Consider the following 72,089-nt stretch of genomic DNA (forward strand, 5'->3'; position numbering starts at 1 on the left):
GTCCAAGCTTTCCTCTCCGGCACCACTTGTCGGGACTTGGTCCGAGAGTTAGGTCGCAATGTGCCGCGCTCCTCGACATCGCCCACCAGCTTTGCCTCGGGTGAAGAGGCTGTCGGAGCCATCTTCCCTGACACCGACACCAAGGGTAAGCAGAGGGACGAGGCCCCCGAGGCCTTAGCCTCACACCTCCCCAAGAGAAAGAAAAAGGGGCGCCTGGGGAAGCGGGAGGTCCTAGAGGCTGATCTGGTCATGGCCACAGAGCGCAAGAATCCCCGAGGCTTCAAAGGCCCTAGGCCCTTCGACGACATGCTCAAGAAACCCTACCCTTACCACCAGAGCCTGGTCAAGCATGCTCTCGAGGATTGCACCATGCTGCGGCGCTACTACGCCAGGCTCAGGCTCCCAGACGACGACGCCAAGCAGAAGGGCGCCGGCGACCGGGACGAAGGCAAGGACGATGGGTTCCTCGAGGTACGCAACGCTTTCATGATCTTTGGTGGGCCCTCGGCATGCCTTACGACGTGGCAGCGCAAGAGGGAACGCCGAGAGGTCTTCTCGGTCAAGGTGGCCACCCCCCAGTACCTCGACTGGTCTCGAGAGGCGATCACCTTCGATCGAGATGACCACCCTGACCATATTCCGAATCCGGGGCAATACCCACTGGTCGTTGACCCGATCATTAGCAACACCCGACTCTCCAAAGTATTGATGGACGGAGGCAGCGGCCTCAACATCCTCTACGCCAACACTTTGGAGCTCTTGGAGATCGATCGGTCGAGGCTCCGAGGCGACGTCGCACCCTTCCACGGCATCATGCCAGGGAAGCGCATGCGACCCCTCGGGCGTATCGACCTTCCTGTCTGCTTCGGCACCCCCTCCAACTACCGCAAGGAAGTCCTCACCTTCGAGGTAGTCAGGTTCAGGGGAGCCTACCATGCCATTTTGGGGCAGCCGTGCTATGCCAGGTTCATGGCAGTGCCCAACTATACCTACCTCAAGCTCAAGATGCCAGGCCCTAGCGGTGTCATCACAATTGAGTCCACGTACGAACATGCATACGACTGTGACGTCGAATGCATCGAGTACGCCGAGGCTCTTGCAGAGGCCGAGACCCTCATCGCCCACCTCGACCAACTCAGTGGCGAGGTGCCTGACTCCAAGCGATGCGCGGGGGCGTTCGAGCCTGCGAAAACCATCAAACTCATCCCGGTCGACCCCGCCTGCCCCGACGACCGAGCGCTTAGGATCAACGCCTCCCTCGACATTAAATAGGAAGCCGTGCTCATCGACTTTCTCCGCGCGAACGCGGACATATTCCGCATGGAGTCCCTCGGACATGCCGGGCATACCAAGGGAGGTCGCCGAGCATGCCCTAGACATCCGGGCCAGATCTAGACCCGCGAGACAACGCCTGCGCCGCTTCGACGAGGAAAAGCATAGGGCCATCGGTGAGGAGATACAGAAACTCTTGGCGGCCGGGTTCATCAAGGAAGTGTCCCACCCAGAGTGGTTGGCTAACCCCGTGTTAGTCAAGAAGAAAAATGGGAAATGGAGGATGTGTGTAGACTACACCGGTCTAAACAAAGCCTGTCCAAAGGTCCCCTTCCCATTACCTCGAATCGATCAAATTGTTGATTCCACTGCAGGGTGCGAGACGCTGTCTTTCCTTGATGCGTACTCCGGTTACCATTAGATCAAAATGAAAGAGTCCGACCAGCTTGCAACTTCTTTCATCACGCCGTTTGGCATGTACTGCTACGTGACAATGCCCTTTGGTCTCAGAAACGCAGGTGCCACGTACCAGCGGTGCATGACCCAGGTCTTCGGAGACAACATTGGGCGGACTGTCGAGGCCTACGTAGACGACATCGTGGTCAAGACCAGAAAGGCCGAAGGTCTCGTCGACGACTTGAGGATAACCTTCAAATGCCTTAGAGAGAAGGGCATCAAGCTCAACCCCGAGAAGTGCGTGTTCGGGGTCCCCCTAGGCATGCTCTTGGGATTCATAGTCTCGGAACGTGGCATTGAAGCCAACCCAGAGAAGGTCTCGGCCATAACCAGCATGGGACCAATCAGAGACCTCAAGGGAGTACAGAGGGTCATGGGATGCCTTGCGGCCCTGAGCCGCTTCATCTCGCGCCTCGGCGAAAAAGGTTTGCCTCTTTACCGACTCTTGAGAAAGTCCGAGCGTTTTTCTTGGACCCCCCGAGGCCAAGGAAGCCCTCGACAGACTCAAGAGGCTGCTCACCAATCCTCCCATCCTGATACCCCTGGCCATGGACGAGGTCCTCCTACTCTACGTCGCCGCAACAACCCAAGTGGTTAGCGCTGCCGTAGTGGTAGAGAGGCAGGAAGAAGGGCATACTCTACCCACCCAACGACCTATTTATTTCATCAGCGAGGTGCTCTCCGAGACCAAAGCACGCTACCCCCCACATCTAGAAACTGGTCTACGCTATGGTCCTAGCCCGGCACAAACTACGCCACTACTTCGAGTCGCACCCAGTGACTGTGGTATCATCCTTCCCCCTGGGCGAGATAGTTCATAACCAGGAGGCCTTGAGCAGGAGAGCCAAGTGGGCTGTCGAGCTTATGGGGGAAACCTTTACCTTTGCGCCTCGAAAAGTGATCAAGTCTCAGGTCTTGGCCGATTTCGTGGCTGAATGGACAGATACCCAACTGCCACCCTGCTCAAATTCAGACGGAGTGTTGGACCCTGTACTTCGACGGATCCCTGATGAAGACCGGGGCAGGCACGGGTCTGCTCTTCATTTCGCCCCTCAGAGTACACATGCGCTACATGGTGTGGCTCCACTTCGCCGCCTCCAACAACATGGCCAAATACGAGGCCCTCATCAATGGCTTACAAGTCGCCATCGAGCTTGGGGCACGACGCCTCGATGTCCAAGGCGACTCGCGGCTCGTCATAGATCAAGTGATGAAGGAGTCAAACTGCCTCGACCCTAAAATGGAGGCTTACTGCAAGATGGTACGATGCCTAGAAGACAAGTTCGACGGTCTCGAACTAAATCACGTCGCGCGAAAGTACAACGAGGCCGCCGACGAGCTAGCAAAGATGGCCTCGGCACGAGCCCCGGCCCCCCCGAATGTCTTCGCCAGAGACCTCCACAACCTTCCATCGGTTGCACCTCGACAACAGAGGAGGGCCCACCTGTGGAACCCATAGCAAAGCCCGATGCCCCTCTACTGTCGAGACCTCCTCGACCGAGCCCGAGGTCATGCAAGTCAACGCCGAGCCTCCGCAGACTGATCAGGGCGTGGATTGGCGAGTCCCGTTCCTCGATTGGCTTGATCGGGGGGAGCTTCCTGACGACAGAACCGAAGCACGATGGCTCGCGCGCCGAGCCAAGACCTATGCCCTCTACAATGACGAATTGTATAGGCGAAGTCCCTCAGGTGTCCTCCAACGTTGTATCAGTGCCGAGGCGGGCCAAGCCCTACTTTGGGACTTACACGCAGGCGCCTGCGGGCACTATGCGGCGCCTCGGACGCTCATAGGGAACGCTTTCCGCCAAGGGTTCTATTGGCCGACGGCGGTCGCCAACGCTACCAAGCTAGTACGCTCCTGCGAAGGATGCCAGTACTATGCTCGGTAGACGCATCTCCCAGCCCTGGCCCTACAAACCATCCCCATCACATGGCCATTCACCGTGTGGGGGCTCGACATGGTCGGGCCTCTGCAAAAGGCCCCCGGGGGCTACACCCATCTACTGGTATCAATCGACAAGTTCTCCAAATGGATCGAGGCTTGTCCGATTAATCGAATCAAATCCGAGCAGGCGGTGCTGTTCTTCACTGACATTATCCATAGGTTTGGGGTCCCCAACACTATCATCACCGATAACAGGACGCAGTTCACCGGCAAAAAGTTCCTAATGTTTTGCGACGACCACCACATCCGTGTGGCATGGTCGGCCGTAGGACACCCAAGGACCAACAGCCAAGTAGAGCGTGCCAACGGCATGATCCTACAAGGCCTCAAGCCAAGGATTCACAACCGGTTGAAAAAGTTTGGCAAGAAATGGCTCGCCGAACTCCTGTCGGTCATCTAGAGCCTGAGGAACACTCCAAGCCGAGCCACGGGATTCATGCCTTTCTTCCTAGTCTATGGGGCCGAGACCATCCTCCCCACCGACCTGGAATATGGTTCCCTGAGGCTACAAGCCTATAACAAACAAAGTAACTGCACCACCTGAGAGGACGCCCTTGATCAGCTGGAGGAAGCCCGAGACGTCGCGCTACTACACTCGGCCAAGTACCAGCAGAGCCTGCGGCGCTATCAGGCCCGATGCGTCCGAGGCCGAGACTTGAAGGTAGGCGACCTGGTGTTGAGGCTAGCACAAAGCAACAAGGGTCGCCACAAGCTGACCCCGCCATAGGAAGGACCGTACATCATCGCCCAAGTAGTGAAGCCCGGGACCTACAAGCTGGCCAACGAGAAGGGCGAAGTCTTCACCAACGCCTGGAACATAGAACAGCTACGTCGCTTTTTTCCCTAAATTTCCAAGCATTGTATATGTCGCTTCTCGAAATACAATTAAAAAGCATTCTTTAGTTGGTCTAATTTTTCGAGAAACCCCCCGAACCCATCATAGGTCTCGGCAGCACAATTAACACGACAAGGGAGACTCAACTCTGCCTCGGCAGAACCAAGCCTCCCTCGGGGGCTAGAGGGGGGACTCACCCTAAGTCCCATGCACCATTCTTCAGTTGTTTTTCGCAAAAAAATCCTACGCCAAGACCCTAGCAGGCTCTGATGAATCATTTGCAAAAACTCCTCGGACCAAGGTCTGTTCCTAAGCAAGAGGTCGGTAGAGTCGCGAGACTGCCTACGCCTCCAGGCTATGGCACTCCCTCACTACCTCTCGCTCAAGGGACGGCTTAGGCCCCAGGAGGTGTCTTGCAAATGATATCCGATCAGGTGCAACAAAGGGCAGAGGCTCAAAGACATAAGAAAAACGACTAAGAAACACAAGTACTTCAAAAGTAAAGGCCTCGATGGCCGCAAGCGTTATGATACAAAAATAACCCCTATTCTACTTTTACATAGCCCCTGGGGCCCAGGTCAAGGCTCGAGGCCTTCAGCACCAGCGGTTGGTAGGGGAGGAACCACCTCCTCTTCGAAGAGCATCGCCAGCGCAGTCCTAGGGCCCTCCGCCACCTCCATCAGCTTCGCGACCGCCACGTCGGCCTCCTCGTCATCATTAGGCAGAACATAGCCATCGCTGATAGCTGGGAGGTCGACGCCAAGGTAGTGAGAGGAGATGACAGCTAGCGCCCGCTTGACACCCGTATGCAGCGCCCCTTGGAGTCGCTCGCCGCATCTGGCTGCTCAGCGCAATCAAGCGACTCCCAAGGGAGCTGCCTGACTGAACCCCCTCGACCACCAAGGCCTCGCAGGCAGAAAGGGCGGCACGTTTCAGTGCCTTGTGCTCCTCGATCTCGGTGTTGAGCACTGTCTGCACCGTGCTGGAAGCCTCGGTGGCCCGAGCGAACTCCGCCTCTGTCTCTGCACCACGGAAAATGGAGTGAGGTCGAGCCAGAGAAAAAACAACCTAAGCTAGGGACGGAAGCCCATGGAACTCACCCTTGGCCTTCTGCTCCCAGTGTCGAGTCTCGGCCTGACAGGCCTCGGCTTTCTCCTTCAACCGCTGGGCCTTGACCCGAGAGGCCTCGGCCGCCCTGGAAGCTTCACTCCCCAGCTCTGCGTCATACAAGGAAGTTAGGGAGCGAACACAAGGAGAAGGAAACAAAACAAGGGGACTGGAACTCACCCTCGACCGTCCCCCTCAGAACCATAGCCTTGATTTGCGAGGCCTCAACCGAAGCAAGGGCCTCGTTCAAAGCGCCTTTGGTCAGCCAGTGCGCGCTCTCCTCTGCCCCCAGCTGCCCAGCGAGGGCCTTGCCTGAGGCCGTCACTTCTTCAGCCTGGGATCTAAAGGCATCCCGATCGCTGACGGCGCGGGTAAGCTCCTCCTCTAGCTCCTTGATTCCGCGCCACCAAGGGGGGCGAGCTACATCTGGGCTGCGGCCGCCTCGACCTTTGAGTCAGCACAGCGAAGGCGGAGGTCCTCCACCTCCACGCTTCGTGCCGACAGAAGCTCGTTAGCATTGGCAAGAAGGCCCCTCTGCCGCTGAAGCTAGTCCCAGATTCCCCTCTCCCGCCGGAGGAAGACCGACTTCCCGAGGGACTAGGTCTCGAGCTCCTGAGGGGGCAGAGCAGAGGTTGTGGACTACGACAAAATCAAGAAAAGAACAACATCACGTGAGAAAGGAAAACACGAACCTGGGCGACTCCGGGCAGTTCGTCGGCCACCACGGACAGCGCCGTCCGTAGCAACCGCTCCGCCAGCTCACGGTACTGCTCGAAGGTACGCCAGCGCCCGCCCTCAGCCGTGTCCTTGAGGGCGAACAGGGGCTCCCCCTCAGGGTCGTCCCGGCTCCGCCACAGTACCCGCAGGTGATCCCACCCGCGGGGCTCGGGTCGCACCCGCACGAGGGCCGAGCTTTCCTCGTCCAAGAGCGGCGCCGGCTGCTCCACGGCATCGGTCTCCTCGGCGTCGACCACCTCCCGCGCCCGAGAAGTATCATCGGAGGAGATTAGATAGACCTCCGTCTCCTGGGTGCTCTCCCGCAACAATGGCGGGCCCTGAGCCAAGGGCACGGCCGAGGCCTTCGCCGCCTGCATCTCCGCCTCCTACACAGATGGCCTCGCCGCCATCACGACGGCCGTGGTGACCTCAGGGGGCTCCGGCCTCTGCAATCACGGCCTCAGCGGTCTCGGGGGCTTCGGCCTCCGCCATTGTGGCCTCGGCAGATGCAGAAATGCCGACCGCAGACATTGCGGTCTCGGCGGTCGTGGGCGCCGGGGCCTCCATCGCCTCAGCCCTGGAGGCCCCGGGAGCCTCGGCAACAAAGGGCACGACGGCCCCATCCGACCGTGTAGGGGCCGCCTCAGCAACCCCTCCTTGGGCGGCCGGTTCCTTTGGGTCGACCCTCGCCGACGCCGTGCCACGTTGGATGGCGGCTTGTGCCTCCGCCACCCAGTGGGCAGAGGAGCCGGGGCTCGCCTTAAGCGCCTTGAGGGTGCCAAGGGGAGGTCATCCGCAGGCCGCTTCCGACTAAAGAAAATTAACCTACAGGGTCAGCGCGAGACCAAAAAAGCGAACGGAAGCCACTACGACCCTGCAAAAAATACACTTACTTAGAACGGGGCGGCCCCCGCTTCGCCACAGCAAACCGCGTCCGCAACGGCGGAGGCAGCGGCAGTGGTGTCGCATCCGTATCCATCGGCACAGGTCGGTCCTTAGCGCACCCTGGCGCCCCTTCGGTCCTCTGCAGGGGCGGTGGTGTCGCCTCCACCGCCACCTGCTCCGCCGCGGCCGTCGAGCTTACTAGGCTGATGGCGCGTTTGCCTAACACCCGCACCTCGGGCGTGTCGGCCTCGACCCCAGAGCGGGCAACCGCCGGCCCCGGGTCCGCTTCTCCCCTTCCCGGGGGTGCCGGGCTACTTACCGACGCCCCGGGCGCTACCTCCTCGACGTCAGGAAGGTGGTCTAGGGGACCTCGCCCTCCCTCGCCCTTGTCGTTCCCGTCCGAGGCCTCCGTCGACAATGACGTCGATGGGGATTCCTCCAATGGGAGACCATCCTTCCGTTGCTGACGGCGGCACTTATCCAATGCCTCGCGTGCAAGGATGTACTTCGTGCGCTTCGCTGCCTTAGTGTCCTTTCGCTTCTTCTGCACGTCGGCGTAAGCGCGGTTGACCGCCCGCTGCCCCACATCCTCGGGAACGGGCGGCGGAGGAGCGCACGTTCCTCATCCCCTAAGGAACGACAAACGCGCATAGGGAAACAAGGGATAAAGGGAGATTGAGGAGGCTCAGAGGCTATAGCGGCACTCGACTTACCAGCGAAAGGAACCCCCGCAACGGTCGCATCGCGAAGGGGGTCAGGTTGCCGCCCCTCAACTTCGCATCTACCGTCTCCCCCACCCGACGGTGAATTTCCTCATCGGAGAGGGCGGAGGAAGACATCCGGGTGCCTTCGACGGGCTCACCTGGCCTCATCTCGAACAGCCGCCGCCGCCGAGCCATCAGCGGCAGCACCCTCCGGCGGTGGAAGGTGGACACGACCACTGTGATGGTGAGGCCATGGCTCCGCAGCCTCGCCAGCCCCTCCAGGAGCGGCTCCAGCTTGGGCTGGTCGACCTTCAAGACACCCCACTTCCATTTCTCTGGGCAACTCCCCACAATCCGCCCAGTATAAGGGGGAAGTCCTCCGTCATTGTTACGGAGGTAAAACCAACTCGTGTACCACCGACGGTTGGAGGACGCGAGTTGGGCCGGGATGTAGAGGTGCAGGCGGTCCTGACGCACTTGGAGAGTGCAGCCTCCGGCCCTCGATGCCTTCCTCTTACCCGACGTGCCCGTCGGCTTGGTAGTATGCCCCGCCCGGAACAGATGGAGCCACAAATCCCAATGGGGAGCGATCCCCAAATACCCCTCGCAGACGGCAACAAAGATAGCCGCCTGAGCGATGGAGTTGGGATTAAAATTGTGGAGCTCCACGCCGTAGTAGTGCGGGAGCGCCCGCATGAACCGGTCCGCCGGGACACCGAGGCCGCGCTCGTGGAAGGAGACAAAGCTCACGACATAGCCGTCGTGGGGCCTCGGCTCCAGCTCGCCATACGGAGCGATCCACTCTAGCCTACTAGGGTCTGTCACTGGGCGGAGGAGCCCGACGTCGACAAGCGACTAGAGCATCTCCTCGGTAACGTCCGACGGATCCCAAGGGTCTGCCTCAACAACAACGACGTTGCTAGCCATGGGTGCGATGGAGGAATCAGGCGCGGCAGTGAGTTTTTCTCTCTGCCTCCCACGCTCTTGCTTTTTTCTCGCTTTCTCCCTAGGTTCGCTCTTCTCTCCTCTTCTTCCCGGCACCAGCTGCTCTGGCGACGACTCGGCGGAGGTAGCAGGCAAGGTAAGACGAGAAGGGGCAAGATTCCTCGGGTATTTATGTAGGGAGGAGGCGAAATGAGCGGGCAATGAAATCGGGGAGGTTTTCCCCCGTCCGACGCGGTTAACCACGAGCCGATTTCGGCGGCCCACGCGCCCACGTCTCCCGCATTAAATGCGAGGACAGTTACGTCCCATCCATCACGTCGTGCCCGGCCACTACGGCAGTAGGCGTCGTTTCACCTCCCCATGAAACCGCCTCAAAAGGCGCGCCACCCGTGGCCGAGCCGATAGGGAAGATATTTCCCACGGCCTGTTCCTTTCATAGGAAGGAATCGGGCTCTGAGCCTATTACGATCCAGGGGTTCGAAGGCTGGGCCCCAAGGGGTTTCGACAGCCACCCCAGGATAACAGAGTCAGGGGCGACTGTTGGCGAGCCTATACGAGGCCGAGACCCAAGCGAGCGAAACGCTTAGGATGCCCAAAGTCGTGTCCGAGACCGGCAGGAAAGTATCCGAATGGGATCCCACCGTAGGGAGGCACCGAGCCACCGAGGCCCAACGAACGGCCTCGGCACCCACTAGAGAAATCCTCTGGTACTCTTGGAGTGTGTCTCTGGACCGCTAGCCGTCCCCTAACGAACGGGGTTCGGGCCTCCACTCGGACTACCCGATAACAGCTCACCGGAAGTGCCACCACTCGTGCCCATCGAGGGTAGCGAGGCACATTCCACCCCCTCCTTCCGAGCGAAAAGAAAGCGTGAGGGTCGCATAAAAAGTCAGGGGAACCCCTAACGGCCTTCTCGCCCTATGCAGAGGCTAGGGGGCTCCTCCTGCAAATCTGCCGAGACCCCACGACCCGGGCTCGCGCCCAAAGGGGCCTCGGCAAACAAACCCTCATGCACGAGGGGCGTATAAAAAGTCAGGAGAACTCCTGACGGCCCTCTCACGCAGAGGCTAGGGGCTCTTCCTGCAACCTTGCCAAGACCAGAATGGGCTTGGCAAACTAACCCTCCATCTGAATGAAAAGGACATGTGAAGATCAGATGAAAGGGCCAGAGCACGCAAGACAAAGACAAACAGTCCAAAACCGCGCTAGAAGTTTCGCTACAAACACAATAAAAGGGCACCAAGCCCATTATGGTCCAGGGGTTCGAAGGCTGGGCCTCCAAAAGGTTTCGACAGCTGCCCCAGGGCAACAGAGTCAGGGACGACATTGGGGCGAGCCTACGAATGGCCCAAGCCCGAGCGAACGGTCGCTCGGGGCGTCCTAAGTTGTGTCCGAGACCGGCGGGGAAGTATCCGAATGGGATCCCACCGTAGGAAGGCACCGAGCCACCGAGGCCCGCGAACGGCCTCGGCACCCACTAGAGAAACCCCCTGGTACTCTTGGAGTGCATCTCTGGACCACTAGCCATCCCCCAGCGAACGGGGCTCGGGCCTCCACTCGGACTACCCGCTAACAGCTCACCGGAAGTGTCCACGCTTGCGCCCATCGAGGGTAGCCTGGCACATTCCACCCCTCCTTCCGAGCGAAAGGAAGCGTGAGGATCATACCCAAAGTCAGGGGACCCCTGACGAACCTCTCGCTCCGCGCAGAGGCTAGAGGGCTTCTTCCTGCAGCCTCGCCGAGACCCTCGCAACCCGAACTTATGCTTGGGGGCTCAGCAAAGGCAATAAGAACTACTCGTTCAGACGCGAAAATGAAGAAAGCCCCTGGAGGTGTAACTCCACTCCTCCGGGGGCTTGGGGGCTACACCCGGCGGGTGCGCTCGCGCGCACCCACCGGAACCTCAAAAAACAAACCCTAATTCCTACGGGGCAGGTATAAACCAAGCCTCGGCAAACCCTCAAGGAGAGTGCACGCACTCCCCCTGAGGCTCGGGGGCTGCTGTCGGGTACCTTAGAATGGGGTACCCCAAGCAAAACATCAAATGGGTTGCCAAAGTCCCATCTAAAAATAATAAAAGCAAGAAGGTAAGTCGTGGGCCCCTCACCCGCCACGACCGAACCCACTGGGTTCTCCCCCTCCTCGCCTCGAGCCTCGAGCAGGAGGTCTCGGCACCCTGACGCAAGCTCTGCTTCGTGCGAGGCTCTCCAGGGAAGGCCTCGGCAGGGAATGCCGTCTCCGCCTCGCCCGAGACTCCCCACGGAAGGCCTTGGCAGGAGGCGTGTTCTCCGTATCGCGCGAGGCCTTTCGCGCAAGGCCTCGGCAAGGAGCCTGATCTCCATCTCGCGCGAGGCCTCATTCTCCGTGTCGCTCGAGGCCGGCTCGTCCGCGGTCCGTCGCCCCCCGCCTCGGCCGACCCTCCCGACAGCGTGTCATGTCTCATTAATGCTTCAACCACTCCCGCAATCTCAGCCGGACGGCGATTCAACGCCACAGAATGGCCGATGTGACCCGAGGTCGCATCAGCGCCATACCGGCCGGGACAGGGCACGACGGGGATTACCGGCCACTGTGTCCTACCACTGTGCCCACGATCAGCGCCATACCGGCTGGGACAGGGTACGACGGGGATTACCGGCCACTGTGTCCTAACGCTGTACCCATGATCGGCCGCCCGCCCAAGGCCTCGGCACTGTACACCAGGGCCTCGGCGATCTTGGGGTTCGTGCCTGCCAAGACCCCCCACCGCAGTGCAAGCCTCGGCACCGACCAAATCTCGGCCTCGCGTACAGTCCGTCCACAGTGGCTTGCACGCTCGCCGCCGCGTCCACTCCGAGGCATTCCCGGGGCTCCCACGACGCACAGGATCTGATGGGACGACCACACCGCCCCAGTACTCCAAGGATGGACCACTCCGACGACCACACCGCCACAGGAACAGGCCACAGGGTTCGGACATGCTGTCCCTGTCGGCATGACGCCGCATAGTAATACATGTACTGTCCTTGTCCTCCCTTCAACTATAAAAGGAGAAGACTTGGGCCACTTAGAGGGGGGGAAACATAGACACACAGACACACATACACGCACACATTCCAGCCGCTTGAGAGCAACGTCTCAGACGGCCCACGCGACACCCTGCCGAGACCTGGGACTAGTTCCCTCTCTCCCTTAGCTTGTAACCCCCTACTACGAGCACTTCGGTGCAAGGAATACAAGTTCGACCTTTCAGACTGGACGTAGGGCGCCGATTGCCTGAACCAGTATAAATCTTGTGTCTCTTTGCATCACCATCCGGAATCGGGAGCACGCAGAACAAATTCACTAATCGGTTGAGGACCCCCCGGTCCGAAACACCAACATTAGTTATTTTTTTATCTACATTTAATGCTCTATATATACGTCCAAAAATTGATATGACGAAGAAAGAGTGAAAAAACTTAGAATTTGGAGGTGATCTAAACGAGGCCTAAGACAATAGAATGGTGCAGCAACTGTTGGAGTCATCGCTCTACCTCTGTGCGGATCTGACGGGCCAGAACAACTGTACACCCTGACTCCGTGCGTCGGCAGGTGGGCCTCCTCCCGCACATGCAATCACCGTGCAATTGTGGGCGCCGCCGCGGCGTGCAGGCTCGGAGCCACGCGGGGCCCCAATCGCCGGCTGTCAGCACTGCGGTGCCCCCATCGCACGCAACGCGAGATGCGAATCCTCGCTTCCCTTTTAAACGCCGACACACCAGCTCCCAGATCCGATCGATTTCATCTCTGGCAGCAGCCCCAAGGAGCGGCGGCGGAGGCAACGTCCGCGGCCCAAGGCGGAGGCGGGGCGCGCTGGCCCAAGGAGTAGAGGCGGCGTGCGGCGTGCCTGGCCATGGCAGGACGCCATGACGGGATGCGCCCCCGCAAGGAGAGCGACGACGGGACATCTTGGTTTATGGTGCTTCCTCCACTCTAGCGCCTGCGACGGGATCACGATGAGGTCGACGTTTCTACTACGGCCCGGGTCGCCACGCTTCACTGGCCCCGTCATTCGCATGGGGGCATCTCTCACATGGATTCTATGATTTGAGTCGGGGTTCTTGAGCCCCTCGACGAGTCGGCCGCCGAGAAGTGCGCGTCTCAGGTAATCTATCCTTGTTGGATTCTCAATTACAAACTGAATGCCTTTTGTTCAGAATACATGATCCGTTTCACCGTTCTTTTGATTCAGAGTATGCAGATATCTGGTTGTTTGATTCCATAATAGTACCTGCTTATGCATTAGGTCTGTATAATCCTTTTCACTAATCATTGTCCTTGTGTGATTACTGTTGGAAATATGCGTTTATATCTACCAGATGTAAACTTGAGATAAAAAAACGTAAACCAAAGCTACTGCTATGTAACAGATGGGCTGCTCGGAGCCACGCTCGCGGATTGCGCCAGGGATTACACGCAGGCAATCAGGGGCCTGCGGCAGTCGCTTGACGAACACCACAGCGAGGAGACGCTCGAGAAGCTCAACAAGGCGGAGAGCGCGAGGAACGACCTAGAAGCGCAGGAGCGACTGCATCAGGCTGCTGACCACCACCGTGAGAGAAGTTTGCGTGTTGCTCGATTTTAGCATTGTTTAATATGCAAATGGGAAATTGGTAAGTCTAATTTCTTTGAAAAATTATTAACAATTACTTGGTTTTGTTTTGATTCTTGCAAAATTAGCATGCCTTCTTTGTATACTTTAATTTGATCTGTACTCCTTGACTCTCAAGGTGCTTAAAAACTGTGAACAGGCTATATGGGGACATTCACTTATATGTTTCATTTTATTCTTAACTATAGAAATATATAGTATTGCCTTTTGGTTGTTTTAATGTGTATGTACGAAATGATGCCGTAACGTTAGCCCAGGCAAACTACTATTTCATTGGTTTATGAGTTTATGTTTCTTTCATTAGTTGATTTATTTTTTAGTTTTATGATTTATTTTTTTTAGTTGCATTAGCACGGGCACGCCTGTGGGACAGACGAGTCGGACGAGGCACTGTGGGAGAGCTGTTGGGCGCAGGTGCCCCCCGTGCTGGCGAAGGTCGACGACCAGGAGGCACGGTGGGCGGGCCGCCGTGCCATGTGGCATGTGCCGGCGTCTACCGCTGCTGGAGGGACGCCTTGAAGGAGATCGTGGGCGTCCCAGAGGCGTCCGGGAAACTCACCTTCCCCATCTCTCTCAAGCAGGTTAATTTGGTTCCCCCCACGAAGGGCCCAAGGTGAGCGGCGCGGCGGAGTTCGCTCCGTTGCTCGTCGCCGCCCACGGCCCACCCACACGGCAACTCCGTCGTCGTCGGCACCAGGCCCGAGCTCCGTGTGTTCGATCTCAAGTTTGGATATTGGAAGACCATCTTCGCTTCTATGGCTGCTTCCTAATTAAACATGGACCTCTTATGTAGAAAGGGCTCGTGTTTGATTACACGATTGGTAGATTTTGGTGGAGGTGGTAGTCCGTTGTTGAACTGAATCTATCTTCTTATCGTTAGTTGAATTCTCTTATAAATTAGTTTCGTGTGGGGATGAATGGGGAATTTTCTTCAAGAGAACGATGAAATTCTTGCAAGTCTGTGTAAATTGTTACTAACTAATTGTCAGGTCCTAGGTGCTTAATCTTATATTTCATAATCCTGAATTCACATGTTCCAGTAAGAAATGGAGCGCCTTTCTTTGCATTTCACTTGGTGGAATGTGGAAATAAGTATCTACTCTGTTCCTCCAAGGCTGGTCATCCAGTTTCAGGCCGTTCTCATTCAGAAACTATAAGACCTATTTGCTTCAGTGTGGGTGGAGCTTTGTTTGCATCTACTGCTAAGGCGGTGGTGCAGCGACTACACATTCAGCGTGAGGTGCGTGTGGCACTGGTCAGGGCCAAAACAAATAAAAGAACAGGTATCCACGTTGTAATTGTCTAAACAACACATTATTACTGACTAATTTTCCTTACAACAGGAACTGAACTATATTTTCATTCTTTTTACTTATATAGTCTTTATGTGATATTGTAGTGTCATCCTGCGTCTTCATGCTTAAGACATTTGATTTAGGACAACCTCAAAACGCTAGTTATTCGAAGGCAAGAAGGAGTATGTCTTTTAGTTATTTGATTTGTTTGGTTATATGCTACTGTAGCGTTAGCACGGGCATTCCTCTCCTTTCTCCTCACCCTCACTTGAGCTGAGCTTGCGCACGACGCACGCGGACGCACATGTGCCCCCGCCGTCCCTCCGCAAAAGCACAGCGCAGCGCCACTGTCCCATTGCCGTCGCCGATGCCGATGGTTCCCTCCGTTTCTCCCGCTCCACGCCGCCTTGAAGGCGCGATCACATGGGAGAAGCCCTAACTCGAGCTCTGCACTCCAGCACAGGCCGTCACCCTCCTAGACTTGATCGCTAGATGCTGCCACCACGTGAGCCAACCCCATTCTCTTCCCTTCTTGCTGTGCAAAACCGAGTAACAAGATTCTAATATACAGGTATGTTAAGCCTCAGGTCCAATGGTTCCGAAACGAAGAAGACCCCCGACCGACCCCTTCAGGATCACCCGGGGGCTCGAGGGCTATGCCCATAGCGTACACGAGTTCCCAACAACTTAACAGGTCTGTCGGGTGTCCTCGGAAAACCCGAATCATCCATGAATCTTTTTTGAACAGGATCCCAATCACAGTCATTGCAGATTACAACAGTTTATTCAAATATATACATCAGAGTAAAAGATAGCGGAAGTCTTACGATAACATAGTTTACAAACCAGTTGTTTCAAACTTACAATACCATAAGTGTCATACAACCATAGTAGCGGGATAATATTACATTAACATTATTTATTTCACACAAACTAGTGCCTTGTCCAAAGGCCATTTATCATTCCTCATCGTCATTGACTTCAAACACAGACATGCAGCAGGGACCAAAATAAGCCTGCGCATGCGACTGACCTGCAACAAGGGTTAACAAACCCTGAGTACAAAAGTACTCAACAAGACTGACCTGACGAAAAAGGGGTCGAAGGACTTTAGAGATGCAGGTGTTGGGTCAAGGTAAGGATGTAGCAAGATTCAAAAGTTCTTTGCCAAAAGCCTACTATTCTTGATTCTATTTTCAAGTTTTACCCCTAAGTCTTCTTAGTTCATTATCTCAAACTAAGTGTTCGTATCCCATGTTCCAATCATTCTCATTCCATTCCTTTTCTCAAGTTTTAATAATTCACCAGTCCTGCATTGCTTCTGTAATGAATCGAGTCTCCATATCCACGGAGCACCGGCAATTCGAATTGATTCAAGTCCCAGCTGGGGATTCCTTATCACATGACATATGTAGAACTTAATCTTGCATATATCAACCTCACTACCAGATCCTCCTATACTAAGCCATCTCCACGCCACCTGAGAGCACATCACACCTAAAATCCGGCCACATTCCAGCCACGAGGGTACACGCTACTCCCGCCATCTCTCCACTCTCAGTGCGTGGGCATTCGTCTTAGTATCGGATTAGCTAAAGTAGGCTTACCGGGGTATGTGACCAGTACTACAAAGTGTCTCGTTCAGAAGATCCACAATGAGTGGCCTTTAAACGACATAGTCGGCAACATTACTCAACATTCAAGATAAGTCACCCGACTAGTCTCTAGTTCATTCTACCTTCTTTCTTTCTTTGGCCAGTATGCCATCTTTGAGTGTATCGAAACTTTTACCTTGAAAGCCTACCATAAAGCATACTAAGCATTCTACGCCTTTGTAAAAGAAATCATCTTCAAGGATGGTAAACAATTAACAAGGTAGGCAATGCATCAAGTAGGTGACATTTGACATATCAACTTAATGCAATAAGTAACATAGGTGATAAACTTTTCAAAGTAAACAAGGTAATGGTTTAATGCATAAATCGGGGCTTGCCTTCGTTGACGATCTCGGGTTTCGGATCAGTACCACAATTATCGAATCCTGTGACAACCGGGGATTCTTCCACAACTTGTTCAACTAGAATCGTTTCACTCTCGGATTCTACACGAAATAATAGCATATACTTCAACATGATGATAATGTACACATGATGCTTTCATGGTGCATGAAATATAATAACACCTTGAATACAACTTTCCTTCACGGTACAGTTGCAAGCCAATAAAACCAACTTGCAATTCTACCATCAAGTACCACACATGTGACTTGACCAAACTGATCTTGAAACCCTACTGGTCACAAAAAAATGACCAAAACAAGATCAAATACTAATCTAATACTTAGGGTTTGCTTTTATTCATTTTTGAATTAATTTAGAAATAAGCCCAAAAATGAACTTGTTCCAAATGACCTCAAAATTTTATGTAAGCTTCCCCATGACAAATTAGTGTACCAAAACAAATTTTATAATTTTTGAAATTATACAGTGGCCTACAAAAATCATGGAAATCACATTTATCAATTAATTGACTAAATTTTTGAACACTAAAAATTTATTCAAATTTCAAGTTTCATATTTTTAAACCATAACAGAACATGTACAGAAGCTACACACAAATTTTCAGAATTGTTGGAGCTATAATTATTTTCTTATAAATTTCCAAAGTTACTGCACTATTCAAAAATCAGAAATAACAAAATCTCACTATTCTCTCTCTCTCTCACTGATGGCCGGCCCCGCATGTCATCCCTAACCTCCGGCTTTGACCGCGGCAACGATGGCGCTGACCGGCGCTAACTCACCGACGGTGAGTCCAACGACGACGGCCAAAGTACCAAAACGTTCACAAGAACTAGGCGCATCGATCTGTGGCATTTCGGAGGTTGATTACGACACGGAACAAGGCTGACACTGGCCATGGCGGACGCGGTGGCTCGGCAGCGTTACGCCGGCGAAACAAGACCGGTAACGGTGAAACAAAGAGTTCAGGAAGCATCAGAGGCTCACCCTAAATGTGTTGAAGCAACGAGCGAGACTAGAGAAGCTATGGTGACGCGTTTCGACGGTGATAGTGATCACGGCAGAGCGGACCTCGTCGACGACGGCGTTTCGACGACTGCAGTGGGCAAAACAACCAAGCAAGAGTAGATTAAACACTACAGCATCGAGACAAAGCTGTAGAGACAACAAGCAAGGGCAACAGCTCACCGGATGATGCTGGCCACGGTGAATCGGAGTTTCGATCGAGGTCACCGGCCGCGAGGAAGAAGAGTCGCTACCGGCGGTTCCCGGTGAAATCAAGTGGTAACAACAGGTCGGTTGGAGGCGCAAGGAGCAGGCGAAACTGGGACACTACTTTTCCGGGGCTATCTTGCGCTGAGGAGGTGAGGGGAGCTCATCGGAGTTGAGGCGGTGGCATCGGGAAAATAGAGGGAAGGAAGAAAAGCAAACGACGACGTCTAGGCTTTATAGCGCGGCCAGGAGCGCGCGGGAACGACACGCAGCGTGCACCCCGTGCCAGCGCAAAGCCGAGGGCGGCCACAGGCGCGCCTAGAAGGCCGGAGAAAGGACGTCGGCGGTGGGGCAGTGGCGCCCTGTTGCCAACTTGATTTCTTTGAAATATTTACAGAATTGCCACTGCGTTTATTTTGCAAATTACTCACAATTTTTCTAAAGAAGTTGAAAATCTCCAAAAAAAAGAAAGTTGCTCAACTTTTCAAACTCTACAACTTTGCTTTAATGAACATTTTCAAATTCTACCTGAATTTTGAAATTTGAATTTGGGGTGCATTTGAGCATTTGAATCATTTCAAAATTACTCCAAATTTTATATGTAAACTTTAAAAACTTTGAATACCAAAGTTGATCCTTATTAAATAAGCTTCAACTTTGCTTTTTGTCACAACCCCAAATTCCAAATGGATTTTGAATTAGACAAAAGGGGCAAAAAGGACTTTTATGGTTTGAATTTGAATTAAAATTTGATTTGTATACATTTTTACTTAACATTGATTTTTGACCAGTAACATGGCCCATTAGGGTTATTTGAGTCAATTGACACATGGTCTCACATGATCATAAGAAATTTGACCCTTGTGGTCATGATCTTTATTTAGAGTTTGGAATCACATCACATAAAATAACAACATTATGAAATAAAGCTTATTTAGTGAATGCATTCAAAATTTCCTACTTTATGAATGCTTTTCAATGCATATGATGACATGTCAAGTTTTAGTGCTAGGTCAAAACACTAGAGGTGTTACACTTGGCCTCTATCCACTTGGTGAACTTGTCGACTGCTATGAGTAGGTGAGTGAAGCCGCCTGGGCCCTTTTTGAGGGGCCCCACCATGTCGAGGCCCCAGACCGCGAATGGCCAGGTGATGGGGATGGTTCGGAGCTCCTGTGCCAGCAAATGGGTTTGCTGAGCGTAGAACTAGCATCCTTCACACCTGTGAATGACCTCCTCTGCATCTCATAGCGCGGTGGGCTAGTAAAAACCTTGGCGAAAGGCTTTTCCGACCAGCGACCTTGGGGCCATGTGATGTCCGCAAATCCTAGCATAGACCTCAAGGAGGAGTTGCTTCCCCTAGTTGGTGAGGATGCACTTCATGAGCACTCCTGATAGACTCCATTTGTAGAGCTCGTCATTGAGCGCGATGAAGGTCTTGGCACGTCGAGCGATCCATCGGGCTTTAGTCCTTTCAGGTGGGAAAACCTCCTCGAGGAGGTAGGCGAGTAGCAGCGCTCGCCAGTTGGTTTGATCTAGTGCTAATACGATGATGTTTGTGGGTGATGTTGTCATGAAGGTACTAGGATCGGAGCCCCCGAGTGCTGGCTTGGCGTTGGGGTCGAAGCCCTTGGGTGCTGGCTTGGCATCAGGGTCGGAGCCCCCGAGCGTCGACTGGGGGTCGGGGTGTGTCTGGATCAAACCTTTTAGGATGTGAGCGGATGGCTCATGGACTTCATTGATGAAGACCCTGCTTGGGGATGGATCCCTCCTGGCAGCCAATTTCACAAGAAAATTGGCGACATCGTTGTCCCTTCGAGGGATGCGATGTAGCTCGATCCCTTGGAATTTGTCCTCGAGCTTGTGCACCTCTTGATAGTATGCTGCAATGAGGGGGCTTTTGCAGGAGGACTCCTTCATGACCTAATCAACAAATAGCTCTGAGTCACCATGAACGTAGAGTCACGTAGCATCGAGTTCGATGGCGATGCATAGTCCATTGATGAGGGCCTCATACTCTGCGGCGTTGTTTGAGGCTAAAAAGTGGAGAAGGATGGTGTAGTGGAGCCTACTCCCGTCCGGGGAGATCAGAACCACTCTAGCCCTCGAGCCGGGAGCTATTACGAACCCATCGAAGTACATTATCTAGTACTCATGGGTGACGTCCGAGGTCGATAGTTGTACCTCTGTCCATTTGGCAACAAAATCCATGAGAGCCTAAGATTTAATGGCGGTACGAGGGATGTACCTCATGTCATGGCCCATGAGTTCGAGTGCCCACTTAGAGATTCATCCCATGGCGTCGTGGTTGCGGATGATGTCCCCGAGTGGGTATGAAGTGACGACCGTGACTTCGTGGTTAGTGAAGTAGTGTAGGAGCTTCCGGGTCGCCATTAGCATGGCGTATAGGAGTTTCTGCACCTAGGGGTACCAGACCTTAGGGTCGGCGAGTACTTCACCGATGAAGTATATGGGCCGTTGGACCTTAAGTTGGTGTCCTAGCTCCTCCCTTTCGACGACCAGCGCGACGCTTACCACATGGTTGCTGGCTGTGATGTAGAGGAGAAGGGGTTCTCCTCGTTCGGGAGCGATGAGGATCAGGGATGACATCAGGGATGCTTTGAGGCTCTCCAGGGCCTGCTGGGCTTCCTCAATCTAGACAAAAGTGTCCGTCTTTTTGAGGAGCTTGTAGAGTGGCATCCCCCGTTTGCCGAGCTAGGAGATGAATCGACTTAGGGTAGCCAAACAGCTGGTGAGCCTTTGCACGCCCTTGATGTTGCGTATGGCACCCATGTTGGAGATGGCCATGATTTTTTCGAGGTTGGCCTCGATGCCGCGCTCAGACATAATGTATCCTAGCAGCTTCCCCTTTGAAACCCCGAAAACACATTTTTTAGGATTTAGCCTGATGTTGAACCTTCAGAGGTTCATGAACGTTGCGGCCAAGTTTGCGATCAGGTCACAGGCTTGAGCTATTTTGACCACTATGTCATCAACATAGATGACGATCGTTGGTCTTGGCCGCTCGGTTTGGTCAGGCTGATCGAGTGGGTTGATTTGGTCAGCGAAGCATTGCTGCATGCACCTTTGGTAGGTGGCACCAGTGTTCTTCAAGACAAATGGCATGGTTACGTAGCAGTACAAACCATACGGGGTGATGAACGAGGTTGCGAGCTGATCAGACTCTTTCATCGTGATCTAGTGATAGCCTGAGTAGGCATCCAGAAAGGAGAGGATCTCGCAACCCGAGGTGGAGTCGACTATCTGGTCTATGCGTGGCAAAGGAAAGTGATCCTTCGGACACGCTTTGTTGAGGCCAGTATAGTCAACGCACATTCTCTACTTCCTGATCTTTTTTTAACAAGAACAGGATTGGCAAGCCAGTCGGAGTGGAATACCTCTCTGATGAATCTGGCTGCTAGGAGTTTGGTGATCTCTTCGCCTATGGCCCCGCGCCTCTTGTCGTCGAAGCGATGCAGGCACTGCTTGGTAGGCTTCAAGCCCGGGATGAGGCACATTGCGTGCTCGGTGACCCCCCATGGTATGCCCGGCATGTTAGAAGGTTGCCATGCGAAGACATCGTGGTTGTCATGCAGGAAGTCGACGAGCTCACATTCCTATTTGGCCGGGAGCTGGATCCCGATCTGAACCGTCTTGGTTGGGTCGGTGGGGTCGATTCCCACCACCTTGGTTTCCTCGAGCGATCAAAAGGCCATAAAGGAGGTTGGTTTGTTGCAGTCTAGGACTGCTAGGATCGATGATTCCCTAACCCGTGGGAGCTCGAATGAGTTGACGACCATAGTGGTGAGCTTGTAGTGCTCGTGGTCGCACGTGAAGGCATGTGAGAAGGCGCTGTCACGGTGATGACGCCGTTCAGTCCCGGCATCTTTAGCTTGAGATAGGTGTAGTTGGGGATTGCCATGAATTTGGCGTAGCATAACCGCCCCAAGATGGCGTGGTAGGATCCTGGAAAGTCCACCACTTCGAAGGTGAGAACCTCCGAGCGGAAGTTGTCTCGACTACTGAACGTGATGGACAGGTCAATCTGCCCGAGTGGGTATGCCTGTGCTCCTGAGATCACTCCATGGAAGGGAGAGCCCGCCAGGCGGAGCTCCGATCAGGGGATGCACATGGCGTCGAGGGTGTCGATGTAGAGGATGTTGAGGCCGCTGCCTGCATCCATCAGCACCTTGGTGAGGCGCTTCTTGCGGATGATGGGATCAATGATGAGCGGGTAGCGTCCTAGTCTCATGACATGGGAGGGATGGTCCCTCTGATCGAAGGTGATCGGAGATTCCAACCAGTTGAGGAAGGAGGGAACGGCTGTCTCGGCGGCGCTTGCCTCTCTATAGCGTACCTTGTGCTGGCGCTTGGACCAGATGATGTTGGATCCGTCAAAGATCATGATGCATTCATCGGTGTCAAGGAAACTGTCTCCATCCTTGCCTGTCGTGCCCCCTTTCTTGGACGTCGCCTCTTTGCCATCCTCTTCTTTTGGCCCGCCGACCTGTTGTAGGAAATATTTGAGGAGCTCGCAGTCCTTTTAGAGGTGTTTGATGGGGTAGGCGTGGTTGGTGCATGGGCTATCCATGAGTTTGTTGAAGTGGTTAGGCAGGTCCTGTTGGGGCTGCATGCCTGTGCGGTCAGTTGCAGCAACCAACGCGGTGTTATCTGGTCGACACCAGTCCTTTTTGTTCTTCTTGCCCCTCTGTGTGGAGGGGCCCTTGTCTTAGTCCATGCGCTTGGCTTTGCCTTTGTCCTGGCCTCCATTGAAGACCACTCTGACTGCTTCCTCGCTGGAGGCGTGGTTAGTGGCGACGTCGAGCAAGTCGCGGGTGGTACGGGGCTTCAGGCATCCAAGCTTGTGGATTAGGGACTCGCGGGTCATCCCGAAGAGGAATGCGCTGATGACGTCCATGTCAACAACATCAGGGAGGAAGTTGCATCTTTGGGAGAACCTGCGGATGTAGTCCCACAGGGATTCGCTGGGCTCCTACTGGCAACTCTTGAGGTCCTAGGAGTTCTCAGGGCGGACATGCGTCCCCTAAAAATTCTCAACGAAGACCCTCTTGAGGTTCGCCCAGTCGCGGATGCTGTCATATGGGAGGAATTCAATCCATACCTGAACATGTTCCCCCACACAGATGGGGAGATACTGAATGATGAAATAGTCATCATCCACCCCTCCCGCTCGGTAGGCGAGCCAAAAATCTTTGAGCCAAATACTAGGGTTTGTCTCCTCGGTGTACTTGGTGATGTTGGTGGGCGGTCGAAAGTGCTATGGGAACAGCACTCTCCGGATACGCTGATCAAAGGCCCGCAGCCCCGGACCCTTAGGGCTGGGACTCTGGTCGTCCGGTCGATGACCATGCCTAGGGCACGTTTCACCGCTCCCCTCGATGGTTCGATCGGGATCCGTGTCGCCTGCTCTTGCCACCGCTCGGTGGACATCATCATCATGCCGGGCCCAATGCCAGTTGCTGACGATGCTGCAAGCATCCTGGTGTGGACCGGGCCGCTCATGTACCGATGGTCGGTGTGGAGCAGGCGCCAGGTCGGATCGTGGCGCGACTGTCGCCCCCCAAGCCACGCCTAGCGGCTGTAGCAATGAGCAGATGGAGCGATCCGTCCGGTGCGTCCTTATTCCCCTAGTGACGAGAGAGGGCATGTGTCGGAGTCGCGATGCGGAGCTTTCCGCCTATTCAACAGCGGCGGCTTCTACTAGAACCCAGAGGTTTCGGTAGACTACCCGCTCCTAGGGGTCGACGGGCTCGGGAACGCCGCTCAGAAGCATTGCCGCAGCAGTGATGTTCTGGCCAGCTCGAGCGAATTGTGGGAGATCATTCCCATCATTCATGATGTCGTGTTGGACCTGACAGGCGCGACCCCAGGCGCTACCCACCGGGCCATGCGCATGGGGCGCAACATGCTATATCAAATGCGCTGGCGCAGGCGGCCGCTGGTTCTGCCGCCGTTGTTGTAATTCCTCGGCGTGCGCTTGCGCAGACGTGAGGGCCCCTACACGTGGGTCTGGAGAGGTGTGAGTCTGTGTAGAATTGTAGATTCCACAACAACCGATGGCTGTCCTGGAGCATCCACCATAGCGCACTCCTAGGACGAACGGTGGCGAGGTACCACATCGCCGATGCTGGAGCCATCGCTCTCACCCTCATCATCCAGGAGTTCGTGCAGAGTGGCAGGAGCATAGCTCGCCATTCCCATGAGTTTGGATGTGAGGGGGGATGGCGCTAGCATCCTTCGAAGCCCCCGAGCGTATGCATCCATGGGGGATGCAAGGCTGTAGGGGAACCGAATGTACGGTGTTCGTGGCGCGGACAATACAGTCCCTCTGGATGATCAACAGGAGATAGTAGGTAAAGGGTAAATAACAGTACGCATATTACTTACAGCGGGGTTTGAGCGGAGAGTTTGCTCAGAATGAAGCGCAGATGCCGCGTCATTGAAGTCGTGCGTCCCAGAGTCGATGGAGGGCGCCCCTCTGACGAGTGCCTCCTCACGGAGGTGTAGTACGCCGAGCCAGTTGGTGATGAAGTCTAGGCTTTCGAAGAGGAAGGCCTGGGATGGCTCAAAGATGGGTGGAACCCACATCCCAACAGGTGGGAGCGCAGAAAACTCCAGTGAGCCGAAGCGAATCGAATCGCCAGAGCCCGCCACGGCGAGGGTGGTAGAAAAGTGGGCCATCCGATGAACAAAAAAGTGTTGAACGTACAACGTCTTCACCACGGATGGTGCCAACTGTCGGTGCAGAAAGTGACTAACAAGTAAATATTTGTAGTTTTGTCGTACGTTGTGATCGGAGGTGGCCTAGCACTCAATGACACACAGTTTATACTGGTTCAGGCAATGTGCCCTACGTCCAGTTTGAGTCAGTCGATGACTTTATTTCTGAGCCCAGGTGCTCGAAGTCTGCAGTGGGGTTACAAACGAGAAGGAGAAAGATGGGGTGCATGAGAGGTCCGGTCGGCTCCGGTCGGAAGGGCCGAGAGCGACAGGAGCTCCTCTATGAGCTAAGTATTCAAGCGTGTGCTTGAGGTCTGAACCTGACGGTTCTATGGTTGTGAGCTAGTGAACTTGATCAATCTGGATTAACTTGTATGAACTTGAATCAACTGAGTCTCTTGGGAGAGAGCGCATCGCCTTTTATAGGTGAAGGGGATGACCTTACAAGTGAGAGGGAGAGAGTACGTATGCTTCTAAGCCTTGTTGCCCACGCGGGTGGGTACAGGATGATGGTAGGCGCCCACAACACTATTGGATGTCAGATGCACGTGGGAGGTTACGTCATCTTTGTTCGGGTATGGCAGATGTCGGTACCTGCAAATACTATTGATGCCTAGAGGTATGTGAGGAGTTTCACCATGTTCGCTCGGTACGGTAAATCCCAGCGCCCACAACACCGTTGATGCCTAGAGGCATGTGGGGGGCCTTATCGTATGGGAGTTTAATAGGTGCCCACAATACTGTAGAGGAAAATAACGGCGCCTACAACACTGTTTTGTGTCAGGGTGGTTGCAGAGTACTATTTCTGCAGGTGTACAGGGTATGGTCCCTAGTATCGTGGTTTTGACTTTGAGCGCCTTGCCTTACTTTCTCCGTTCGTTCCCTGGTCCTTTCCGGGCGGGCGTCCCCGGTCGGTTGGTCCCAGTCGGCTCTGGTTGCGCCAGTCGGAGAAGAGCGGTGAGCAGGGCTTCTGCGTACCCTGATCGGAGATGCGGGATCGGAGTCGGATGTAGTGCTTGGGCCACGCCTTTCGGTCAGAGAGGCTGTCCAGAATCGGCTAGAGTCGGAGCGAGCGCTCCGGTCGGTGAGGTGGGCCGGAGGCGGAAAACGGGTGTCACTCCTCCTCGGACAGACCTTCCGGTCGGTGATTGGATCGCCCTCCTGGCCTATTTGTTCAGATACTTGGGCCGATCTATGAGTTGCTCGTTGTCTGCTTGGGCCGACCCTTTTGTTAGAAAGCCGATCTACAAGGGACCCCGGGTTTATCACTACCGGGAATGGGAGCTTTGGCGTGTGCCTAGGGCACACGGCAAAGCCACGAATACACTCGGCAAAGGGTTTACCGAGTGTAACACTCGATAAAGGGCACTCGGCAAAAATTTCATCGGCAAACTAACTTTGCCGAGTGTTTTTCGTCGGACACTCGACGAAGACTTTGCCGAGTGCCCCAAAAACACTCGGCAAACATTTTTTGAAAAAAATAAAAAAAGCATCAGCCGCTCCGGCGCTGGCCCGCCACCGCCGCTCGTTGGATCCACCAACGCCCTGGATCCACCACCGGGGGGGCGCTGGCACCTTGGATCCACCGCCGACGAGCGCCACCGCCCTAGATCCGCCGCCGGAGGAAGGAGGCACCGCTCTGGATCCACCACCGGGAGCTCTGGATCCGCCACCGGGAGCTCTAGATCCACCACCGGGAGTAAGGAGCCACAGCCCTGGATGCACTACCTGGAGCTCTAGATCCACCGCTGGAGGGCGGCGCTGTGGGGAGGGAGGGGAGTGAGAGAGAGCTGAGGTAGGATCCGGGCTCTGGGCCATCGGGGCGCTAGTCCTCTGGGCCGCTAGGGAGGCCGCCGAGGATCCTCCTTGCCAGGTCACCCGCCGGGGCTCCTCGTCGCGGGGCCAGGGCTCCTCACCAGGGCACTCTCCGCTAGGGCACCTCCTCACCGAGGCCAGGCCTCCTCCTTGCCAAGGTGCCCACCGCCGCTGTGGGGGCAGAGAGGGCGAGCGTCGCTGCTGTGGGGAGGGAGTGGAGGCTACGCGCCGCTCGGTGTGGGAGAGGAAGTGAGCGCGCTCGATCCGGGCAGGAGAGGGAGGAGGGGGGGGCATGCCAGATCCGGGCCGGAGAGGAAGCAGGGGAGGGCGCCGGAGGAGGAGGAGGAAGAGGGAGCAGGGGAGGGCACCGGAGGAGGAGGGAGAGGGGCGTGTGGGGTGACGGAGGGCGCGGTGTGCGGGGTGACCGAGGGGGCGGTGTGCGGCTTTTATTTCTAGGAAAAAAAATTGCCGAGTGTTGTAGATCTAGCACTCGGCAAAGGGTTTTTATTTTTTTTTCTTCTCCTTTTTTTTAGAAAAAAAATTATATTTCTTTACCGAGTGGTGCAGATCTAGCATTCGGCAAAGATTTTTTTTCTTCTCCTTCTTTTGCAGAAAAAATATTTTATATTTCTTTGCCGAGTGTCGTAGATCTAGCACTCGGCAAAGAAATTTTTTAATTTTTTTTTCTTCTTCTTTTCCAGAAATAATATTTTATTTCTTTGCCGAGTGTTTTTTTTACACTCGGCAAACCTGCTCTTTGCCAAGTGTTTTTTTGTTTACACTCGGCAAACCCCCTATTTTACCGAGTGTTTTTTTTTCGAGTGTTTTTAGCGCAGCACTCGACAAATCACTTATTCGTCGAGTGTTCGAGGAAATACACTCGGTAAACACAAAAACACTCAACAAAGAGCAGAATTTTTTTATTCCGGTAGTGTATGAACCCGACACAACCCCTTCAGTTTCGTGACAAACCTCGTGAAGGATGAACCGGCAGAAGCAGACTGCGTACGCATGCATGTTCCTTGTCGCCAAGATTAGTTGCGTATGTATATGCTATGTAGGGATCGGAAGCATCTGAAATCTGAAAAAACATGGTGAAAAGGCTAGAAATATTTAATTGATATATACACTGGTGCATCATAAATGATGATGAATCCGATCCTTGAGTCAGTTTGACTGCAATTTTGTTGGAACTGAACATGGGTAGGGTGTGCATGCATCATCGTGCGTGCATGCATGCCACCGTACCAGATCTCTCCAGCACATACCACGTACTACATACGTATGCATGCATAGGATCGATGGATGCGTTGGATGTCTCGGTCAGTTTAATCCGTCTGAATTCTGATCCATCTGTGCCTCTCTGTTTCGATCGGTAATATATAGTGCGGCTAGGCTATAGCACGTGGTGGATTCTGGATTGCACACTCCATTGGACCGTTGAAAGAAAAGAAACTTGTATTGATCGGCTGATGATGCAGACAAAGAAAACACATGCATGCATCACGCGCTTACAACGTAGTACTACCTCCTCTGTCCTATAGAGAATATCATTTTTACTTTTGAGAAGTTAAATAACTTTAACTTTCACTAAATATACAAAAATATTAATATCTATAATACATAATTTAGTATCACTAGATAAATCAACTAATATATTTTTTATAATAAACTTATTTAGAGATATAAATGTTGCAAATCTAGTTAAATTTAATAAAATTTGATCGACCAGCACAAAAAATAGCAACACCTTTTTTAGGATAGAACGAGTAGTTCATCGCAAAAGGGGGAAAAAGAATACCTAAATAGGCAATAGAAAATAAAGGTACGTGGAGCCGTCGACCGATATTTATTTTGTCATATATCTATCCTCCAGGACATAAATACACCTATATCATGTCGATCAGGAATATAATGGAAAATGCGTAGTACGAAAGAACATGCATGTATGTATGGGATTAGGAATTTGGGATGGATGGAACATCAGGTAAGGCTTGTTTAGATGCATGTGTATCCACCTCAATCCATATATGTTGGAGTGAATTGAAATAAAATTTATATGGATTAAGATGAATACATGAATAAAACTGTTGGATTTGACAACGTTTCATAAATGAACATGTGTCCATGCATCAACTTAGTTAGCTAACGGATCCGTATATATAGATCAGGACATAATAAATGGCCGGTCGAGTTATAAGGTACACGCGTACATATCGATCAGGGAATGAAATTGTTGAAGTCTCTCGAGCTAGCCGGTAAAGGCACCACATCATAAAGCTATTTGGTTAGAGATGGGCAGCTAGTGTTGAGCTTCCAGGTGATGGTGATCTATATGGTGATGTGATCGCTATCTACCTGCCCAAGCCCAAGCAAACGTGTGGCTCTCGGGACGGTAGCCACAACACCACGTAGCTGCCGGCCAAGCCAAACACCTATTTTTTTTTCAAATATATAAAAGATTTACGTATCATTATAATTAAAAAAAAAAGTTTAACCATACAAACGACACGTTTACGAAGCCACACCCATTTGATGCGCAACGTTCCCCACCCAATTTATTTTCTTTTTCTGTTGCTACTACCCGCAAAAATTTGCAGAGACCTTCTCTTGTTTTCTTCTTTTTCCAGGAAAATAGATTGAGTGAATAGTGCACTCATAGACGCGCGTGTGTGTGATTCTCTGTGTAGTATTCAGTTCCTCAAGAGGAATTGAGGAAAGATCTAGTAACAAACATATTGTTTTATTTATCTTTGCACACATATATATATAGTCCATAAAAGATAGGATAATTCATGGCGCGTACATAATTACTTATTAGATCTAGTTTATATCCATTAGCTGCTAATAGCTAGCTAGCTAATAGCTCATATATAGCTACTATTAGTTGCTATTAGCTGTTTTGGTGCAACTAGTAAAATTGTTTTTAGTTTACCTACATCCGTTCTAAATTATAAGATGTTCTATTTTTTTTCTAGATTCATTGCTTTTACCATGTATCTAGACAGGTGCATATCAAAAACTAGGTATTTAGAAAACCAAATTAATGTCTTATAATTCTAGGCTCATATTTCCTATTGTTTACGGTACGTGTATATTCTTGTGCTCAACAGATGATAGTCATACACTATGGTAAATTTCGTTTAGGTCTATAATTTTTAGAAAAATTAATTCTTCACGTTTAAGTCTCTAAAAAATTTGACAAAATGTCAGCCCAAGTTTCATGAGTTTGATAATTTCAAAAGTGGACGAAAAACTTTTAACATCGAAATTGAAAACCCCGGACAGAAGAGGGTTGACCTAGGTGTTTCATAGGAGAGGAAAGAAGAGTTGGATTCCCTCCCTCCTCTAGAACCACAAACCCGCGTGGCCGCAGCTGTCTCTAGTACACGTAGCCGTTACGGTGCCCACGGGCAGGCAATGACAGGTGGGCCCTCGCGCGCGGCGCACGCAACGCGGCCACCCGGGGCTGGCCGACCCAGCGCTGACTCAGCCCCCGCACCGCAGATATGAAGCCGGCCGCCGCCCGCCGCTGCGGCGCCCTCGCCATCACCATCCATCGTGCTCGAGTTTTACCCCACCCTGCAGAAAAATCCAGTATTTAAGCGCCGCGGCGCGGAACACTCGTCGAGGTTATATAATTTTCTTGTTGAGAGGAGGAGGAGAGGACAGAGGACCACCACCTGACCGGACCGGACACGGACGGGACCCGCGAAGAGAGGGAGGTGTGTGTGTGTGTGTGTGTGTGTGTGAGAGAGAGAGAGAGAGAGAGAGAGAGAGAGAGAGAGAGGGAGGGAGGGACAGAGGCGGAGGATCCGGAATCTCGCCGGCGTCCGGCGTGGTGATGCCGGTGGGGGAGGTGGCGGCGCGCCCAGGAGGAGGAGCGGCAGGGGGGATGGTGCTGGGCGGCGGGATGGGTATGGCGGCGGCCGCCGTGGGAGGGGACGACGCCGTCGTCATGCAGCTGGCCGCCGCCGAGGGCGAGGAGACCGTCATCACCGTCAACTGCCCCGACCAGGCCGGCCTCGGCTGCGACCTCTGCCGCACCATCCTTGAGTTCGGCCTCCGCATCGCCCGCGGCGGTACGTCCCGTTCCCGTTCCCCCTGGCTTCTTCCTCCCTCTCTGCGATGAAATTCAGTTCAATCAATCGAGCCACGCGGCCATCTCTGCACGAAAATCGATTCCTTGTCTCGCCTGCGATTCAGAGTCCGGGTAGCTGGAGTGCTGGACTACAATTTCGATTTCGTTTTCACCTTCCGTTTGATTGATTCTGACTGCTTGTTGTGGAGTTGCGTCGACAAAGATTTTATTTTTTTTCTTCCATTTTTCTCCTCCTTTCCAGATTTCTGTTTCAGTGATTTGATTTGGGTGTACAGCTCACCGGCGACATCTTTTTTATGTTTCATCGTTATCCGTCTGCTCTTTTTTAGTTTCTAGAACGGAAACCTTCCATTTCCCATCCCTTTCTTTATACTGCCAAGTTGCCACCAATCTCGCTACAGTTCATGTCCTCTCCTTAATGGCTCGTTCGGATTAACCCATATTCAGTTTATTCAAAGCGGAACAGTATTTTTCTCTCTGAAAATTCGGTGCCCTGTGTTTTTAGTCAGTTTCAGCCATTACTGCTATCTATGTTGACCGTGCCGTACATGCCGACAATTTGCAGCTCTTCACTTGTGATAATAGTACATGCTTGTCCTTCGGTCCTTGTTGCAGTTCAGAATTCTGCGAACCTGCCTGCAACTCTTTTGTTGCTGTCGTCTAAAATTCTATTCCTTTTTGTGTGTGATTCTAGCAGACGTGTCTACGGACGGCCACTGGTGCTTCGTGGTGTTCTGGGTGGTGCCCCGCTCCTCGTCCATCAAAATCCGGTGGGCGAGCCTCAAGAACCGGCTCATGTCCATGTGCCCTTCCTCCTACTCCATCCCGTTCTACCCGGACATCAGCCAGCCAGGCCCCTCGCAGTTCTACCTCCTCAAGCTCTTGTCGCCGGACCGCAAAGGATTGCTGCATGGTAACTATGACCACCTATCTATCTGTCTCTTCATGCCTCAAGTGTTAAAAGGCTTTTAATGTCAGCTCTGTGAATGAAATTGGAATAGTACTGACTGTCCCGTGTCATCTGCAGATGTGACGCACATACTATCAGACTTAGAACTTATAATCCACAGAGTGAAGGTGTCGACCACACCAGACGGAAGAGTTGTGGACCTCTTCTTTATCACCGACGGCATGTAAGGGCGCAACCGAATTGTTGCCTGAGGCATTAGCTTCAGTTTTATGGCACTGCTTATCGCAGCATCACACAGTAATTCAGAAATATGACTGATCATGTTTTCTCTCTGAAGGGAACTGCTGCACAAAAAGGAAAGGCAAGAGGAGACTTGCTCGACGCTAATTGCTACCTTGGGTCCTTCCATAAGCTGCGAGGTTCTATCAGCAGAAGGGTTCCAGCAGGGATTCTCTTCTCTTCCACCGAAAATTGCTGAGGAACTGTTCAGGGTGGAACTAGCTGACAGCGAGATCTGCTCGAGTTCACTTAGCGCAGAGTTGAAGAAGGTTCAGACCGCCACTATCAACTTTGACAATTCCCTGAGCCCTGCACACACGCTAGTTCAAATTATCTGCGCTGATCAGAAGGGGCTCATTTATGACATATTGAGGACGATGAAGGACTGCAACATTCAGGTATTTGGAGCTCTATGCATGAATGTACTTGTATAAAGTTCAAATGCCTTGTGCATATTATCTTATACTACGTTTTTTGGTACTCTGTTTCAGATATTTTACGGGCGGTTCAGATCAGACAAGAAAGGGTCAGTCAGTAAAGGTTGCCGAGAGGTTGATCTTTTCGTTAAACAAGTAGATGGCAAAAAGGTTGTTGATCCTGAGAAACAGGATGCTCTGCGGTCACGCCTGAGATCTGAGATGCTCCATCCTCTTAGGGTTTTGATTGTCAGTCGTGGACCTGACACAGAACTCCTTGTTGCCAACCCGGTTGAGCTCTCTGGGAAGGGACGGCCACGCGTATTCTATGATGCCACTCTTGCTTTGAAAGCACTCGAGATCTGCATCTTCTCTGTAAGAATTCTCGGATCTAACTGAACCTAGAAGATAGCAAGCCAGTTCGTTCGTTGTGAGTTAGTATTTACTTTTTTTTTTGTCATGTCAGGCTGAAATTGGGAGACAAGCAGCATCCGAGCGTCAATGGGAGGTCTACAGATTCCTCCTGGATGACAGCAAAGAGTTCCCCTTGGCAAACAGCCTCGCTAACAGGAACCGTGTTGTCGATAGGGTAAGGAAGACACTGATGGGATGTTACAACTAAGACTCGGTGTCTATCTGTCTGCCAAGAATCCAAAGCTTGAAGGCAACTGATACTGTCAGCTCCATCCAATGTACCCTGTAAATTATGTACCCCCAAATTATGGCCACTCCAGAATTCGAAATACAGTGGGCAATCTCAATGATTATCTTGCTGGCCAAACTGGTTTGTCTAGATTCTGCTGTCACTTCCCACAGTTGCCTGCTCCGTCAAGGTAAATAAATCGTAGGATTTCAGTGATAGGATCATAGTACCTCTAAAACATAGATTAGGGGATAATCTAGACTTGGATGAGAGACGTGTTTCTGTACCTCGCCCTAGCACAGTTAGGTCCATAGCACCGCAGCAACGTGGACGCCGGTGTCGTTGCAGTGTAGGCGCGGTGCTGGCGATGCAGAGGCGACGATGAAGTCGGTGGCGGCTTTCCGTCGCTGGCAGCACGTTCTCTTTTGATCGGATTAGGATTTTCTCTTTAGGTGGGTCACGACGGCTCAAGTCAACCTAGTAGATAGAGCCTCTGCCCCCACATACGACGGGGGCCCACCAACAATGGAACGGTTGGGCGCCCCTGATGAGGGCGCTGATCCAAGGGCCCAATTGGTCAATTGGTGGAGATCAAACTAACATTCTTCCCTTTGATCTCAACTTATTCCTTAAACTTAACTTAGTTACTCCTCATCGTCATGGTCTGTTGCCATTAGATTAAACAGCTACAACACACCTCTATGTTTTAAAACAGATACTCAATTAGGCCCTTAGTATCCAGAAATCATAGGCTTTCCTATAAACCCATGTCGACTGTGTGTTTTCTGAACGCACTGGGTGGTTAGCCTTTGGTAAGCGGATCCGCAAGTACTTACTCGGTACTTATATGCTCAATACTTTCTGAAGGGACCGTGACGCTTAAGAGGGGGGGGTTGAATTAGGCAACTTAAAATTCTAACTCCAAACTATGGCCTCTTTTTCATCCTCTAGCAAAACCTATGCAAAAGATAATCTTTCTAGATGTGCAACTATGGTTTTGCTAGTGTGTTGCTATCTCTACCGCAAATGATGATAATATGATCAATGTAAATGCGGAAGCTTAAAGAGCAAGGTAGAGATATGCAAACTCCCGTCGACGACTCCGGTATTTTTATCGAGGTATCGAGAAGCGCGCAAGCTTCCCCCTAGTCCTTGTTGGAGCCCCTCGTAAGGAATCCCTCGCAAGGGCCAAGCTCCCGGTCGGGTAACTCCGTGGATAGCCTCGGGCCTTCCCCACACGCAAGTGGGTCTCCGATGTGCCTCTCGGCAAGCCTCTCCCGGATGCTCCCCGCCGTCTTCACTATCAAGCTTCCGGCCGAAACGCCGAGGGCCTTGTTCCCTCTGGTACACGGTGGCGGCCACACCACAAACGCGGTTGGTGTGATCTCGCAAGACTTCAAGCCCCTCCGATGTACAACACTTGTGCTCGCAAGCACGGGGTGGCAAGAGGTATGCAAACCTCACTAAACACTAGGCAAACACCTAGAGCAAGCGCATGAGTGGTGGTCTAATCAACCTAAGCACTTCGCAAAGCACTTATGCTAATCACCTAATAAAACACTAAACACTATGTATGTGGAGATCACTAAAATAGTGTATCAACACCCTTGGTATGTTTCCTCAGCTCCACACATCTCGAATGGCCGGTTGGGGGTTGTATTTATAAGCCCCACTGAGAAAGTAGCCGTTGGGGTTGAACTCCCGCAAATCTGCTACTGACCGGACGCTGAATCGTCCTGACCGGACGCGTCCGGTCATCCCGACCGTTGCAGCCGCGAACCACCGATCGGACGCTGCCAGCGTCCGGTCGCCTGCCACCGGACGTGTCCGGTCGCAGTTTCGCGCGCCTGGAACCTCTCTGTACTCGATCGGACGCTGTGTTTCTACGTCCGGTCGGTTGCCGCTAGCGTCCGGTCCTCGCGTCCGGTCGCCTGTCTGCCGAGCCACCGGTCCAGCGTCCGGTCCAGCGTCCGGTCGCCTCTGCGAGCTCGTTTCTTCGCGATCTTGCGTACGGCTTGGTTCCTATCTTCGTGCTTGGACTTTGCTTGATATTTTGGATCTTCACTTGTGCTTCTAATGTCTTGCTTGAGGTGTTGATCATCGGATCATCACGTCGGCTTCGTCCAAGTCACGTCTTGCACCCTATTGGACTACAAAACAGACACTTGCAAATTCATTAGTCCAATTTGGTTGTGTTTGTCATCAAACACCAAAATCCAAAGTAAATGGGCCAAGGGTCCATTTTTCTTACAATCTCCCCCTTTTTGGTGATTGATGCCAACACGACCAAAGCAAGTAAATAATAAAAATTTTAAATTTAACAACTACCTACTTGCTAGGATGCAATGCAAAGGGCAAGTTTATGATGCTAAGAGATACTACATGAAAGACTATGATACCAATTGAAGACCTAGCTTGCCCTTGCAAATGTCCCCATGTGGCATTATAGATTAAAGTTTTGCTTCTTATAAATTCTCCCCATTACTTAAACTAATCCATAATCCACTATCCTCCCTTTCTTAGACCATTACCATTTGTAAACATTAACTTAATGCTTGCCTTTGGTTCTTCAAATTCTCCCCCTTTGGCATCAAACACCGAAAAGGAAGACATTAGTAGCACAAGGGAGGGTCAAATTTCATGATCCTTTGTGTATAGAGTGAAATGGATCACAAAATTTGACTCTCACATTATATAGACTAAGCTCCCCCTAAATATACGCATACATATGGTAGAAAGCAAAGCATATGCATAATTAGCAATTTGTTGCACAAGAGAGTTTAATCTATATAATGCATGGAGAAAGCATGTAAAAATGAAATGAAATCAACATGATGATGCCAATTGAGGAATGATGCTTAACTCCAGGGACTCCAATTTCCTTACAATGAGACTACTACACATGTGATAGGTTTGAAAGATTGATACCATTTGTAAAAGTGTTAGTCTCAAAGCATCCAAGTTGTAGAATTACTCCCCTTAAATATGTGCACACAAAAGTAGAATACTTTGGAGAAATCATGCACATTGATTTTAAAAAAAAATACCACTTGAAAGATGACAACTCATGAATGTGAGAATCATTTTTAAAATGGATATCCGGAAGAGATTATCTACAATTTGGATATTGGCACATATTAGATGAACAATAGTAAAACAAGCTATGTGCCGTGCTCTTAAACAATTGTGAACCATGTAGGTTTGCTCCAAGGGTTAAGAATGAAACTGAGCACGCCTACCATATGATATACCTAGTGTATGCATGACAAAAGATATAAGAATTCAAATGCAAACATAGGCATGAAGAGTAACTAGATGCTAAAAGATACCAATTGTAGGAAAAATTTTAAGTCTAATACCAATTGAAGTAAATTGAATCTAGTTACCTGTCATGGGAAGGGGAGTTTGGGTCCATAGTATTCACTAACCCACTTGGCAATAACTTTGTCCAACATGATGCACCCCATGAAATGCACCCATACTTTGCCAAGTCTCCAAATTCCCCAACGTCCGATGGACTTCTCACTTCCCTTTCGGGATCCAAACCTTCTTGGTGCTCTTCATATTTGAAATGATTTCTTTTGGCACCCAAAAGCGTTTGACCCCATTGTTAGCTTGCTTGTTCACCTTGATGGCCACCACCTTGTCATTTTTCTTCTTCTTCAAGAGATAAGGTGTGGAGGCCTTCTTGTCCACCTTGTTGGTGTAGGTGTTGGAGAGCTTGCTTGTTTGCTTTTTCTCCTTCTTCTTTGCTCCCCCCCCCATTCTTCACCTTGCACTCATAGGACTTGTGACCTTCCTTGTGGCACACGTAACAAACCACGGTTTGTCCTTCATCAAGCTTCTTCACTCCCTTGACGGTGTTATCTTGATGAAGTTGGGTTTGCTTCGCCTTGCCTTTCACTTGAGTCAAGTCCTTGGTAAGGCGAGCTACTTCTTGCTTGAGTTGCTCATTCTCCTTTGCAACCTCTTGTGTGCATGTATCTACAATAACTTTCTCAACATAAACTTGGTTGCACAAAGATGAGTCTAAACATAAATCATTGCAAGAAGTAGAGGCATCCTTTTTAATGATAGAACTTTTCTTTTTAGATGCCTTGGTGGGGGTATTTTTGATGGCCTCAAGATTAGCAACTTTATTTGTTAGCTCATCACAATGTTTGCACATGATTTCCATTTTAGCAAGCAAACTTTGATAATCATTTTGTGAGCTAGCTAATTTTTCTTTTAATTTTTCATTTTTCTTTTCAAGTTGCTTATTATTAATTTAGCATGCACTTGTTGTTGCACTAGCCTCAAGTTGCTCAATTTTAGTAGATAGTTCAACATTGAGATTTGCAAAGTTTTCATATTGTTCAAGCAAATTCTTGTATGCTTCTTGTGAACTACCTAGCTCTTCTTTTAAAGTTTTGAGCTTCTTTTGTTGACTAGTGCAAACTTTAGCATATTTAAGATTTTGTTGCACAATTGTATTGTAAGAAGGCAAATCATCATCACTATCACTCTCACTAGAGGATGAGCTTTCGTTACCTCGTGCCATGAGGCACACACGAGAAGAGCTTGATGATGAGTGCTTGTGACCTCGCCTCTTGTGATGGTTTTCTTCTTCACTAGAAGAATCATCCCATGACCTTATTGTTGTGAGGGCTTTGTTTTTGCACGCCTTCTTCTTTGTCTTGGGTGTGGGCTTGTTTGGACAAACTTTCACAAAGTGCCCCTTCTCGCCGCATCCATAGCATCCTCTCTTTCTTTGCTCATTTCTTTGATTGGTGAAAATGAGATCTTGAATTTAGATGGGCACACCCTTGACATTGAGCCTTTGGATCATCTTCTCCACCTTGTTGATTAATTTGATTGATTCTTCATCAAGGTCGGAGGTGGAGGAGGAAGATTGATCATCATCATCATCATCCTCATCTTCTTCTTCACTTGAGGAGCTTGAGCTTGAGCTTGACTCAACTTTCTTGCCCTTCATCTTTTTCTTCTCACTACAAGCGAGAGCTTTGCCTTTGCTTGATGAAGATGCTTCTTCTTGACCCATCTTACGTGACATTTCAAATGCCACTAGCTTTCCAATGACAATGCCTGGGGTCATGGTGCTCAAGTTCTCCATGTTGTGAAGGATGGTGATGATGCTTGCATATTTCTTTTGTGGTAGAACGGAGATGATCTTCCTCACGATATCCGCATCATCTAGCTTTAATAATCCTATTGAATGGAGCTCATTGATGATTAGATTCAATCGAGAGTACATATCACGAACAAGCTCATCATCATTCATAGCAAAGGAGTCATAATTTTGCTTGGCTAGACAATGTTTTTGCTCACGGACATTACTTGTGCCGTCATGGAGCTCTTGGAGTTTTAACCAAATTTCATGTGCCGTATTTAAGGTGAACACTTGGTTAAACACATCCATGCTAAATGATTCAAACAAGCAATTCTTAGCTCTAGCATTAAAATGTATTTCTTTTTCCTCACTCTTTGTGGGTTTTTCGGGATTCTTAATGGGTTTCATCCCGTCGCGAGTGACTCTCCATACACCCAAATCAACCGCCTCAAGGTGGCAAGCCATTCTAGCTTTATAGTATGGAAAGTTAGTGCCGTCAAATTGTGGAGGCCTAGCGGTATCCATCCCAACCACTCTACAATAGCGTCGGCTCAATGGCGGTTAAGCCAAAGGTCCAAATATGAGCCAACCGGCTCTGATACCAAATGAAGGGACCGTGACGCTTAAGAGGGGGGGGGGTGAATTAGGCAACTTAAAATTCTAACTCCAAACTATGGCCTCTTTTTCATCCTCTAGCAAAACCTATGCAAAAGATAATCTTTCTAGATGTGCAACTATGGTTTTGCTAGTGTGTTGCTATCTCTACCGCAAATGATGATAATATGATCAATGTAAATGCGGAAGCTTAAAGAGCAAGGTAGAGATATGCAAACTCCCGTCGACAACTCCGGTATTTTTACCGAGGTATCGAGAAGCGTGCAAGCTTCCCCCTAGTCCTCGTTGGAGCCCCTCGTAAGGAATCCCTCGCAAGGGCCAAGCTCCCGGTCGGGTAACTCCGTGGATAGCCTCGGGCCTTTCCCACACGCAAGTGGGTCTCCGATGTGCCTCTCGGCAAGCCTCTCCCGGATGCTCCCCGCCGTCTTCACTATCAAGCTTCTGGCCGAAACGCCGAGGGCCTTGTTCCCTCCGGTACACGGTGGCGGCCACACCACAAACACGGTTGGTGTGATCTCGCAAGACTTCAAGCCCCTCCGATGTACAACACTTGTGCTCGCAAGCACGGGGTGGCAAGAGGTATGCAAACCTCACTAAACACTAGGCAAACACCTAGAGCAAGCGCATGAGTGGTGGTCTAATCAACCTAAGCACTTCGCAAAGCACTTATGCTAATCACCTAATAAAACACTAAGCACTATGTATGTGGAGATCACTAAAATGGTGTATCGACACCCTTGGTATGTTTCCTCAGCTCCACACATCTCGAATGGCCGGTTGGGGGTTGTATTTATAAGCCCCACCGAGAAAGTAGCCGTTGGGGTTGAACTCCCACAAATCTGCTACTGACCGGACGCTGAATCGTCCTGACCGGACGCGTCTGGTCATCCCGACCGTTGCAGCCGCGAACCACCAATCGGACGCCGCCAGCGTCCGGTCGCAGTTTCGCGCGCCTGGAACCTCTCTGTACTCGATCGGACGCTGTGTTTCTGCGTCCGGTCGGTTGCCGCTAGCGTCCGGTCCTCGCGTCCGGTCGCCTGTCTGCCGAGCCACCGGTCCAGCGTCCGATCGCGCTTTCAGCGTCCGGTCGCCTCTACGAGCTTGTTTCTTCACGATCTTGCGTACGGCTTGGTTCCTATCTTCGTGCTTGGACTTTGCTTGATATTTTGGGTCTTCACTTGTGCTTCTAATGTCTTGCTTGAGGTGTTGATCATTGGATCATCACGTCGGCTTCGTCCAAGTCACGTCTTGCACCCTATTGGACTACAAAACAAACACTTGCAAATTTATTAGTCCAATTTGGTTGTGTTTGTCATCTGTCGCAGAACCGACCAATTTATAAGAATACAAGTATAATGGCAATCCGCAAGCGGTCGCACTGTCATACTTGAATCCATATAAACCCGGTAGTCTGTCGAGTACCACGATGGGTCTCGATAAACGATTTACAACAACCAAGATCGTACAGGATTCAACATACATGCCACATATTACATACGGTTCGCAGATACTTTTCATCATCAGAGTACGAATAAAAAGTTATTACAAACTGAGTTTAGTAAACAAAGCGGAAGCAAATAAGTTCGAAGATAAAGTTTCCAACATAGTTTGATACAGTGCCAAACCAGATCACGATCCACAAAAGCAAAGATAGGAATTATTAAAGAAGCCTGCCCAAGGCTTACTCCTCATCCACAGCGGGGTAGAAGCAACTCTTGCAATAACCATGATACACAGTGCCATCTGCAACAATGGGAAAATAAACCCTGAGTACGAGAAGGTACTCAGCTAGACTTACCCGTCATGAACCAGAAATAAAATGACTCCAAGGATTATGCAAGGCTGTATAAGTGGACGTAACTTGACAACATTTTGCGAAAAAGGCAATTAACCGTTGTACAATTGTGATTCTTTTATCAAGTTAATTATAACTATCCATTTCTAGGTTAGCAACTATCCTATGCCAAACATGTGGTATATTATTTAGAATCATACAATAGTAACCATAGCAGGTATTGTAATTCCATATTCATTGGAACCATCATGTTTCATAATATAGTTGCTACGATGTTGGGACTAGCCAAATTTCTCACTATCCGGGAGAGACGGCGATTCGAATCGATTTCAACCAGCTGGGAATTTATTCCTAACACAAACCTAGATCTATCAGCCACGATAGTCTTAGGTCACCTTTGGTACAACTCAGGTACACATTTCGCGGGTCCGTACTGCGCCGCACAATCTAGAACACCAGATGCCAGGATGCTCAGGCCAAGCCTGCCCTTGGGCTCAGTCTGATCGTTCCCCGGAAGGAGCGCACAACAAAACGGGTCCCGGCCTGAGTTGAATTACTCGGCTTCGCGGTCGGAATGAGTTATCCGGCCAGCTAAGTGAGAGGCATGCGTTCAATCTTGTCAGAAGCGCCAACAACGGTACGGTCCTTAATCGACACAGACGGGGATAGGTCCACACCCAAGACCTCCATGCCTTGTTGCTTCCCTATCGACTTCCCGTCCGGTCTCAATTTACTTTTACCTCATGGTTCTGTTCCACGATAGCAGATATAGCCAACCGTGCTCCGGTATCCACCTATATCTCGCAGGTGACAGGACATCACCCGACTTCTACCGGTCTAAGCATGGCTAAGCATATATTCGATCCTGGACCTATACCGGTTAAAGGGTTAATATCTGGACAAGGAATGTACATGCATCAAGTGGTTTCATTCAACTCTTATAACCTAATGCACCAATCATAAATACGTAAGTAAACATTTGTAAATTACTGGGAGACTTATAATGCTCCGGGGCTTGCCTCGCAGAAAGGAAGTAGGGCGATGGTCAGGGCACTCCGGAAGCTCTTCAGGGTTCTGCTCCACGCCTTCGGGAGCAGCGGCTTGCGGATTCTCCTGCGGGTTCCCTTCCTCTGCTTCTTCGAATTCCAGCAATGTGATCTCTTCCTCCGATCCTAGATGCATGAGTATGATATGAGTATTACGAATGCATAATGTTAACAAGTGCATCGCGTTGTTTGAGTAGGTGCATATCTCTTCTCGATTACTACTTAACTATTTCTACAATGCATCGGCTACACCATAAACAGTAGTTACTTGTTTCACTCATAACTAGAGTTCTACAAATTCAAAAACAGTGATCCTAGACTTTCTGGAAAGCTTATCAAATTCTCTACAACTTTGTTATTAACCATTTTTACAGTCTACACTTGTTTCAACATGTAACTCATTACACTCTAGAATCAGTCCAGAAATGACTTGACATGCAATATAAAGTAATAACACTTCTACTTCAGGTAATTATTCAAAATTTGACAACCTAGAACCTACCAACAGTTTCAGCATACCAAATACAGTTAAGATGATATAATGGTGAAGTCCAAACTATTTATTAAATTGCCTTTATTATTTTATTTAGATATCTAGGTTAAATAATAAATATATATCAAATGTGCTTAATAAATTCTCAAAATTTTACAGAGTCTTACTAATGCTATCAAAGGACTACTATAAAAATTTCATGTCATTTTGCTAAGTAGAACATCCTATACAAAAATGATAAGGAAGCAAGGCTTGAAATAGCATAAATGGAAAATCCTATTGAAAAGTGTCAAGCAACAGATTTCATATTTTTCCTTACATCCATACAGTACTAGTATCACCTCCAACAAATTTCATGAATTTTGGACTCATAATTAATTTATAAAAATTCATGCAAGGATTAACTATTTATAAAAGAAAAATCTATAACTATAGATCTACACATGCACTGGTCCTCAAATTTTTATCCAAGCTCATGTATAACAAGAATAGCCTACCACAAAAATTTCATAATTTTTGGAGCACAGGAACTCTAGATATAAAATAAACAAATTTAAATGCATTCAAAAGCACATTTCAAATCCTTATTTAAATCTCCAAAAATATCTACTGTACAAGTCAAGAACATATTTTTCCTAAATACTACTCTTCCTCAAGAACACTCACAAATTTATTTCACAAATTTAGGAGCTATCAGACTAAAGATACAAAAATAACAAGATACATGAAATCAGGGTTCAAATCTGTGAAAATGAGCTAGCTTTCTATTTAACCGACACTGACAGGCGGGACCCTCCAGCCAGTTGGGCCCACATGTCACTGAGACGGAACAGAGCAACAGCGCAGGAATGACGTGGGAACGGCGGAGCTCGCCGACGGCGAGGTTGCCGGCGGTGAGGTCATCACGACGTGCTCTAAGTGACCTAGCGCGTCTATTGAGCCACTTGGCCGACCCTATCGTCGACGGTAAGGATGACGGCGGCGGCAATGGCGGAGCAGCGGGGCTGGACCACGGCAAAACACCGGTGATGTCCTCGGTGGCCCGATCTAAGGCTCGGACGAGCACCGGGGTACTACGGCGGACCTAGCGCGCTAGCTAACGCATGGAGAGGTGGACTGTGGCGCTCCGGCCACGGTGACGGGGCTAGCGGTGGAGCTCCGGCGATGCTGTGCACGGCGCGGTGGCTTACCAATGCTTGAACCACGGCACTAGGGGACGTAGGGAGTCGCAGGGACGACGGTGATGCAGTTGCGGTGGCGACTGGGCGGCTCAGCGCTAGCTGGAGCTGGCTATGGCGATGGCGGAGCGAGGAGGCGCTCGGCTGCTGCTGCGGCGAAGAAGGAGGCCGAGGCGAAGCGAAAATGGAGCGCGGGGCGACTCGGGCGGACGCTGGCGTGATGAAGGCGCGCCCAGGCGCTGCGTGGCCTGCGCGATCAGGGCAACGGCGAAGCGCGGCCGTCGCCGTGGACACGCGGCGCGCTGGTTCTGCCGTCGGTCGGCCACTGAACGCGTCGTTCAGTTTCGTCAGAAACGTGATGGCCGAGCCTGACAACGAGTTTTGTCGCTGATTTTCCCGCTAATCCGTCACTCCAAAGCATAAGACGTCTAAACAAAATTTATAGCCCTATGTACCAGCTTCAACTTTGGTTAAGGAAGTATGTTCAAATTCGCAACCAAAAACAAGTAATGTCATCCCCAAGGTGGGCTTGTCAGGCTGCCAGTCGAACCAAGACTTAGAAAAAAATTTTAAGTGTTGAAAGGTTTGTTTTGCTGATTCTTGTGATCCAATTTCAAGCATGATAGGAGCTGAATCAGTCCATGACATAAAAATAAAAGTTGTTCCTTATGTCAAACACTACAACTTTGCTTTAGTGAACTCCTCCATGCAAGGTCCCTAACACCTAGTTCAACTTTAGTCAAACATGTCACTTTGAAATCATGATACACATTCAAACCATGGCTAAATGACCAAACTAGCCCTAGCACTAAATACCAAAGTTGTTCATGATGATACTCTAAGCATGTTAAAACAATTTGCAAGGTCATTTAAGCATTTCATGTAGTAGTCACTCATATAGCTATTGAAAGTAATCACATGAAATATTACTTGAGTACTTGGTCATGAAATGTGGCCTTCATGAACAAGGTTCCTTTTGTTAACCTAAGTGTAGCTAAGGTGTTGTAGTGACTAGCACTACCCCCTTGCATTCATTTGCACATGATCATATGCATATGTTCTAAGAAACACGAGATAACAAGCAATGTTTCATATGTTTCGATCAAATGTTTCAATTGTAAATGATGATTTATGAATGCCTGATGCTCATGCTTATGCTATGCAAGTCAAGTTATGCAAGGCTAACACCCGAGGTGTTACAGCCCCTCCCCCTTATAAAAATCTCGTCCCGAGATTTCTAAGACCTACCATTCTTGGAAAAAGGCGGGATAAACTTCTTGCAGATAATCTTCTCTTTCCCATGTAGCATCTTGTTCACTATGATTGTTCCACACCACCTTATAAAACTTAATGATCTTACTCCTTGTTACTCTATCCATCACTTCTAATACTCGAATTGGCTTTTCTTCATAAGTCAAATCCGATTGAAGTTGCACGTTGGTGGGTGCAATAGCTTCTTCCGGTACCCGAAGACATTTCTTTAGCTGAGAAACATGGAACACATCAAAGATTGCACTCATCTCTGTTGGTAGTTGTAGCTTATACGCAACATTTCCCTTTCGTTCCAAAATTTGGTATGGCCCTACATATCTTGGTGAAAGTTTCTTTTTCATCCCAAATCTCTTCACACCTTTCATGGGTGATACTCTCAAGTACACATAGTCACCTACTTCAAAAGTTAGTGGTCTTCTTCTTCTATCGGCATAGCTCTTCTATCGTGATTGAGCTGCCTTCATGTGTTGTTGGATAATACGTACTTGTTCTTCGGCTTCATTGATAAAATCAATACCAAAATATCTCCTTTCACCGGGCTCAATCCAATTCAATGGAGTTCTACACTTTCTGCCATACAAGGCTTCAAATGGAGCCATCTTGATACTCGCTTGATAACTGTTGTTATAGGAGAATTCAGCTAAAGGTAACCATTTCTCCCATGACCCCTTTGAAGATATAACACAAGCTCTAAGTAAATCTTCTAGGATTTGGTTTACTCTCTCTGTCTGCCCTGAAGTTTGCGGATGATAAGCTGAACTCCTGATTAGCTTGGTTCCCAAAGCTTGGTGTAAGTGTTCACAGAAACGAGCTATGAACTGCGGTCCTCTATCCGAGATTATGGTCCGGGGTACTCCATGCAACTTCACGATCTGGGATACGTATATCTCAGCGTATTTCCCAACTATATACCTCGTGTTCACGGGTATGAAGTGCGCTGACTTGGTAAGACGATCGATAATGACCCAGATTGAATCATGACCTTGTGGCGTTGTTGGAAGGCCTGTAATAAAGTCCATACTGATCTCTTCCCATTTCCATCCTGGAATAGGCAGTGGCTGAAGTAATCCAGTGGTTTTCATATGGACGGCTTTCACTCTACTGCAGTTATCACACCTTGCAACATAGGCTGCGATCTCTTTCTTCATCTTAGTCCACCAAAAACGGGTTTTTAAGTCTTGATACATTTTACTACTACCCGGGTGGATAGACAATTTGGAGGAGTGAGCTTCTTCTAAAATTTGATTCCTTAGCTCTCGGTCTTTCGGCACCACTAGCCGGTCCTCAAACCATAATACACCTCTTTCGTCCAATCTAAAGTGTTTTGTTTCTTGCTCTTGCATTTTTCTCTTGATGTGACTTATTCCTACATCTGTCTGCTGTAGCTCTATGATTCGGCCCTCAAGCGAACAACTGATTGTAATATTGTGGAGTACGGCAGGATGTAGCAAGTTGAATCCATCTTCCAATAGTGCTTCCATAGTGTTGCAATGGGACTTCCGACTAAGTGCATCTGCTACTACATTTGCTTTACCCGGATGGTAATGCACTTCCAAATTGTAATCCTTAATCAATTCCAACCATCTACGTTGTCTCATGTTCAGTTCTGGCTGGGTAAAGATATACTTGAGGCTTTTGTGGTCAGTATAGATATGACATACATTGCCCAACAAGTAATGTCTCCATATCTTTAATGCATGGACAACGGCTGCCAGTTCCAAATCATGTGTAGGATAGTTGACTTCATGTTTCCTCAATTGCCGAGAGGCATATGCAATTACTCTCCCTTCTTGCATAAGTACACATCCCAAACCTATTCCTGATGCATCACAAAATACATCAAAAGGCTTTTCAATGTCTGGTTGTGCTAGCACTGGTGCTGTAGTCAACAAAGTTCTGAGGGTGTGAAAAGCTGTTTCACATTCTGGTGTCCACTTGTATTTCTCATCTTTCTGAAGTAGTCTGGTCATAGGCTTAGCTATTTTTGAGAAATCTGGAATAAACCGACGATAGTATCCTGCTAACCCTAGAAAACTCCGAACTTCATGCACCGAAGTTGGGGCTTTCCAATCCATGACCTCTTGTACTTTTGATGGGTCTACTGAGATTCCATCTCTTGATAATATATGACCTAAGAAAGGTACTTTGCTCATCCAAAATTCACATTTGCTAAACTTGGCATATAGCTTATGCTCCCTCAGTCTGGATAGGACAATCCTCAGATGCTCTTCATGATCTGCCTCATTTTCTGAATAAATCAATATGTCATCGATAAACACAACCACGAACTTATCCAGTTCAGGCATGAATACCGAGTTCATTAGGTACATAAAATAGGCTGGGGCATTTGTTAGTCCGAAAGACATAACCAAATACTCGTATAAGCCGTACCTAGTAGAGAAAGCGGTTTTAGGTATATCCTCCGGTCTGATCTTTATCTGATGGTAACCTGATCTCAAGTCAATTTTGGAGAATACCTTTGCCTTCGCTAGCTGATCGAACAAGATGTCGATGCGGGGTAACGGATATTTGTTCTTGATGGTCACAGCATTGAGTGGTCTGTAATCTACACACATCCTCAGTGACTTATCCTTCTTTTTCACAAACAATGCTGGACATCCCCACGGAGATGAGCTAGGTTGGATAAGACCCTTGTCCAATAGATCTTGCAATTGAACCTTGAGTTCTGCTAACTCATTGGGTGGCATTCTATAGGGCCTTCTGGATATGGGTGCAGTACCTGGCACTAATTCAATCTTAAATTCCATGTCCCTATTCGGTGGTAGGCCTGGTAATTCTTCTAGAAATACATCCGAAAACTCACAAATCACTGGAATATCACATATGGTGGTGGCTTGGATAGCACAGGCTAAATGTTGGGGTTGGAAATCGCGGGAGAGTGGAACTAGAAAAGCATTCCCTCCCGTGGGTTCCCTCAACATGATAGTACGGGTGCTAGTGTCAATAAGAGCACCATGATACTTCATCCAATTCATGCCTAAGATTACACTTATCGACAACCCCGGCAATATTATCAAATCCGTTGTGTACTCCCTCCCTTGTATCAAGATGAGTACATTTTAGACTATCTTTTTGGTAGTAACAGTTCCCCCTGCTGAACTTATGTTAAAACCCCCTTTACTTACTTCAATTATTTCTTGATCATGTCTAGATGCAAATGCTTGACTCATAAATGAATGAGAAGCTCCCGAATCAAATAAAACAACAGCGGGATGCTTGTTGACAAGAAACATACCAGCCGTGACAACTTCTCCGGCGGGCACTTCCTCCACAGCGGTATAATGTACTTGTCCCTGACGTGCCCTGGCATTCACCTGCCTTTGATTGTTCTGATTTGGGTTGCCATTCCTCTTGGGGTGGGGGCACTCCTTGGACCAATGACCCAGTTGGTTGCAGTTGAAACAAGGTTGATTACTTTTGAATCCGGTGGAGCTGTCCTGATTGCCATTTCCTTTTGGTAAGGCAATAGTGAACGCCTTACGAAACGGTTTCTGTGGCCTGTTACTCTGAGCTTTCGGTGGTGGAGGCCTGAACTTGGATGCAGGTGGACGGAATGGTGGCCTAGCTACGATAGGCGCTTTTGACTGAAAAGATCCGGATGCACTGGCCTCATATGCCCTCTTGCGACCCTTAGCAACTGCATGCAGGTTGTTGTGGTTTTCTTGGGTCAAGGCATCACTAATAAACTCATTGTACGTGGCACATCGAGAATTTGCCATAGTCTTCATTAATTTGGTACCCAAACCTCGCTTGAAACTCTCAATCTTTTTCTCTTCAGTATCCACAAAACTTGGAGCATATCTTGACAAGTTGTTGAATGCGTGCATATATTCTGTGAGTGACTTGGTTCCCTGAGTGAGCCTCATAAATTCGGCTGCTTTCATGCACATCAGGCCCGGGGGAATATGGTGTCCCCTAAAAGCCAGCTTGAATTGATCCTAGGTCACTCTCGCATTAGCAGGCAGAGACGACAGAAAGTGCGTCCACCAGATTCCTGCTGGTCCTTGCAGCTGATGAGAAGCATATTCAGCTTTCAGGTGCTCTGTGACCCTTAGTAGACGAAATTTCTGCTCGATGGTATTCAGCCACTCATCGGCCTGCAGTGGTTCCTCAGCCACCTTGAAGATCGGAGGCTTCGTGTCCAAAAACTCCTTGAATGAACTGTGCTGATTTGGCTCGGCCCCTGGTTGTTGTGGGTGGCCACGAGCAGTGTTTTGCGCGATGAGGTGCAAAGCTGCTTCCATTGTCCTCTGGCTACCCAGGAACTGGGTAAAGAATTCCTGAGCAGATGGTGGCGGTGGGGGTGGCAAGTCATCATGGTTGCCATCCTGGCTGCTGCTAGCTCCTGCACGGGTGCGCGTCATCTGCGAAGTTGCAACAATAAGCGATTATTGGTCGATGCCAAGAGATTGTAGACGAATTAGGTACTCATGCCAAACTGAAATTACTGGAGAAAATTCTCAAAAGCACAATAAAAACAGAGGCATAATAATTCATTCTCGCAACATGACATCGCCAATTTGACCACTTATCGTGCTCATAACGCATGCAATTTAAAGCGTGATGACCGACAAGGAACTAGAATTGCATTAACGTTTACCCAAACGTGCGATTTAACATTACATGATAGTCTGGTTACTAATGCCAAATTCAAACTACAGGTCCATTACATAAATAAAGGTGATACATTAGTCTTCCCACTACACGCTAAGCGATCTAATCCTCATCATGATCACTATCGAGGTCAGACGCAGAATCATCTCCTTCCCCAGGTTCTACTTCTTCTTCAGGTGCCACTTCTTCTTCCTCGTACCCCTCTAGACCCATTTCTGTGGCTCCAGGTGGTATATAAGGGTGGAGCTGATTGTGCAGTAGGTGAACCTCTTCATGCAGATTATCATTGTATCCCTCCGCATTGGCCAGCTGCTGTTCTAGCTCAAACTATCGAGCTCTTAGGACATCTTCCCTGGACCAAGCTGCATTTCGCTGGTGAGTTAACCGAGTCATTTCTTCAGTGAGCCTCTCTATCTCGGCGTCGTCCTCCCTCTGAAGCTAACGTCGGTCTTCGCGGGCATGACCAAGAGCACCGGACACACGTCTGAGGCTACCTTCAACTCCATCTAACACTCTCATCACTGCGAACATGGCGCTCATGGCAGGGTTATCGCTGTTCTGCCTTTCTGCTGCACCAATCTCCAAAGGTCTTCCTCTTGCCTACTGCCATGAGTCAGTGGAGGGATTACCTCTTGGAAAGACTCCAACCATAGCGGCTGCCAGCTCCTGAGGAAAACGATCCATGATATCCCTCAGGATCCCAAAGGCTGCCCTGCCAGCTGCTTCTTCAGCAGTCCTGCCAGTCGACTCATAACACCAACCTGTCCACTCAGAATCGTCACCTCGGGGACGGACAATGGCCTCCACAGTAACTAAGAGACCTTCTCCCAACCACTCATTTGCCCAAAAGTAGCGGGGTTCCATTCCATCGGGATAACCTACATAGCTGAGCACTCTCCACAAGAGGGTAGGCATCCCAAACTCTCCAAGGAACGTGTGACGTTGACGGGTACGTGGAGCAAGCTGACGGCTAGGAGCTCTACCTCCGGTGGACTTGCGAGCAGTCTGCTTGGTGCGTGCCATCTGCACCATCAACATGTACCCTTTTGTGAGACAATGCCATAATGGATAAGAGTTACATAACCGAGTAAGAATTTTATCAGGGGAGGAACAAATGTGATTATGTGAATGGTGTTAACATGATGCATGCTCGTGCCGTACGTCCTCACAAACTTAGGAAAAATTTGTTTCTAACAGTAGACACGGTGGCATACATACGTTCTCTCATATAGATCGTAACTAGTCGAACTACACGTTTCGTTGTCAGTGTACCTGCATAAAATTTCATTTCAGCCCTAAACCCATAATGAAATATGCAGAATGTAATTGTAAATACTTTCATATATGTATCCCCATACATATACTTCCGTATCAATCTACCCAACAATAATTTAAACCCACAATTAAATACGTACCATGTACACATGCAAGCATGCATACCTAGCCGTACCAATGCTAACTCTTCTCGACCGCACGCTCACATCTTGCGGTCATACACTCATCTTACCTTGGCGTAGAGGCATTTGATCCATACATTACCACTCAAGTGAATGGCATCCATACTATAGCACGCCGTATGGACGACGAAGTAAAAACCCCCATGTTAGTACTTAAATAGCCACCTAAAAGTCCTTAATCTGGGCATAAGGAAAGTGATCATTGGCACACTTTAGATTTCAAATACCTATTATATAACTAATAGTTGCTAGAAAAGGGTTTTGGAACACAAAAACTTTTGTTTTAAATACACTTGTGACAATTAACGTTGAATCCTGCTCTGATACCAGCTGTCGCAGAACCGACCAATTTATAAGAATGCAAGTATAATGGCAATCCACAAGCGGTCGCACTGTCATACTTGAATCCATATAAACCCGGTAGTCTGTCGAGTACCACGATGGGTCTCGATAAATGATTTACAACAACCAAGATCGTACAGGATTCAACATACATGCCACATATTACATACGGTTCGCAGATACTTTTCATCATCAGAGTACGAATAAAAAGTTATTACAAACTGAGTTTAGTAAACAAAGCGGAAGCAAATAAGTTCGAAGATAAAGTTTCCAACATAGTTTGATACAGTGCCAAACCAGATCACGATCCACAAAAGCAAAGATAGGAATTATTAAAGAAGCCTACCCAAGGCTTACTCCTCATCCACAGCGGGGTAGAAGCAACTCTTGCAATAACCATGATACACAGTGCCATCTGCAACAATGGAAAAATAAACCTTGAGTACGAGAAGGTACTCAGCTAGACTTACCCGTCATGAACCAGAAATAAAATGACTCCAAGGATTATGCAAGGCTATATAAGTGGACGTAACTTGACAACATTTTGCGAAAAAGGCAATTAACCGTTGTACAATTGTGATTCTTTTATCAAGTTAATTATAACTATCCATTTCTAGGTTAGCAACTATCCTATGCCAAACATGTGGTATATTATTTAGAATCATACAATAGTAACCATAGCAGGTATTGTAATTCCATATTCATTGGAACCATCATGTTTCATAATATAGTTGCTACGATGTTGGGACTAGCCAAATTTCTCACTATCCGGGAGAGACGGCGATTCGAATCGATTTCAACCAGCTGGGAATTTATTCCTAACACAAACCCAGATCTATCAGCCATGATAGTCTTAGGTCACCTTTGGTACAACTCAGGTACACATTTCGCGGGTCCGTACTGCGCCGCACAATCTAGAACACCAGATGCCAGGATGCTCAGGCCAAGCCTGCCCTTGGGCTTAGTCTGATCGTTCCCCGGAAGGAGCGCACAACAAAACGGGTCCCGGCCTGAGTTGAATTACTCGGCTTCGTGGTCGGAATGAGTTATCCGGCCAGCTAAGTGAGAGGCATGCGTTCAATCTTGTCAGAAGCGCCAACAACGGTACGATCCTTAATCGACACAGACGAGGATAGGTCCACACCCAAGACCTCCATGCCTTGTTGCTTCCCTATCGACTTCCCGTCCGGTCTCAATTTACTTTTACATCATGGTTCTGTTCCACGATAGCAGATATAGCCAACCGTGCTTCGGTATCCACCTATATCTCGCAGGTGACAGGACATCACCCGACTTCTACCGGTCTAAGCATGGCTAAGCATATATTCGATCCTGGACCTATACCGGTTAAAGGGTTAATATCTGGACAAGGAATGTACATGCATCAAGTGGTTTCATTCAACTCTTATAACCTAATGCACCAATCATAAATACGTAAGTAAACATTTGTAAATTACTGGGAGACTTATAATGCTTCGGGGCTTGCCTCGCAGAAAGGAAGTAGGGTGATGGTCAGGGCACTCCGGAAGCTCTTCAGGGTTCTGCTCCACGCCTTCGGGAGCAGCGGCTTGCGGATTCTCCTGCGGGTTCCCTTCCTCTGCTTCTTCGAATTCCAGCAACGTGATCTCTTCCTCCGATCCTAGATGCATGAGTATGATATGAGTATTATGAATGCATAATGTTAACAAGTGCATCGCGTTGTTTGAGTAGGTGCATATCTCTTCTCGATTACTACTTAACTATTTCTACAATGCATCGGCTACACCACAAACAGTAGTTACTTGTTTCACTCATAACTGGAGTTCTACAAATTCAAAAACAGTGATCCTAGACTTTCTGGAAAGCTTATCAAATTCTCTACAACTTTGTTATTAACCATTTTTACAGTCTACACTTGTTTCAACATGTAACTCATTACACTCTAGAATCAGTCCAGAAATGACTTGACATGCAATATAAAGTAATAACACTTCTACTTCAGGTAATTATTCAAAATTTGACAACCTAGAACCTACCAACAGTTTCAGCATACCAAATACAGTTAAGATGATATAATGGTGAAGTCCAAACTATTTATTAAATTGCCTTTATTATTTTATTTAGATATCTAGGTTAAATAATAAATATATATCAAATGTGCTTAATAAATTCTCAAAATTTTACAGAGTCTTACTAATGCTATCAAAGGACTACTATAAAAATTTCATGTCATTTTGCTAAGTAGAACATCCTATACAAAAATGATAAGGAAGCAAGGCTTGAAATAGCATAAATGGAAAATCCTATTGAAAAGTGTCAAGCAACAGATTTCATATTTTTCCTTACATCCATACAGTACTAGTATCACCTCCAACAAATTTCATGAATTTTGGACTCATAATTAATTTATAAAAATTCATGCAAGGATTAACTATTTATAAAAGAAAAATCTATAACTATAGATCTACACATGCACTGGTCCTCAAATTTTTATCCAAGCTCATGTATAACAAGAATAGCCTACCACAAAAATTTCATAATTTTTGGAGCACAGGAACTCTAGATATAAAATAAACAAATTTAAATGCATTCAAAAGCACATTTCAAATCCTTATTTAAATCTCCAAAAATATCTACTGTACAAGTCAAGAACATATTTTTCCTAAATACTACTCTTCCTCAAGAACACTCACAAATTTATTTCACAAATTTAGGAGCTATCAGACTAAAGATACAAAAATAACAAGATACATGAAATCAGGGTTCAAATCTGTGAAAATGAGCTAGCTTTCTATTTAACCGACACTGACAGGCGGGACCCTCCAGCCAGTTGGGCCCACATGTCACTGAGACGGAACAGAGCAACAGCGCAGGAATGACGTGGGAACGGCGGAGCTCGCCGACGGCGAGGTTGCCGGCGGTGAGGTCATCACGACGTGCTCTAAGTGACCTAGCGCGTCTATTGAGCCACTTGGCCGACCCTATCGTCGACGGTAAGGACGACGGCGGCGGCAATGGCGGAGCGGCGGGGCTGGACCATGGCAAAATGCCGGTGATGTCCTCGGTGGCCCGATCTAAGGCTCGGACGAGCATCGGGGTACTACGGCGGACCTAGCGCGCTAGCTAACGCATGGAGAGGTGGACTGTGGCGCTCCGGCCACGGTGACGGGGCTAGCGGCGGAGCTTCGGCGATGCTGTGCACGGCGCGGTGGCTTACCAATGCTTGAACCACGGCACTAGGGGACGCAGGGAGTCGCAGGGACGACGGTGATGCAGTTGCGGTGGCGACTGGGCGGCTCAGCGCTAGCTGGAGCTGGCTATGGCGATGGCGGAGCGAGGAGGCGCTCGGCTGCTGCTGCGGTGAAGAAGGAGGCCGAGGCGAAGCGAAAATGGAGCGCGGGGCGACTCGGGCGGACGCTGGCGTGATGAAGGCGCGCCCAGGCGCTGCGTGGCCTGCGCGGTCAGGGCAACGGCGACGCGCGGCCGTCGCCGTGGACACGCGGCGCGCTGGTTCTGCCGTCGGTCGGCCACTGAACGCGTCGTTCAGTTTCGTCAGAAACGTGATGGCCGAGCCTGACGACGAGTTTTGTCGCTGATTTTCCCGCTAATCCGTCACTCCAAAGCATAAGACGTCTAAACAAAATTTATAGCCCTATGTACCAGCTTCAACTTTGGTTAAGGAAGTATGTTCAAATTCGCAACCAAAAACAAGTAATGTCATCCCCAAGGTGTGCTTGTCAGGCTGCCAGTCGAACCAAGACTTAGAAAAAAATTTTAAGTGTTGAAAGGTTTGTTTTGCTGATTCTTGTGATCCAATTTCAAGCATGATAGGAGCTGAATCAGTCCATGACATAAAAATAAAAGTTGTTCCTTATGTCAAACACTACAACTTTGCTTTAGTGAACTCCTCCATGCAAGGTCCCTAACACCTAGTTCAACTTTAGTCAAACATGTCACTTTGAAATCATGATACACATTCAAACCATGGCTAAATGACCAAACTAGCCCTAGCACTAAATACCAAAGTTGTTCATGATGATACTCTAAGCATGTTAAAACAATTTGCAAGGTCATTTAAGCATTTCATGTAGTAGTCACTCATATAGCTATTGAAAGTAATCACATGAAATATTACTTGAGTACTTGGTCATGAAATGTGGCCTTCATGAACAAGGTTCCTTTTGTTAACCTAAGTGTAGCTAAGGTGTTGTAGTGACTAGCACTACCCCCTTGCATTCATTTGCACATGATCATATGCATATGTTCTAAGAAACACGAGATAACAAGCAATGTTTCATATGTTTCGATCAAATGTTTCAATTGTAAATGATGATTTATGAATGCCTGATGCTCATGCTTATGTTATGCAAGTCAAGTTATGCAAGGCTAACACCCGAGGTGTTACATCATCAAACACCAAAATCCAAAGTAAATGGGCCAAGGGTCCATTTTCCTTACACTTTCAAAATGATTCTAGATTTTCTCCTTTACAACATATACCTTAGTGTCAATGTGTTTGGCAGTACACTTGACTTGTTGTCTTAGGAGTTAACTTACTTTAAATGGTTATTGCTGTTGTCTACCATTGTTAAATCCGGGTACATATTTTCTTAATCTCCTTTTGCTTGTTCCTTAAGCCTTATGACAAGCTATACTATGGTATGCATCACTAATGATACCACAACTGTTTTGTTGGAGCTTATCCACAATAATACTTCAACTGTGAGCATTAGCAACTACTGTGGATTTTACTACACATCTGGCCTAGACTTAACTTTTGTACCCTCAACTATTTGAGAGTACTTTTTTCTTACTTAGCATGAGGCCTATGATACTTTATTAAATTGCAAGACATTCTCAACTCAATTTCAGTGATCTATATCTGAACTGGGACTTCTACCAAAATATCCCAGATACATAAACTACGTCAGGGTAAGTTCTTACTTGTACTTAACACACATCAAGCTTTCAATAGCTGAAGCATATGGAACCATATTCTTTTTATCGATCTCATATCGGTTCCTGGAACACTTAAAGTTTCCAATCTATTACCATTGACTATAGGAGCAGGCGTAGGTTTACTCGCATGCATACTTTATTTCTTCAGAATCTTTTCTAAGTATGCCTTTGTGATAGTCCTAATACCCCATTTACTTCTATCTTGGTGAATTTCGATTCCTAGAACCAATGACGCTCCACCAAGATCATTCACATTGAAACTTGAGGACAAAACTTCTTCTTCTCCAATGACAGATTAACATCACTAATAGTGAGTAGAATGTCATCTATTCACAGGATGTGGAAAATAAATTTTCCATTCTTGAACTTCGCATAAATGCTATTGTTCTTCTTATTTTCTTTAAAACTCAAACTTTCTTATCGTTTCATCAGCTTCAAATACTACTGTCTAGAGACTTACTTTTAACCCATAAATGGATTTCTACAGGCGACATCCCTTATGTTCTTTTCTTCCACGACAAAACCTTTTGGGTTATGCCATGTAAACATTTTCATATAAATCTCCATTGAGAAATATCATCATCTTTACATCCATCTGATGTAACTCTAAATCATAATATGTCATTAACACTATTATGATTCTAAAAGAATCCTTACATAAGACTAGAGAGAAAACTCTCATTATAATATTTTCTTTTTCTTTGCTTAAAGCATATTGCCACAAGTCGTGCTTTATATCTTTCTATATTCCTTTTGGAGTCACACTTTGTCTTGTAGATCCATTAACAGCCTATTGTTTTGGCTCCATTAGGAATTACTTCTAAGTCCCAAACATCGTTGGTACTCATCGAATTCATTTCAGCTTCCATAGCTTCTTACCATTCAAACGAGTAAACGCTTCTCATGGCTTCTTTAAATGAGGTGAGATCACCCTCCATTTAAATTTCTTTACTAACATAAACTTCATAGTCATCAGAAAATGGGTTTACTAATTCTTTGAGACCTTCTGGGGCCTCAGCTACTGGCACTCTCATATGGGGCTGTTGTTGCTCTTCATTGCTAAGAGACAATTGATTCTACAGGCTCCTGTATGACAAGATCCTTATTTACATTGTTCATTTTCTTCGAAGAGCTAACAACAGGTGCTGCATTGGTCATACAACATCAACAGGTATTGAGAAACTTGTTGCTCCTAAGTTACTGGAGTGGGCACACAATCCCTCTTCTCTTCAAGTCTTAGGTCTCTACATATCTCTACATACCATGCTCCCCTAGATCTTTCAATCTTTTCTAAAGATAGTGTATCTTTAAATATTTTATTTTGGGTGTAATCTATTAAAATTTCATATGGCGCTTTAAGCACTACCTTAACATCTTTGAGACTGGCTACGCTATTTTTCTGTCAGAACTTTTAAAAGGTCTATGAATTTAGTTATTTCTCTGCTTAGGGGTATCAACATTGTGACAGTTGTACTCCTCCAACGGTCATATTCATCTTAATTAATCTTTATCTTACTCTTAATGAAGAGTATCTTTCTTAATTGATCTTTATATTTTTCTTCCCCTCGAAATATGGCATAAACTTTACCGCTATAATTTCGATAACTATTTAGAAAACCTGTAAATGAGGAGACACTTATAACTTACTTCATTAACATGATTGTGTCATGTAAACAAAGTTATTTCTTGATCCGTTTAGGAGTACATTTTCCTTAATTCACTTTAAGAACTCAACGAGGTCTTTCATTAGCGATACTTTTGCAAGTCATGCTTGCATCTTTTCCTTATCCTTTGGTTAGTATTGACCATGACGATGTATTTCTATTGTGCCATGGTCGATACTAGGATAGCATAAGAGCTACCCAAAATTCTCTCGCTATACGGGATACAAAAACATATGAGTCAGCACAAAACTTCTCTCGCCATGCTGGATGGACTAGCATAATTACGATGCCAAAACTTCTCCCCATGCGGGATACATCTATACGAAAACTTAGTCATGACGACTAAAACATTCACTTATACTTTATTTTCTAATTAAATCTTCCCATTGATTCTAATTTAATCAGAAAATTAGTAAACTAACAAAAACTGTCCTGAATTGACTTGACTCAAGCCTTTTCATTCACATGCCCCAGCATTGAAGCCCGTTGGCATACAGCCGAGTGATCTCGTCGGTTAAAATAAAACATACAATAAGCTTCTGAATCAATTCTACATTACCGTTGGGCAGAAAATATAATTAATGCATAAAACTCATAAATTAACTTGAAATCCATATAACTACTCTTCAAAATTAAATTCTCCCGTTGGTTCGAATTTAATTAGAAGATAATCAACATTATTGTAGTGGAAACTTAATAATGAAATACATTCTTTTAGTTCAAGAGTATTCTTGGTCCTTATCAACTCTCTGAAAAATTCACCACGTTGGTGTAAAATTTTTCAGAGATTTAAACTTCAAACTTAAATTCGTTATAATATTGTCATCATCAACGTTGGTCAAAAAAATGACAATACCATAATCTTACTTAAACAAAAAACCGACTACTCCTCTAATTAAAATTTTCCATTGGTTCTAATTTAATTAAAGGATCAACATAATAATAATTTACTAAATATTACTGCTCTTCAAATTGAATTCTCCTGTTGGTTTGAATTTAATTAGAAGATAATAAACTTTAAACTTTGCAGCGGAAACATGAAAATTTCTTTATCTATTTTTCAGAAGCATTTTACTTTACTCATCTACTCTCTGAAAAAATTATCCCGTTGGTTCAAATTTTAACAGAGATTCAAAACATGACAAAAATTCATCGAAATTTGCTTCTGAAATTGTCAAAACTGCTTCTGAAAAATAAATAAAAGCTTAAAACATTAGCAACTATTCATTTGGCCCGGCCTCTAGAAAAACAGTACGCGGCCCAGCGCAGCAGCGCGTGGCCCATTCATCGAAAATGGCCCACGCCGATCGTGCGAGCCGCCCTCCCCCGCGCCCAGGCCGCAACCTAGGCCTGGGCCGAGAATTCGGCCCACAGCGCGCGCTGCTGCACCGCTCCGCCTGGGCCAGCTGACGGTCCAGACGATCTTGGCCGCTGGTTTCCATCCGACGGCTAGGCGTCAATATCGTGAGAACAAAACTCGACCGCGGCTCATCCCCAAAACCCTAATCTCATTTTCGTCTCCTCCCTCTTTCTCTTCGCTCTCTCACGCCGAGCAGGCGTCAGCGGCAGCGGCCACGGTGGCCGTCGGCGCCTGTGAGGAAGACAGCCACCGGACCAAGTCCGTCTCCCCTTCCTCCTCTTCCTTTCTCTTCCCTTTCCCTTTCTCTTCCTCAGCGCCGCAGTCAAAGACGACCACGATGCGACGACAGCTCATGGCGGCTGGAGCAAAAGAAGGTAGCGGCGCCGCTGCGGTGCCCCTCGTCGGCGCGCGCGCTCGCCCAAGGCTGAGCGCGTCGCCGTCGAGTGGCCTTGCGGTGGTGCCCTGAGCGCGCGCGACGCAGCGGAACGCCGGTGAGCCGGCACGGCTCGGGTGGATTCCGCGCAGTGGCGGGGTCACCTTCCCGCACGACGGCGGTGGCGACGGCGGCGAGAGAAACCCGGGTAGGTCCCCTCCCCTCTCCGTCCTCCTAGGTTAGGGCTACTTTCGTTTCTGTGATCTGGGGTTAGGGTTCGTTCTTGCTACCGGCGGCCGGCGGTCCAGATCCGGTGAGCCGTCGTGGTTTCTATCCTACGGCGGAAAGCCGGCAGTGATGGCAAGGTAAAATCCCGTCGTCTCTGATCTAGGGTTAGGGTTAGAATTTGGGGAATTTGAAAGCCTGTTCATCTCCTTCTAAATTGGTTCTTCTTTTCTATCCAAAGACTTAGATCTACACCCTAGACAATCTGGCTCTGGTACCAATGATAGGATCATAGTACCTCTAAAACATAGATCAGGGGATAATCTAGACTTGGATGGGAGACGTGTTTCTGTACCTCGCCCTAGCACAGTTAGGTCCATAGCACCGTAGCAACGTGGACGCCGGTGTCGTTGCAGCGTAGGCGCGGTGGTGGCAATGCAGAGGAGACGGTGAAGTCGGTGGCGGCTTCCCGTCGCTGGCAGCACGTTCTCTTTTGATCGGATTAGGATTTCTCTGTAGGTGGGTCACGGCAGCCCAGGTCAACCTAGTAGATAGAGCCCCTGCCCCCACCTACCTTTATAGTGCTGTGCGACAGGAGCCCACCAACCATAGAGTGGTTGGGCTGCCCCGATCAGGGCGCTAATCCGAGGACTAGGCCAATTGGTGGAGATCAAACTAAGGAACCGTTTGGCCAGGCTCCTGCCGGCTCCGGCTCCGGCACTGTAGCAGGGTGTCGGCCGCTGGGCGGACGACAGGAGGCTGCGGGAGCCGGAGCCAGCGGAGCTCGAATTTCTGGCTCCGGCTGCTGCGACCGCGTCTGTGAGTGGAGAGGAGAGGAGAGAGAAAAGGGCTTTGATGAACAGTGAAATACGTACTTATGAACAGTGATTTGGGCGCAGGAGCCGGAGCCGGAGCCGCCCGCAGCCAGCCAAATGGGTCCTAACATTCAAAGCTAGCACGATCTATATCAAAGCAGTGCAAGACTTTCCACTGATGTTGCTGCCTGGAGTGTGCATGGCCACGGGGATGGTTGAAAGAGTTTGCACAGACTGGAATGAATCTTCCCGCCATGGATCCGTTGTCTACATGTTGAGAAAGAGGAGAGAGAAAAAGAGAGCATGTTTGGTGGGAGGTGCAAATCGCGAGAGCAGTGATTGAGCTTTTGTTTGGTTCAGGGGGATTACTGGATGCTGACACAGATACATGAATGAGCCGGTCTGTTGTAACTTATTTTAGTGGAAATGTTGTTGTCTTCTCCCACATCTGCTTCACCAGTCACCACCTCCTTGCCTTGTTGTTTTCCTGCCTCCTTCCTACCTTCCCTGTATGATTGCCCCGCTAGTACTTTCTCTCATCTCAAATAGAAAAAAGAGTAATGTAAGGTTGTCCCCTGTCTCCTCATGTAAGCACAATTTGTACTTGTTTGTAAGGATGCATATTTCTATGTACTCCATTTATTTAACTGTTAGTAGGTGTTTAAGTTGGAAAGTAATCTGATGATGGATGCTGTTGTACCTGACGACACCACTACTACTCCAGTCCCTAGTGAGGTACTATTGTGGAACAACTTGGTTCAGAAATTTTGTTCTTTAATGATTTAAAAGAAGATAATAATGCTGGGACGGGACAAGCACCTGCATTATTGGTGTTTAATCATGGTCATTGAGAGCGTGCACAACACCCTGTCTCTGCGGTTTTCCATTCTCCACGTCCCAGTGTTCCTTTTATTCCTTTTGTTCATCTTGCTTGCATTGCACATGGATGGCCATCTAGACACATCTTGAACAGTAGGGCTCATGGTTCTTCTCATCAATGGGTTTCTATCAGCTAAGCTCCTGCTGGACCTACACCCAAGCCGGATTGAGCCTAACTTGCTACAGTGGTAGTTTCAGTTATCAAGGGCAGAGAAGCATCTATGTAAAGATTATACAGGAGATGATGTATATATGTTTTTATGTATGTATGTATGATTGCAAGCTGAAGTTGCGCTAACGTCAGATCGGGGGGTCATATTTATTCAGGGAATTTCAGAGAGCCAAAAAGGGTGGGAGGTGCAAGGAGGACATATATGATGATGGCCATGCATCCAGGAGGTGGAGGCCCAATTCGGGAAAGCGACTTGTGCGGCTGCCGGCTGATGGTTTTCAGGAATCAGGGAGATGGAATGGAGTAGCCATCGTTGCGTTGGTTGGTCGTCGCTTTTCTTGCCTCCAAAACCAAAAGCCCAGGGGCAACTTGCCCAACTTGCAAAAATATAGATTGCCATGGAAGCAGCCACGGCCATGGATGATCCATGGAGGTCATGGATCGGCGCCGCGTACCTTTCGACCTCGAGGTCGCTAGCAAGCTAGGGCGGCGATACTATATCACTACATGCATTGCTACCTGCTGTGAGCCTGTGACTGACTGACTGCCATACTACTAGTACTAGTATTATCTTAAGCGAGATTAGGAGCATAATTATTCGTGTAAAGAAGAGAATTAATTGATTAGGAATCATGATTACACGGTGCCATGAGCATGCATTATGAGTGTAATATATAACTTATATATAAGCGTCGTTGTCTTGCATTGGTTTAATTACAAAGGTCTGCTTTTGTCTGCTCTGCGCAGCGAGCAAGCTGACATAGTTGATCAAACTAGCAGTCATACTAAAAGTGATCAGTAACTAATTTATTCATGCATTATAAAAAAAACCTAGTTTATCGATGTATGCTTGGCTCATCTGAAACTTTGTTTTTTCTTGCGAGACATGCTCTCGGAAATATTGTTGTGTACGTCATCGATGTTTTTTTTTTTTGAGCAAACGTCATCGATGGATGGAGACACTGTAGTGAGTCTGTGACTGTGTGCTGGATACATGGGCCGGGCCCATGTTATACTTTCTGCAAGTCTGAAAGGCCGATGTGTGCAAAAGCAGGTACTGCTGCTCAGGAAAGCATTTCTCTGCTTCTAGAAATGCTACCTTTAGAGGTGGTTGTCTTAAGCGAATAAGTTCATATTTTATTTTGAATTCAGAATAAGGTAAACTTTATATCCCAATCACGGATCTCAATGAGATATTAACAGGCATTTTATAATTTAGGAACCCCAATATTAATCATAACCTCGGATGCAGACATACACTATATCAAAGTTGTAATGCATGGTCCATGAGATATACAACTTTGAAAAAGGCAACTTTTTTATTCAAGGTGGTTTATAGAGTGCCAAATATAGAATACAATGTTAGGAGAGGTGAACACAACGTCATGAGATATACAATGTCATGAGATATACAGTAACTTATACCGGCGTCTACCCCAACCATTGGCGACTTCTGAAAAGGATATTTCAGTAATATTTCCTAGAAAAGTTGTTTAGTAACTTCTAGAAAATAAAAAGCAACATTTTTTTACTTATTTCTGAAAATTATTTGGATAGCGTCTCTAAAATATGGGACTTGCTAAAATCCAGGTGTCTGAATTTTAGTTTTTGTTTCAGACGACGATTATTGCATATATTTTATATTAAAATTGCAGCTTTAGTTTGTTGTCATCTCTATAGGCACAATATGCATTTTTCGGTTCTAAGAATAAAAACCCCTTAGACAAAACCAGAAATTTGACAAAATATGATTTGTGTTGGCACAAAGACAACTAAAATTTACAATTGTTTCTATAGTCAAACAAGGACAAAAAAGTTAACATGTTATGACACAAAGAAAAATAAGAATTTATTGAAATTAACATAACTCGTCTCTTGGTTTTTTAGTGGAACTCGTCTCTTGGTTGATCTTGTGCATCTTGATTCTTGAGCGAACTAGGAAGCCCATAGCAATTTCCCCTCATGAATGGGCTCCAAAACAGAGCAATGCAGCCTGGTCCAACATTCTCGAGGCCCAATTCAAATTAATAATGTCCACGGGCTCTATCTATTATATATAGGCCCCTGGACTAGGAGCAAACATGAGCAACATATGGTCTTTTGAAAGGAACCACTTTAATTTGTTGATGAAGATGTGCACTTACGGTCTGAAACAGTTTGTTTGTTCTTCGTTCACGTGCACACGAGACTGCCGGGCCGGTCGTCCACGTACATGATACATGTGAGTCGTGGACGATGCTACTTGGATGGTGTAGTCCACCGTCTGCTTAATACTCCGTGAGTTTTTACGGGCACCTTTGGATCATGACTCTAAGAAGTCAACCCAAAATTTTGTTCATATCACAGCTACAGAAAAAGTTTATAGTAATGACTTAATTTTTTTAGGAATGGCTAGGGATGGAGGTGCCCCTACAGTAAGTGTGCTCGGGACCTACGAGACCAGCCGCTCCTACAAATGACATAGTAGGGGCAGCTAATGATACGAACCGCCCCTACAAATGGGTTGATTTTGTAGGGGCGGCTCACTCACCAGCCGCCCCCGGTGCTGTGATTTATAGGGGTGACACAATCACCAGCTATCCCTACAAATGCTGCACGTACAAAAGGCTGCAGCCCCCTTCTTCCTCCTCGGGTCACTCACTCTTACCCGAGAAAAAAAGCTTGGGAGGCCTTGGGCACCTCTCAAAAATTGCTCTACTAAGGGTGTCGGGTACCATAACAAGGGGTCCCCTAAGCAAAAACCGAAAAAATCGCTTAGACCCCGTCAAAATCAAAGCTAAGAGACAACTATTGGTTAACCCATGGCCTTGTCCGAGGCCATCGACTCTCCGCCTTGCTCGAGGCCTCGCACGAAGGGCCTCGGACGGTATACCGATTTTCCGCCTCGCTCGAGGCCTCGCACGAAAGGGCTCGGACAGGGAACCGATTCTCCGTCTCGCTCGAGGCCCCGCGCGTAAAGCCTCGGAGGAGACACCGATTCTCCGTCTCGCTCGAGGCCGGCTCGGCAATAACCCTGTCGCCTCTACCTCGACCGATCTCCCCGACAGAGCATCGCGTCCAATTAATGCGACCAACCACTCCCGCGACATCAGCCGGACGACGGCTTGACACAGTAGAGCGGCCGACGAGACGGGAAGTCGCATCAACACCATACCGTCCGGGACAGGATAGGGCAGGGGTTACCGGCCGCTGTGCTCGGTACTGTGCCCACGATCGGCGCCCGCACCACACTGTGCTACCTAACCCCTGCTCCAGGAACAACGCGGCGTGGGGAGTCAAGTCCGGGTCACTATAGCCTCGGAATCAGTGTATAGGACCAACTGCTCCCTCCAAGCCTCGACAATCCACTTCAGGGTCTCGGCAACCTTGGGATTCGCGCCCATCGAGCCCCCCACGATGGCTCGGCCTCGGCATCAACTGAGCCTCGGCTCTTTACGCGGTCAACACACAGCGACCGGCACATCGCCTGCCATGCCATGCGTCAAGCTATCACTAGAGCTCCCACGTCGCACAGGATTGGGTGTGACCGGTGCGTCGCCCCAGTGCATCAAGGACGAGGACCGCTCCGTCGACCATGCCGCCACAGTGACAAGCTACAGGGCTCGGAAACGTCACCTCTGCTCAAAGGACGCCGCATAGCGAACGCATGTACCACCCCTATCCCCCCTTCAACTATAAAAGGGAGGGACCGAAGCCGTTTCTAGGGATGAGCTCACGGATAGACACATACAGGCACGAATGCGGACAGACAAACTCACTCACTCACGCGCAAGCGACACTCTGTAACACGCACGCTTCCCCGCTGCCTGAGATCAACATCTCAAGCAATTCACACCACTCCACGCAGAGACCTGGGACTAGCTCCCTCTCTCGCCCTGCTTGTAACCCCCTACTACAAGTACTTCGGTGCAAGCAATACAAGATCGATCTCTCGGACTGGACATAGGGCACCTCTTGCCTAAACCAGTATAAACATTGTGTCTCTTTGTATCACTATCCAGGATTAGGGGCACACAGTATATTTTCACTAGTTAGTTGAGGGCCCGCCGGTCCAAAACACCGACAAAGGGGGAAGGTTTTAGTCTCAAATCCTTTGGTGGAGAGATTGTAGAAGGTAAGAAAATACTGTTTTACACTTTTTTTGAAGTTTTAATGATTAGTTAGTGAGTAATTAGAGTTTTGCTTTTCTCTCTATTCTATGATGCTTGAGCTACTTATGAAGCAAATTAGATCCAAGTTTTGAATGTACTAGGGTAAATTAGGTAGAGGAACAAGATCATACGCTTATTTGGTCCATGTTTCTTGATTTTAGTGAATAATTAGTTAGTTTTATAGATGTTTCATGTGCATATAGATCTGGATCTAGATCTAGGGTTTATTTTTTTTATTAATTTTGTTTTGTAAATTTATGTTTGATGAAATTGGACTAGGGTTTACATGAAAGATATTGGGTAAAATATAATTGTTGCTAATTGTTGTCTTTGAAATTATTTATTGTAATCAACAAATATGTATTTTAATTATTTATGGATAAGTAGGCCGTTAATTAATTTTCCTCTACCATGGTGTGTTTGTATGCTTCATGTAATTATATTTGATTTATATTCATATATATCTAAAGTATATATAATTATTCTCAAGTAATTATTAATTTGATTCATTTTTATATATATCTGAATAAGTAATCCTTAAATATTTGTTTTGTTGTTGTAAAAGATGGAATACATGAACTCTTGGATGTATGGTTCGTTAAGGTTCAAGGCAGGTTTCCGTGAAGAGGTGGATAAATTTATTGAAGCCGCAGAGAAGCATGCAACGACGTTGACAGAGAATAAGGATACAATTATTTATCCCTATAAAGATTGCAAGAACCGTATGGCATGGACAGATATGACTGTCATCAGATCATATTTGATTATGCGAGGATTTGTTGAGGACTACACAGTGTGGATTTATCATGGTGAAACAGTTATTGTTAACGACGATGAGGAGGAGGAATACGATGACGAAACCCTAGAATCCCTGTCCCAATATTCAGTAGAGCTTGATGCACGAATGGATCCCGAGTTTGGCAATGAACAAGGTGGTTGGAATGGTAATAATGAAGGTGGTGTCAATAATGATGGCGGAGCACGTATCGGGAATGAAGATTTGGAGAACATGATTCGAGCCCTTGTACCAGAGATTTTACTAAAGAGCCCGAAAGGTCTAGAAAATTTTGAAAGGGTGAAAAAAGCATCGAAAGAGGTTGTGTATGGTGTTGAAAAGGGTTGTCTGACACACCAGATATTGCTACGTTTTGTGCTTGAGCTACTCATCCTGAAGGCAAAGTACGGCTGGTCAGACTGTAGTTTCAATGATATATTACGTCTCCTGTCATGGGTGCTGCCACAACAAAACTCAGTTTCCTCCAACACATACCAAGCGAAGAAGGTCATAAGTCTATTGACAATAGGGGTTGAAAAAAAATCCATGCATGCCCCAACCATTGTATTCTTTTTTGTGGTGAAACATTCAAGTCACTGGATAAATGTCCCTGCTATAGGGCCAGTCGGTACAAGAACAATGACCTTTACGGTGGGGACAAAGCCTCCATGAGGAAAAAGAGAAATAAGAAGGGTACGAAAAAGGTGGTACAAGAATCTTAACTCCTAGAGGACACTCCATTAGGCAATGATGCAAAGCAGAGAAGAATTCATGTCTTGGTAATGTGATACCTGCCAGTGACCGACCACTTGAGATGTATCTTCCTAAACCCTAAAGAAGCCGCACTCATGACATGGTGGGATGATGAGCGCAAGGTGGATAATCAGAAGATTGCACACCCGGCTGATTGTAGTCAGTGACAAAGGATCGATGAGAAGCACAAAGAATTCAGTGATGACCCAAGGAATGTACGGTTTGGCTTGAGCATCGATGGAATGAATTCCTTCAATAAGAGGATGAGGGACCACAACACTTGGTTAGTGATCTTAACCATGTACAACATCCCAACGTGGTTGTGTCAGAAGAGAAAGTATCTTCTCCTCACTATTCTTATTTCTGGCCCTAAACAACCAATCATTGATATAGATGTGTTCCTCAAGCCTTTGATGCAAGAAATGGAGAGGCTATGGAGGCATAGGGAGCCAATGTATGATGCATTCTGAAAGGAGGACTTCATATATAGAGCAATAATATTTGTTACTACCAATGATTACCCCACACTGTTTGCTTTGTCTGGATAGATCAAAGGGAAGATGGGATGCTTAGTTTGCTTAGATGGTACTACATGGGTGTTCCTAGATGCATCCAAGAAGATAGTTTACCTAAGAAACCGATGCTTCTTAAAGACAAGTCACAAGTACCGCAGCAAATTGTTCTTTAGATTTTATGACAACACCCCGGAGATTAAACCCCCTCTGGAGAGACATCATAATGGAGAACACGTGTACAGAATGATGAAAAACATACATGTCATCTATGAAAAGAAGAATCCAGATGGGATGAACAGAGATAGAAGCACACCTTCTGTCGAAGGCGTACCTTTCAAGAAACAATCGATCTTCTTTCAGTATCTGCCTTATTGGCTAGACTTGGAGGTCCCCAATGCCATTGATGCTATGCATGTGCAGAAGAATGTCTTTGAGAGTCTCATTGCTACCTTGATGGACACAGTCAAGTCAAAGGATGGTCTGAAATCATGGAAAGACATGGTGCAGCTAAACGTGATGCCACAGCTACACCTGGTACCTGAGACTAATGGAAAATACACTCTACTCTTGGCGTGCTTCAACCTAACATCAGAAAAGAAGAGAGCTATATGCACTTTCCTAAGGGGGGTCAAAGTCCTGACTGGGTTTTTAGTGAATGTGAAGAAGCTAGTATCGATGAAGGACTTGTTAATAACACACTGCAAGGCTCACGATTGTCATATGATGTTGATAGTGTTTCTACCTATTGCAATCAGGATTATAAAGCCAGAGTTCTTGAAAATGGCCATCACCCGCATGTGCTACTTCTTTTCAAAGATCTCATAGAAGATGATTGGCAAGAAAGAGCTAAGTGACCTATATGAATTTATGGTGGAGACATAAAACCAACTAGAGATGTGTTTACCTCCTGCTTTTTTTGATATAATACCACATCTCATGATTCACATGGTTCATCAGATACAGGCGCTGGGCCCTTGCTACTTGCATGAAATGTGGTCCTACGAGCGGTTCATGTCGGTTCTAAGCCGATACATGCATAATCGAGCATACCCAGAGGGCTCCATAATAGAGGGTTACAGTACTGAAGAAGTTGTTGAGTGCTGTCAAGAGTACCTAAAAGTACAGAAATGGATTGGTAAACCCGATTCTCATCACAAGAGTAGGCCAGCTGGGAAGGGCACTAGTGGTAGAAAAGTGTTCATCGACCATGATTATAAAGAAGTGAGTCGGGCGCATTACAGTGTCTTGTAGAGTACACAACTGATGCAACCATACATTGATAAACACTTGGCTATCATTATGGCTGAGAAAAATGGTCGTTCAGATGATTGGGTCATGAAACAGCATAAGCAATGACTAACTACATGATTGAAGGACCAAAACATACCACCTAGAGAAACTATAGACTCTATTACCATCAGTAGGTTGGCGAAGGGGCCATCGAGACAAGTGACATTTAGAAAGCTTATGACATCAATGGGTACACATACTATACCCACACAAAGGATAGTAAATATGTGAACCAAAATAGCGACGTTCGAATAGAAGCTCTCGATGGAGTGGGGCGAAAGATCTAAACTTTGGCATCATTGAAGAGATATGGGAACTTGACTATAGAAGGGATATAACGATGACCTTGTTTCGATGTCGCTGGATGAAACAACACCAACTGAACGAGATCGAATTGACAGTCCTGAACCTCAAGAATCTAGGCTACCAAGATGACCCTTGGGTGCTCGCTTCACGTGTCGCATAAGTTTTCTGTATGCCTGACCCACAAAGTAACCTCCCCCTAAAGAAGAAGACAAAGCACATGGTTGCCTCCGGGAAACAGCACATTATCGGAGTTGATGGCATGGACGATGTTGAAGCTTACAATAACTACGATGAGATGTCGCTATTCACAGACTTTCCTAAGAAGATCAGTGTTATGAAAAAGAACATGTCCAAAGACATATTGCCATGGGAATGAAAAGGTGTAAAGGGAAAAGTCATTACAGTGGGCTAGCTAGTTGTTGAATGTGGAGTGTTTGTGTAAGTGTGTGTGTTTTTAAGACTTCATTTATGCATGTGTGTGACTATATATTTATGTCTGTGTGTGAGACTATATATTTATGTATATGTGTGAGACTATATTTTATGCATGTGTGTGAGACTACCCTTTACAACATCCAGATAAACCTATTGCAACATCCACTCTATTGCTACTAAAATAGCTGTAACAGCAGACACTTGAAACATGCACTTATTACTACTACAACATGTCCGGACTACTATTGAAACACTTAAAACAAGAACTTAACACTTTATGAAATTAAGAAATGACCAAAATAAAAGTTGGAAATCTTGATGAGTTATACAACTTTTATATTCATCACCTTTACAGCTGAAATCATTTAGTGGTTGAAAATCAGGTTTGAAGTTGTCATTTTCTGAAATTCAAAATTTAAATTGTCCAAAATTAGTGACAATGATAGATGACGAGACTAAAATGATAGAGCATGATTTTAGAAAATTTTAGGAAAAAAACCATCACATTTGGAGTTAGTATGAGGGAGAAAAACTAGTTACAAGTTTTAGCCACATATTAAAAAGAGAAATCACACTTGTTCATCATTGATTATCATGAACAGTTGTGATTTTTCTTTTTAATCTCTGGGTAAAATTTGTAACTAGTCTTTTTCCCTCATACTAACTCCAAATATGATAATTTTTTCTTAAAATTTTCTAAAATCATGCCCTATCAAGTTACTGTGTTGATTTGGTCATTCTTTTTTTGACAAAGTTTGAGCAATTCAAATTTTCAAATTTAAAAAATGACAAGTTCTAACAAGATTTTGAAACACCAAATGATTTCAGCTAAAAAGTGATGAATACCAAAGATGTATAACTCATCAAGATCTACAACTTTTATTTTGGTAATTTCTTCATCTGACAAAGTGATAGTAAACATTGTTCACAAATCAACATGTCTCTTATATAGTTCATGAAACTATGAGTGATATGTGAATTTATGAACAATGTTTACTAATACTTTATCAAATGAAGAAGTGACCAAAATAAAAGTTGTAGATAGTGATGAGTTCAACAACTTTTATGTTCACGACTTTTGTAGTTGAAATCATTTAAGGTTTCAAAATCTTGTTTGAAGTTGTCATTTATTAAAATTCAAAATTTAAACTGTTCAAATTTTGTCAAATGAAAAGATGACCAAAATAAAAGTTATAGATAGTGATGTGTTCAACAACTTTTATTTTGGTCATTTCTTCATTTGCCAAAGTGTTAGCAAACATTGGTCACAAATTCATGAATTTCATACATAGTTTATGAAACTAGATGAGAGGTGTGTCAATTTCTGAACAATGTTTGCAATCACTTTCTCAAATGAAGAAATGACCAAAACAAAAGTTGTAGAACTTGATGAGTTCAACATATTTTATATTCATGACTTTTACATTTGACACCATATACTCTTCCAAAATGTTGTTTGATGTTATCCTTTTTTAAAATTCAAATTTTGAATCATTCAAAAAAGTCACATGAAAATATGACCAAAATGAAAGTTCCAGATTTTGATGAGTTCTACAACTTTGATATTTACAATATTAACATTTTTTATCATTGTCCTAAAATACTATTCCAAGTTTTGAATTTCAATTTTTATTTTTTTAAATTTTTTATTTATTTGTAGGGGCGGTTGGAGTTTCAAGCCGCCCCCACAAATTAGCCGTGGTATATAAAAAACACCTCGCTTGTGATCAAAAACTTCTAAGTCTTGGGCGCATTTTTCTCCTCCACGACGCCGGCAGGCTGCCAAATTTTACCGCGCCCGCCACCGCTGCCTCTGTGCCCCACCTCCAACACCGTCGTGCCCTACCTCCACCGTGCCCTACCTCCCTTGATCCGCCTCCAACCCCCGGTTCGTCTCCTACCCTGCGCGCCGTCGTTCCCCCCGGTGGCTAGGGTTTTCGACACCGTTCACCCTCCCATGGCGGCTAGGGTTTCTGCTACCGGTGCCCGTGCTCCCTCCTCCCGGTGGGCCTGGTGCCCTAGTGCCCATGCGCTCTCCCTCTATTGGCGGCCCCGGTGCTGGTGCGCCCTGGCGTCCCTGCTCCCTCCCCGGCGGCTCTAGTACCCGTCGTGCGCTCCGGTGTCCATGCTCCCTCCGCCGGCGGCCCCGATGCTGGTGCTCCCCGGCGTCCCTGCTCCCTCCCTCGATGGCTCTGGTACCCGTGCACTTTGGTGTCCACGCTCCCTCTCCCAGGAGGCCCTGGTGCCCGTGCGCTCTCCCTCCGCCGGTGGCCCCGGTGCCGGTGCGCCCGACATCCTTGCTCCCTCCCCCAGCGGGCTTGCCCTGGTGGCCGTGTGTCCAACGTGCGTGCGCGCTCCACCACCACCCTTTTTTGGCTTGTTCTTCTGTAGGTAACTCCAACCCCTTCTCCTCCATTCTTGCTCCACTATGCAGTCGATTCATTGCAGTGGCCGGACATGGATTCATGGCGGTTTGATGTGATGCTGTAATTTTCTATGTTACATAGCTTCATGTGCAGTGTAGGGGATGGTCAATTTGTTTGTAGCTGTGAACTATATGAA

At 47.8% G+C, this 72,089-nt stretch overlaps 1 protein-coding gene and 1 long non-coding RNA gene across 2 annotated transcripts; both read left to right on the forward strand.

Annotated features, from left to right (window-relative positions):
* Window positions 1–12,484: 12,484 nt before the first annotated feature.
* On the forward strand, window positions 12,485–14,570 carry LOC136517880 (uncharacterized). Its single transcript, XR_010774352.1, has 3 exons — window positions 12,485–12,992; window positions 13,080–13,133; window positions 13,258–14,570. It is a non-coding gene; the product is annotated as an uncharacterized lncRNA (long non-coding RNA).
* A 15,590-nt stretch (window positions 14,571–30,160) lies between these two features.
* On the forward strand, window positions 30,161–33,083 carry LOC136516373 (ACT domain-containing protein ACR9-like). Its single transcript, XM_066509756.1, has 6 exons — window positions 30,161–30,665; window positions 31,383–31,598; window positions 31,713–31,818; window positions 31,933–32,272; window positions 32,366–32,665; window positions 32,757–33,083. Exons 1-6 carry the CDS (start codon window positions 30,428–30,430, stop codon window positions 32,910–32,912), a joined length of 1,356 nt encoding a protein of 451 aa, XP_066365853.1. The 5' UTR covers window positions 30,161–30,427; the 3' UTR covers window positions 32,913–33,083.
* The last annotated feature ends 39,006 nt before the right edge of the window (window positions 33,084–72,089 follow it).

Source organism: Miscanthus floridulus, chromosome 17 (genome assembly GCF_019320115.1).
Source record: "Miscanthus floridulus cultivar M001 chromosome 17, ASM1932011v1, whole genome shotgun sequence".
Lineage (NCBI taxonomy): Eukaryota > Viridiplantae > Streptophyta > Magnoliopsida > Poales > Poaceae > Miscanthus > Miscanthus floridulus.

Coding starts and splice junctions, on each gene's coding strand:
- LOC136516373 (XM_066509756.1), top strand. CDS start 30,428: ATGCCGGTGGGGGAGGTGGCGGCGCGCCCAGGAGGAGGAGCGGCAGGG. Junction 32,273..32,365: donor TGAAGGACTGCAACATTCAG/GTATTTGGAGCT, acceptor ACTCTGTTTCAG/ATATTTTACGGGCGGTTCAG. Junction 32,666..32,756: donor TCGAGATCTGCATCTTCTCT/GTAAGAATTCTC, acceptor TTGTCATGTCAG/GCTGAAATTGGGAGACAAGC.